Source organism: Gigantopelta aegis, chromosome 7 (assembly GCF_016097555.1).
Source record: "Gigantopelta aegis isolate Gae_Host chromosome 7, Gae_host_genome, whole genome shotgun sequence".
Classification (NCBI taxonomy): domain Eukaryota; kingdom Metazoa; phylum Mollusca; class Gastropoda; order Neomphalida; family Peltospiridae; genus Gigantopelta; species Gigantopelta aegis.
The window spans coordinates 3,013,892-3,081,329 of NC_054705.1; the positions used below are offsets into that span (position 1 = coordinate 3,013,892).

At 37.5% G+C, this 67,438-nt stretch overlaps 2 protein-coding genes across 2 annotated transcripts; one reads left to right on the forward strand and one right to left on the reverse strand.

Moving 5' to 3' along the window:
• Positions 1 to 13,666: 13,666 nt before the first annotated feature.
• Positions 13,667 to 27,214, forward strand: LOC121377220 (putative uncharacterized protein DDB_G0286901). Its single transcript, XM_041505128.1, has 5 exons — positions 13,667 to 13,714; positions 16,250 to 16,445; positions 20,357 to 21,820; positions 23,152 to 23,361; positions 26,714 to 27,214. Exons 1-5 carry the CDS (start codon positions 13,667 to 13,669, stop codon positions 26,938 to 26,940), a joined length of 2,145 nt encoding a protein of 714 aa, XP_041361062.1. The 3' UTR covers positions 26,941 to 27,214.
• A 14,345-nt stretch (positions 27,215 to 41,559) lies between these two features.
• On the reverse strand, positions 41,560 to 45,945 carry LOC121376754. Its single transcript, XM_041504520.1, has 3 exons — positions 45,900 to 45,945; positions 45,413 to 45,622; positions 41,560 to 42,104 (listed from the first exon to the last, which is right to left on the reverse strand). Exons 2-3 carry the CDS (start codon positions 45,618 to 45,620, stop codon positions 41,878 to 41,880), a joined length of 435 nt encoding a protein of 144 aa, XP_041360454.1. The 5' UTR covers positions 45,621 to 45,622; positions 45,900 to 45,945; the 3' UTR covers positions 41,560 to 41,877.
• Positions 45,946 to 67,438: the final 21,493 nt, after the last annotated feature.

The following is a 67,438-nucleotide window of genomic DNA, read 5'->3' on the forward strand; positions in this document are numbered from 1 at the left end:
GGGCAGGGTCTGGGGCTGTGGTTGTCGCTGTCGGAGGCGTCGGTCCAACTCGTCCCATAGATGCTCAATTGGGTTCAAATCCGGTGATATCGATGGCCAAGGAAGGACATTAATGTTGTTGTTCTGTAGGAAAGCCGTTGTGAGACGTGCTGTGTGAGGCCTGGCGTTGTCATGTTGGAACACTGCGTTGGCGTTGGCCATAACTGGAACGATGTGTGGCCGGAGGATCTGGTCAATGTAGCCCTGTGCATTCAGGTTGCCCTGCACGTGGACCAGGTCAGTTCTGCCAGTGTGTGAGATGGCTGCCCACACCATGACACTACCCCCGCCGAATCTGTCCACTTCCTGCACGCAGTTTGCCGCATAACGTTCACCACGACGCCTATACACGCGACGCCTATACACGCGACATCTTCCATCATGACGTCGGAGCAGAAATCGGGACTCGTCACTGAACCACACCTGTCTCCATCGCAGTTGAGGCCATTGTCGATGAATCTGGCACCACTGCAGTCGGAGTCGACGGTGTTGTGGTGTTAAGATGACACCTCGAACTGGACGTCTGGCACGAATTCCTACCTCACGTAGGCGGTTCCGTACGGTCTGGTCGGATATTCTGCGCAAACCTGGTATTGCTACGGCTGTGGAGGCGGCAGTAGTCAATCGTTCCCGAAGGTGGCGTACCCGGATGTAGCGGTCCTGCCCGGGGGTAGTGACCCGTGGTCGACCGGATCTAGGGAGGTCACGTGTTGATCCATGTTGCTGGTAACGGTCCCACAGTCTGGAGATGGTGCTTGGGGACACATGGAATGCCCTGGCAACGGCCGTTCTGGATTCGCCTGCGTCTAGTCGGCCGATGGCATTGTTTCTCTGCGGTTCACTGAGACGTGGCATGTCCTGGATTGTCAACTGTCGGCCAGATACAGAGGCCAGGCAAGCGAACACCCTGCACTTTTATACTGTCGGTGTTCATGTTGCACGTGCAGACAACGCACGTGCAGTGGTGACATGGTTTGCACGTGGCTGCGTTTTTGCGAATATTCACATTTTGGAACTTTATTGTACAGTAGCTGCGTTTTATCGAATGTAACCGTGGGAATGTGTTTGGGACATGCAATGACCTTATATTCACAAAGCATGAACCGGTAGGAAACATAAAACGGAGTTATAACCCATTTGTACCCTTTTGCGTTTCTTTTTTTGAAGAGTATATATTCACAGAAATCAATTACAACTAAGACCTTTCTTTAATACTACCAAAGTTTTAACTAATTTTTATATAATTAGCTATTTAAATTGATATACACCTATTTAGTTTATTTTCAACTAATAAAATATTTTGTAAACAATTATCAAATTTAAATATCTGATTTAATTTCAATAACACCAGAACTGATTAGTTAAATCATATTTAAAATTTTTAGAACTAGTTAGAACTAATCTTAAATTTATAATGTTCACTAAAATATTAGCTAAACTAGGTTTTAATAGTCTAACTAACTATTGCTAAATTAAATATAATGTTTGGGAAACTGAGTTGGTACCGGTACCTCTATGTACAACAAACTATAAAGTCAAGTAACAACAACCAGCATCATGACATAATTCAGTACTCAAACACAAATATATATGATGTAAATCAATAAAACATGATCATCCAAGAAAACATTTTGAGGAACAAAGGCACACAAAGCACAAATAATACACTTAAGTATACGTAATGTGTACCAAGATGCATACAATCATGAAACGGGTAAGCCAATCAAATAATGATGAATGCTTATATATTATTAAAAGATGGCTTTGTTCTGCTAGTTAAGTGACTATGACTATATTCAAAAAAATTCATATTCACTTAACATACATCAGGGTTCTCCCTGGCAAATGTAACCAGTCTAAAACAAATGATCAAAATATTGCAATTAATATTTCCAATGTCTAAACTTTAGCCTGCGATTAACAGAGTGATCCAAATTGAATACACTATTTATAAAGCACTGACTAAAATTATACAAATTATTAAACATATTTCAAGTTAAAGAAAATTTAATTAAAGTCAACAAATTGCTGAATGTATACACCGTCAATGAAAACGGTAAGTATGGCTATGCCTTAAGCAATAATATTCCTTTAAGAATTATAATGATCTATGAAGACAAACACATCATTCAAGGGGAATTTTTTTTTTTTAATTGAATTTGAAAATTTAAAAAAATTAAATTCACTCAAATTAAAAAAAATAATAATTAAAAAAATTAACTTTAAAATAATTCTAAATTTAAATTAAATTATTTCAATTTTTTTATTTTTTTTACATTAAATAGTACATAAGCACAAAAAATTATGGAAATCAATCACATAATTTAATAATCTTGATATTCAACAATCTAATAAATAATCACTGCATAATAAAATAAATTAAACAAACTATCAATAAATTAAACTATCAAGATATCAATTACTACTAAATTACTTAGTCTAATTACTTATTGTAAAAAAAAAAATTGAACAAGATTAATAAATAAAGAAAGAAAAAACAAAGTCAAATAGTCAAATGAGAAAGAAAAAAAAGAAAAAAAAAGAAAAAAATCAGTTACTAATTTATGAAAACATTCTCAAAACAGTTAATTTCATTACTTGTTCAAGATAAATGAGAAATAAATAAAGAAATTAATAAAATGAATAAAGAAAGTAACAAATAAATGAAATAAATATAATACTCACAGTTTAAGTTTTAAGAATATCACATTATTTAAACACAAACACACACAATCAATAAATCATTGCCACGTCCAATGTTCACACATAAAGTTAGAAATAAACACAAGTGTTTCACAGGTCCGGATAACACATAGTTCAAACGTCAAAGTTTCCAAAGTTCACGATATAATGTCACGAGAGGTCACATGTTGAAGGTCAAAGTTCACAATCGAATGTCATAAGCACAATACACAAAGTCACAGCAGAGAAAGTCACATCTTAAAAACACAAAGTCAGAGAGCACAAAACGAACGTCCAATGAGGGTCCCTACGTCGACTCCAATGAGGGTCCCTACGTCGACTCCAATGAGGGTCCCTACGTCGACTCCAATGAGGGTCCCTACGTCGACTCCAATGAGGGTCCCTACGTCGACTCCAATGAAACTGGGTGCATTTTGTATGACAAAAGGACAACTCGGTGCAGTCTAGGATTCTTTTATTGGATCCCCTAACCAACAGGATGTGAGGATCCTGGAGGTCATCACATCATCAACATCATCAAAAGGATTTCAAAAAGACCCGACTGTGGGTCAGGTCTTTAAGTAGATGCTGGTTGTGCTCTACATTACGGCATGATAACTGTTAACAAAATAAAGCCTTGTTAACTTTTTGTGGGGGTTTTATTTTATTTTTTAACTCTTATTTATATAAGGCAATTTATATTTGAATTACTGTTAGTTCAGTTACTAGTGCATTATATTTATCTAAGAGATAATTTAGTTCCTAAATGATGTAGGCAAGTTATCATTCTATAGGCTCACTAAATCTGAGTTTGCACTTGTCCACCAACTGCCGCAGCAGACTGGGAGTTTTTTTTAGTTTTTATTAACTAAATTTTGTGTAAATTACTAGCTGGAGATCACATTGAGGAGTGTTTGGCACCAATTGATAACTCGCGGTTTCTCGTGTAATGCATCTAAATTTGCTGTGGGATATGGGAGTTCCCTAGAAAATCGATAGACAGAACCTGGTAGTAGAGTCAGTTATCAATATTTCGTAACAGCTTTTTCGAGAACTATGTTTTAAAATTTACGTCCTGGGGCGTCCCTTCCAAATATGTGGACGTGGACAACAGCTTATATTATTTTATTTTATATTTATATTTATATTTATATTATTATTTAATTTAATTTATTTATTTACTTTTTTGTTTTTTTGTTTTTTTTCTCTTTTTTTCGGGGGGGGGGGGGGGAGGGGGGGGATCTGTTTTTCCGGGAACCCGATTCTACATAGAAACCAATTTTATTAATTATATATTTGAAAAGAGGGAGTAAACAAAAATTTATATACGGCAAATATCACATTTTTAGTTGAATTATTATTATTATTATTATTATTATTATTACTATTATTATTATTATTTTATTTTATTTTATTTTATTTTATTTTATTTTATTTATTTACTTTTTGTTTGTTCTTTTTTTTCTCTATTTTTCGGGGAGGGGGAGTGGGGGGTGGGGGGATCTGTTTTTCCGGGAACCCGATTCTACATAGAAACCAATTTTATTAATTATATATTTGAAAAGAGGGAGTATATACGGCAAATATCACATTTTTAGTTGAATTATTATTATTATTATTATTATTATTATTATTATTATAACTAGTGCATTGTACTTATCTAAAAGATAATTTATTTTTTAAATCATGTAGGCACGTTATATTTCTGCCATTGTATTGCTTTCTAAACATTTCGATTTTGTTTTCCCTCCATTTCCCATAGCCATCTAATGTAACCGGCGGCAAGCATATGCAAGAATGGCGTACAAAAATAGGAGTACACTTCCTTCCACGTGTACCCGAGTCGTGGAGATCCTACTGCACTTGTACACCAACTGCCGCAGTACACTTCCTTCCACGTGTACCCGAGTCGTGGAGATCCCACTGCACTTGTACACCAACTGCCGCAGTACACTTCCTTCCACGTGTACCCGAGTCGTGGAGACCCTACTGCACTTGTACACCAACTGCCGCAGTACACTTCCTTCCACGTGTACCTGAGTCGTGGAGATCCCACTGCACTTGTACACCAACTGCTGCAGTACACTTCCTTCCACGTGTACCTGAGTCGTGGAGACCCTACTGCACTTGTACACCAACTGCCGCACCACACTGGACGACTTTTTATTTTTATTTAGTAAATTGTATCTCAATTGTATGTCAATTCCAAGCTGGAGATCACACTGACGTGTGTTTCGCACAGTTGGCGGACACAGATAGCTCGCGGTGTCTCCTGTAATGCAGCTAAAGTCTCTCTAGTACATAGAGGTGCCTTAGAAAAACAATTAACTGAATCTGATACTAGAGTCTGTCATGACGGATTCATGACGCCTTTTCGGGGAACCAAGTTTTAAAATGGCTTCTACGTGTTCCTTCCACATATTTTTATATTAAGGAGGGGCAACCCATATTGGGGCAGGGGTGTGTGCAATCCACACTATGTACGTAGGTAGGTACGTACGTATGTAGGTACGTATGTATGTATGTATATATGTTTTTATCACTGTATATAATTTAATACAGTTTAATAAACAAGTTTGATTTGGTGATGGGGGAACATGGCTCCCGGTCCCTCCCCTGGCTACGACACTGTCCTTCCAAATTCGTGGACGTGGCCAACAGATCGCATTTGCTTTGCAGAGTTGGCGGTTTCTCATGCAATGCATCTAAATGTTCTGTGGGATATGGAAGTTCGCTAGAAAATCAATAGACAGAACCTGGTAATATACTCCACGACTTTAAAGACGCAACATTTTTACAACGTTATTTTGTATTATTCATCCACGTTTTATAGATGCTGTTTTGCACAAGTACGTTGTACAAATTGTCTGTAAAACTGTTGATGAATGTTTACTTTAAGTGAATGAATGCATAAATGTTTAACGACGCCCCATCAAGAAAAATACATCTGCTACCAATTGCACAGTATGCTGTTAGTCATCATAAGGGCCATGCAATTGAATCGTGCATAGATTTTTGTTAACATTTCTTATATTTTAATATTTATTATAGTGCCACACCAACAAACCATCACATGTTTGTCAAATGTTTAGAAATAAAACGTCTAGACTTACTAAAATAAAGGGAATCAGACGTTTGCGATGTTACGTGCTATGGTATCCATGCATTAGGTAGCTAGACACTTCCGGCGCCACCCATAAACTGTTTTGAGACGTGTGAATGGCATATAACAGACAGGGTTAATCAGAGACTGCCCTAGACCATGCCAGCCAATGATAACAATTCAATGACAGGGCAATTTTCATGAAAACGCGGCACCAGCGAACTCGTTTCTTTAGTTCAGCTTCTAATGCCAGCAAGTAATAGGACTTCATGGGTAAGCTCTTACAAGCGCCAGACAATAACACGTTTTCACTGTCCATATCTTCACCGTGTACTTGAGGCAATTGTCCTGCTTTCAGATGTCCAATTCACTTGGATACTATACGGCGTCGCCTGATGGAGAGATCGATCTACGCGAGCTGACCCTATAGATAACCTATCCTTACTCCTAGACATCGAACATAACGCGTACAGTGGACCATGAGGCATGTTCGATGGATAACGAACCAATTGGCCAACGTTCTATATTCTGATGAATCAAAATTTAATTTGAGTATGACTGATGAGAATTTTAACATCGGCTTACACTATATTGAGACTTTTATCAATCTCTTTCACTGCATTAAAACGTTTTAAAAATCGGTTTGCACTATGTTCACTTTTTTAAAGATTGGTTTGCACTATATTGAGACTTTTATCAATCTCTTTCACTGCATTAAAACGTTTTAAAAATCGGTTTGCACTATGTTCACTTTTTTAAAGATTGGTTTGCACTATATTGATACTTTTTAACAAAGGTTTGTGCTATACTGAGATTATGTACAATTGGTTCGAACAAAATCCAAACAGGAAATATAATTGATTTCAATCTATGAATTAAATTAAATTTGAAATGTCTGATATAATGAGTGTTGCGTTTTAAAAGTGGTTCAGTATAATTTGCAGTCATAGGATATTTGAAATATCTATATTATATGGCGTGAATTTCACAATATTCATAGCAAGTATGAAATGTCAGTATCGGTACCATTTCGAGAGGAACGGTGTAAACAGTAACAGGATAATGTTAAACAATTTTGTCAATTATATACACAAATTCAAAATCAAATGTCGAAATGTCTTGTTAGTACATGGTGTACTCTTTAAACAATTATTTCCTTAAATGTTTCAAAACTTTTATTTTTATTTTTTTATTATTATTTATTATTATTATTATTATTATTATTATTATTATTATATTAACAGAGGAATTTGAAATAACTGTTTAATTATGTGCTCACAGTCAAGGTCAAATATATTTGATACATACAGCAATGTAGTGTTCGTAGACAAAATAATTTCCTTAAATAATTTAACATTTTATTTCTCACTTGAGCATATCCAAAAACCCTAAGAGTAAGGACACCCAAGTTGTGTATGCAAAGAAATCCTCTTAGTTACCACATCCAAACGAATTGAAGTGGGAGATCCCTTGAAGGAGGTACACCAAGAGCAGGTTGGAGGGATATCAAGTATGCAACATTTAGTATGCTGGTAGCAATATGGACATACATGTAAGAGATGCACACATTCTTAAACTGTAATTATCAGAAATACATTTTCGCGGAAAATAAGTTAAATAATAACAGATTTTAAATTAAAATAAATCGCGTTTATCTTTTGACGGTTGTATGACATTTACAACAGACGTGTTAATTGTGGTTCAGAGGTGGCTGCTGTAATGTCATGCAGACAGCGTGTAAGTTTCTCGAGGGTAGAAAGCTTCTTGCAGGTGCTACACATACATGATGAGAGCACATGTACTGTTTCGTCATACAGCTATGTCGATAGAGTTCGTTGTGACCGACGGCTCCAGGTGTGAGACCGCGACACGTGGCTCACAAGTTCGAACATGTAAATGAATCAGGCGGAGTGTTCAGAATATTCTACCAGATTGAATAATGCAACTGTAAATGCTTTGTTTATGATCAATTATGGACCGACATTGAGGGCAGTATCATGGACTAAAACATTATACTGACGTCGGCCATTGGCCTAGGCCAATATAAATTTATTCGGTCCATAAAACATCATATTGCCCGAAATTGGTCAATAATTGTTTTATTACATAATAACATCAATAAGACTAGTTCATTACTGTTTTGTTTCTCAGACGAAAAATACGCCAATGCTTATAATTTCCCGCAGTGCGTTATAACTGATGAGATTTAATGACGCCAGGTAATCTTATAAATAATTAAATAAATAAATAAATAAGAAAATAAAAACAAATTCTGATAAATTTGAACATACATTTATATTTCATTTGTAGGGGCGGGACATAGCCCAGTGGTAAAGCGTTCACATGATGCGCGGTCGGTCTAGGATTCATCCCCATCGGTGGGCCCACTGGGCTACTTTTTGTTCCAGCCAGTGCACCACGACTGGCATATTAAAGGCCGTGGTATGTGATACCCTGTCTATGGGGTGGTGCATATAAAATAGTCCTTGCTTCTAATGGAATATATATATATATATATATATATATATATATATATATATATTAAAATGAAATGGGAACGGTAATTACCTCATCCCAACATTCTTTAATTCATTCATTTCAACTGATGTTCATGCTTATATCCAATTAAGTTTCAAGCACGCTGTCCTGGGCACCCACCTCAGCTATCTAGGTTGTTTGTCCAAGAGAGTGTGCTAGTTGTTAGAAAGCTTCTTGCAGGTGCTACACAGACATGATGAGAGCACATGTACTGTTTCGTCATACAGCTATGTCGATAGAGTTCGTTGTGACCGACGGCTCCAGGTGTGAGACCGCGACACATGGCTAACAACTTCGAACATGTAAATGAATCAGGCGGAAGTGTTCAGAATATTCTACCAAATTTAATAATGCAACTGTCAATGCTTTGTTTGTGATCAGTTATTGACCGTCATTGAGGGCAGCATCAGGTTTTATTGACTAACAAATTATACTGACGTCGGCCGTTGGCTAGGCCAATATAAATGTATTCGGTTCAAAAAACGTCATATTGCCCGAAATTGGTCAATAATTGTTTTATTACATAATAACATCAATAAGACTTGTTCATTACTATTTTGTTTCTCAGAAGAAAAACACGACAGTGCTTATAATTTCCCCGCAGTGCGTTCTAACATATGATATTTAATGACGCCAGATAATCTTATAAATACATAAATAACAAAATAAAAACACATTCTGATAAATTGATGATAAAACAGCATCAATTGTGGAACTTCGGTCTCACCAGATACCTATTAAAATAAAAGCTGACCTTATCTTACATGACGATGGCATTGGCAAATACACATTTCAGAATGAAGTGAAAATTAACATGTTATTTTTAATATATACGTTTATATGTCTCTCCCTGTCTATGGGGTCCCTGCATATCTCTAGTCCTTGCTTCTAATCTCTCTCTCTATCTCTATCTCTCTCTCTCTCTCTCGGTAATTACCTCATCCTCTCATTCTCTCTCTCTCTCTCTCTCTCTGATCTCTGGAGCGGGACGTAGCCCAGTGGTAAAGCACTCGCTTGATCTGGGATCGATCCCCGTCGGTGTGCCCATTGGGCTATTTCTCGTTCCAGCCAGTGCACCACGACTGGTATATCAAAAGCCGTGGTATGTACTACCCTGTCTGTGGGATGGTGTATATAAAATATCCCTTGCTGCTTCCTTTCTCAATATATGTGTGGACCGTGAGCATATGTCTGACGCCATATAACCGTAAATACAATATGTTAAGTGCGTTGTTAAATAAAACCTCTCTCTCCACCCCATCCCTCCCTCTCTCTCTCTCTCTCTCTCTCTCTCTCTCTCTCTCTCTCTCTCTCTCTCTCTCTCTCTCTCTCTCTCTCTCTGTATATATGTTTACACACACACACACACACACACACAAATACATACACACATGCATACACAGATACATACACACACACATACATGCAGACACACATGTACATACATGCATACATGCATACATACATACACACATACGTACACATATACATGTACTAGTAAACCTTGCTAAACCTTTAATATTCATAATAAAACCAACAATTATTTTAACATGTTTGGCGTAGGAGGGGCTGAGGATGGGAGGAACTCTTGTCCTTGAAGGTACATGCAGATAACACACTAATATCCAAACTGAATAAGCTTTGCATAACAAATGTTTCTTCGTCTGTCAAATCTGAATCCATGGTTAAAGTATGACAAGCAGTAAGGGGGGTGTCCAAATAACTCAATTCCTGAAATATAATGCAGACGATGCCCGCTAACACCGAACCCCATTGTTTTGCAGGGAATGGAGAGTTACGAGGATATTTCCCTTAATAAAATACACCACTAAAATGACGTTATGTCAATATATGTAAGTATGGAGTTTAACACTAGTGATTTGGGTGAGTTGATTAAGTAGGTTTTGTATGTAGACAGCCTCATCCGTCCTCCTCATTTTTATGGTAACATTAGCATGGACTGTTCGTGTGTAATGTACCTGTCACACGGATAGGTTACGTCTCCATTATTTAAGACACATGCAATCACGTGCATGGGTCAAATCAAGACACGTGCAAAGAAAACGCGATTTTGTTGATATATGTCTTTGTGGCGGTATGGCTGACGACGAGTCCACAAGTTATGACAACAGTTTATTTGTCAAATTTATTTTAACTGAATCTGCATACAGAGACTGTACGTCCAACTGATACCATTGACGATACTGTCAGGGTTCTCAGTTAACATGAAAGCTATGGTCGCCAGCAGAAACATTTGAAGAAAATTCTTACTGGCCCTTCTCAAATCCAACTAGCCCTCCAATTATCACATTCAAATTTAACTGCCACATTCAAAACTAAAATGTTCTTTGTTGAATAATAACCATGTGATATCGTATATAGTCCGTTTGCTTCAAAAGGAAACCGATGAATTGGCATATAATGGCATTATGAATAAAGTTAAAATGCATATAAAAACATGTTATTGAGTTTTAAACCCATAGTAACAACTCAAGTAACACTTTTTGAAAAAAGAAATCCAGTATAAATAAAATACAAAAATGTCTCACAAATTACCATTAAATTGTACCAGAGCCGATTTATGGATCATCGAGGACAAATAACAGAGGGTCCCCCTAACCAGGATATATATCTTGCAACTCCCTCGGAGAGAGGGCACAAATAACAGAGGGTCCCCCTAACCAGGATATATATCTTGCAACCCCCTCGGAGAGAGGGCACAAATATCAGCGGCCCCCCCTAACCAGGATATATATCTTGCAACTCCCTCGGGGAGAGGACACAAATAACAGAGGGTCCCCCTAACCAGGATATATCTTGCAACCCCCTCGGAGAGAGGACACAAATATCAGCGGGTCCCTCTAGCCAGAATATATATCTTGCAACTCCCTCGGAGAGAGGGCACAAATAACAGAGGGTCCCCCTAACCAGGATATATATCTTGCAACTCCCTCGGGGAGAGGGCACAAATATCAGCGGGTCCCTCTAGCCAGAATATATATCTTGCAACCCCCTCAGGGAGAGGGCCAAAATTACATGAGGAAAATAAAGGTACACATCATCGCGGGGCCCCTTGAAGTGCGAGGCCCGTAGCACGTGCTACATATGCTACTATGATAAATTGGCTGTGAGTCATACATATTTAAAAAAAAATTAATACAGAGGTGAAGACTAAATGCTAGGTATGCATCTTGATTTGCATTGTCTCTGAAGTAAAAAAAACAACAACACCCAAATAATGCAGTACAAAGAGAATAAAGGTAGAACTGCACGTGCTTTAATATATAAACTAGTCTGGCGTGCCAGTCCTCTTTGTGGCGATGCAAGAGGGATGAAATAAACTTTGTGGAGATGACAGAGGGGGTAACATATCCAGGAAAGGATTTCTTCGGGAGTGACACACGTGTGCGTTTAATTTTAATAGTTTACTAAACCTACTGTTACTAATAAAATAAATATCGAGAGAAAAATAAATCTGTGACAAAAAAGACAACAACCCAAAACAAAACATTTTACCAAAATATACGATGTATCATATTACAAAGCAACAAAACGTATTTATTGTTTATTACAGTAATATTTGGACGGTTATATCATCATGTAAGTATTCGTGTCACTTTAGATCTGATCTGTTCTTATTTCATGTAAATCGCTTAAACTTAAAACAACAACGACAACAAATTCGATGGTCGCACAAAGGACTACCTTTGTAAAATTCTTACTCGCCCTCAGCGACCGGGCGACTGCTAATTTTTAACCATGTACTGTATACTGAAGTTGTTACATGATGACGATACATTAGTGAAATGCTGAGATGATAATGGTGGAAGTTGTATAATAATAATATTGCGTTTGGAATCTTTGAATGACGAATAAGCGCCGTCCCATGACGAACTGATTGCATTCTGTGAATCAGCAGAAATGTTGCAAATGCAACAACGTCGAAAAATGTGTGTGTGTGGTTTCTGTGAGCCTGTTCAGGATAACAAGATGCAGAACGAAAATTAAGTTATAAAGTAATTTATAGTTTTATAATTTGGTTAGAAACATCTTTCTACACATCGTGGTTTGCTAATAAAGTAAAGTTTGTTTTATTTAACGACGCCACTAGAGCACATTGATTTTTAATCTTATCATCGGCTATTGGACGTCAAACATATGGTCATTCTGACACTGTTTTTAGAGGAAACCCGCTGTCGCCACATAGGCTACTCTTCTTTACGACAGGCAGCAAGGGATCTTTTATTTGCGCTTCCCACAGGCAGGATAGCACAAACCATGGCCTTTGTTGAACCAGTTATGGATCACTGGTCGGTGCAAGTGGTTTACACCTACCCATTGAGCCTTGCGGAACACTCACTCAGGATTTGGAGTCGGTATTTGGATTAAAAATCCCATGCCTCGACTGGGATCCGAACCCAGTACCTACCAGCCTGTAGACCGATGGCCTGCCACGACGCCACCGAGGCCGGTCTGGTTTGCTAATAGGCAAACACCTACGTTAAGACATATCTAGTACTATCATTACTCCGTGCCCCTTCGCCTGCCCCGTTCCTAAGCTTTAGTGTGCATAGCTCTGACAGAATTATTGCCTGACGCGTAATGGGTCCGTCGCAAGATCGATCGCCGTCGGGATTATCTGTCCCATCCAGGTACATCACAGACTTATCTATGCACTGCCCTGTCAGTGGCAGTTTGGAGAAAGGACTTGTTTGGCACTGTTAACAATGATAATGTTTAGTGATTTATTTTCCATATTTAGGCCTCTGCTTGAATTTGAACCCTGTATTCTATGCTCGAGTATATTAAGATGACCACGACACCAAACATTTAAATCAACGGAACTTGTGTTCAGCTGTTTTGTGGCAGTTCTGTTCTGACTTAATTATTCAATTCTTCAAATGTTTTTGTTTGTTTTTATATGGAATGAATCCTAGTCTATATTGATTGGTTTAGTTTTCGTTTAATTTCATACTATTTTGACAGTCAGAATTACCAACATATCCTTTATATGTTTCATTTTACAGATATACTATTGTGAAAGTCGTGTGCCACATCGATTCAAGGATCATTGGCAAACAGGAATAAAATATCGATTTTAAGCTCTCTCAGCTTAGAGGAACACGACTATAAATGAACTGAACTACGATATAGAGATTTTTATGTGGGGTGATAATGAAATGACGATATGAACCAATCTCCTGACAGCTTGTACGGATAGTTGTGGAGTAAACTTTTTTTTATTACGGCTTTGTGTTGTTGGTTCAGTTCTTTAATATTTGCTGGACTGGTAATAACATAGTAATGGAGAGTTATGGAATCGTCGCTCTATTACTGAAAAATAATGAAGAGGTGAGACACAGGTGTATTTTAAGTTAAAATAGCGTACTTTTGATTTTTGCATTATCCATTCTAAAAGCAAGGTATTGTGTTCGTTTTTGTGGTGTTGAGTATTTCCCGTGGCGAATATTTTTTATTGATTTAGCAATTTGGTTGAAATCTGCTCATAGTGCACGAAACATACAGCACTAGCCTGGCTGTTGCGTGTTTCCCATGGTGAATAGTTTTATTGCTTTACCAATCTGGTTAAAATCAGCTCATACTGCACGAAACATACAGCACTAGCCGGGCTGTTGCGTGTTTCCCGTGGCGAATATTTTTATTGCTTTACCAATCTGGTTAAAATCAGCTCATACTGCAAGAAACACACAGCGGTAGCCTGGCTCGACGATCTTTCCTGCGCAGTTCATCATAGTCACATGTTACTGTAATTGCGTATGGAATATAATCTTGGTTTCCTCGTACTCATGTGTAGACTGTGGCGTAGCGACGGGGGGGGGGGGGGGTTTACCGGTACCCCCCCCCCCCCAATCAGACCTTTTTTACTCTATTAAATAAAAATAAACTCTCTGTTTAAAACCACAGGTTTAAAATCTTAACGTTTCGTCAACTAAATGTTGGCATCGTCAGGAGAAAACTAAACAGAACAGGAGTTCGGCCTTTAAAACCAGTAGGATAAAAACCGTTCACATGAAACACAACAGTTAGAAGATTAATCACATCTCAAGATAAATTCACTGAGAAAACTACATTTGCATTGTTTACTCTATTATTTGTTTGTTAGATCATACATACATGCATACATACATACATACATACATAGTGTGGATTGCCCCCCCCCCCCCCTAAAATTCTGGCTATGCCAGTGTGTGTAGACATTGGATTGTAATACAACTACAATTTATAGGTGACCATCCAGTTTCGTAACATATGTCTTAATCGGGGTGGGCGCTGGAGGTGGGGGAAGTGGAATGTAGCCCTGTGGGTAAAGCGCTCGCTTGATGGGCTGTTGGGTTAGGATCGATCTGCGTCGGTGGTCCCATTGGAATATTTCTTGTTCCAGCCAGTGCACCACGATTGGTACATCAAAGGCCGTGGTATGTGCTATCCTGTATGTGGGATGGTGCATATAAAAAATCCCTTGCTACTAATGGAAGAATGTAGCGGGTTTCCTATATGTCAAAATTACGAAACGTCTAATTGCAGACGATACGTCAAGTTATGGCCCTTGTATTTTGGAGATATTGAAGTGGAAACTATCCAACTAATATCGTCTAATTGCAGACGATACGTCACTTTATATTGAAGTGGACACTATCTAACTAATATCGTCTAATTGCAGACGATACGTCACTTTATATTGAAGTGGACACTATCTAACTAATATCGTCTAATTGCAGACGATACGTCACTTTATATTGAAGTGGACACTATCTAACTAATATCGTCTAATTGCAGACGATACGTCACTTTATATTGAAGTGGACACTATCTAACTAATATCGTCTAATTGCAGACGATACGTCACTTTATATTGAAGTGGAAACTATCCAACTAATATCGGTATTAAATAGTCTAAACGATGGTTTGTGAAATTAATCTCAGATAAAACTAAAACAATGTTATGTACTCGTAAAACGACCCCATTGTTCTCTACTTTATATAGTAACAAACTTGTATATGAGAACTTGAAAGATAAGAACATTAAGGCAATGTAGTGCAGTGGTAAAGCCATATTTGCGCCATTTTATTTTTAGTGTAGAAAAAATAATATTCCCATTTATAAAATCGCAGATCAAAATCGGACAGTAATATTAATTGATATACACATCAATACTGGGCATCAATGGGATAGTATGACGGCCGTCTTGAAAAATAGCCGCCATATTGAAATTTCAAATAACTCATTGATTTGATTTAAAGTGTTAAGTGATGGCGGTTGTTTGTTGTTGTTGGGTTGTTGTTGTTTTTTGTGTGTTTTTTGTTGTTGTTGTTGTTGTTGTTGGTTTGTTTTTGTGTGTGTGTTTTTTTTGTGGGTTTTTTTGTGGGGTTTTTTTTTTGGGGGGGGGGGGGGTTTGGGGGGGGGGTTAACGAAGAAACAATGGACATGCTTATGTTCGTAATTTCAACACTGAAAGAAACAGTGGGCATTGTTATCCGTGTGGTATAATCAGCCGTAAGATGGTCTGTGTTAAGTTCACGTTTACCTCCTACCTAATATATTTTCTAGGTTATTTTCCCACCTATGATCCTAATAATATCGCATACAAGTTAAATTCATCAAGTAATTAAAATCATATTAGGTTTACGTAAAACATTAACACGCACACAAACACAGGTATTACTACATTGACAACTTCATCGATTTCGTGTTCATTGACGTGCGACACATATCAACATGTGTTTGGTTTAATTAATTTATGTTTCTCTGACGTGCGTCTGCCACTGCAATATCAATCTATAAAAGAAGACACCATTTATCCTACTGTCATCATCGTGGACAGTCACGAAATATGAAACTTTCTTTGGTACTCGTCCTGTTTGCAGCCATTTTTCTTGTGTGCTCTGGCCACTGGAGATGGCGACACGGAAGACGACATCACGGAAGGTGGCGACATGGAGGTTGGCGACGTGGAGGTTGGCGTCACGGAGGGTGGCGACGTGGAGGTTGGCGTCACGGAGGGTGGCGACGTGGGGGTTGGCGTCAGTGGGGAAGTAATCACTGGAGACGGTGTCAAAACAGGTAAGAACACGTCTTAAACTAATAAAGACACGATCTCTATTTGTAAAAATGGATAAGTGGGAAGGGGGAGAACACTGTGTCGTATGTGTATTGGCACAGTGACTAATATCAACTAGACCAGAACAGTTTATTTTCACTATGGCCGTTCAGCAAAGGCATATGAGGAGAATGCAAAAAGAATGATATATACATATGTGACATGACGGTTCTACCGGAGAACATTTTACAATTGAATGCCTTTAATCGTCTTTTCTTCGCATCTGAATCGCAAAATTAATTATTTTAAACCATAATATTAAAGCTATTTTAAGGATTATTTTGCGTAGTAATATAATCCAAGAATGTTTTTATTTAGATGGCCTGAAACGCATCAGTTCTGACCCCTTAAGTGGAGGTGGGGGTTATTTTGCATAGTGTTATAACCCAATACTGATTTTTTTTTTTTTTAATTAGTATTTACATAGCCTTAGACGCGATATCTTGACTTCTAAAGAGCACACTTAGGGCCTACCCATTTTCAGACACTCACTAGTTGCTCTTTTGGAGTTTTATAACCCAAATATTATTGTTTAGATGAGTTAAAATTCGTTACTCTTGGATCAGAATTGCTAAATCGTGATATTTGGCGTTGGCCGCTGTCATTGAAACGGTTACCACTGTATTTCGCTGGACACATTTTTTTCTGCGACTTTTTATGCTTGGAAGGGAAACATCGTACGGAGGGAGGCAGCAGGCGCTTGTGCAGCGGAGGGGTTTGTGGGATTGAACTCCACCCTACTCAATGTGGGGTTTTTTTCTTTTCAATACATTTTCCGGGTTAGTATATCTTGTCCCTCCCCCTCCCCACAAATTTAGCTCACCAATATAATCCACCCGCCCCCTACTGAAATTTCTGCACATGCGCCGGAACAGATGTAACTCACCTCATTGAAATATGTTTATATTATAATAGCCGATGTATTTTCGTGCTGTAGACATCTATTCTATTCTACTTTTATATTATTGTGTATTATTATTACATAATTGTGTATTATTAAGTGAGGTTATCGAACACCTGGTTTCATCAACTATATACGGAAATGTCCATTGTTCAACAGAGATAGTTTACTTGATCACTGTATTACACTGGCCATTGTTCAACAGAGATAGTTTACTTGATCACTGTATTGCACTGGCCATTGTTCAACAGAGAGAGTTTACTTGATCACTGTATTGTTCAACATAGATAGTTTACTTGATCACTGTATTGTTCAAAAGGGATAGTTTACTTGATCACTGTATTGCACTGGCCATTGTTCAACAGAGATAGTTTACTTGATCACTGTATTGCACTGGCCATTGTTCAACAGAGATAGTTTACTTGATCACTGTATTGTTGAACAGAGATAGTTTACTTGATCACTGTATTGTTGAACAGAGATAGTTTACTTGATCACTCTATTGTTCAACAGGGATAGTTTACTTGATCACTGTATTGTTCAACAGGGATAGTTTACTTGATCACTGTATTGTTCAACAGAGATAGTTTACTTGATTACTGTATTGTTCAACAGATAGTTTACTTGAGATAGTTTACTTGCTCACTGTATTGTTCAACAGGGATAGTTTACTTGATCACTGCATTGTTCAACAGGGATAGTTTACTTGATCACTGCATTGTTCAACAGGAATAGTTTACTTGATCACTGCATTGTTCAACAGATAGTTTACTTGATCACTGCATTGTTCAACAGGGATAGTTTACTTGATCACTGCATTGTTCAACAGGGATAGTTTACTTGATCACTGTATTGTTCAACATAGATAGTTTACTTGATCACTGTATTGTTCAACAGGGATAGATTACTTAATCACTGAATTGCACTGGCCCACTTTAAACATTCAGAGGCTTTATACACCAACTTACCTTATTGGTTTTGTAAAATCAAACAACAACAACATTTTGTTAAATAATAAATAACAACAAAAACAACAACAAAATAAAACAAAATACACCTGCTAAATGTAGTGTCTCTTGGCACTAGGAGCATCATATTTCTAGTGTCATTTGTCCGTTAAACATTGAGGTTAATATTTTGCGCTGTAGTTCTGACGACGGCTAGGAGGAGAAGAAAAGATTGGATGACGCACCACTCAACGCAATGTATTATGGTTATATTGAAGTCGGACATTGTGGTTAGAAGCCACAAAGAAACCTGTTCCCGCAATATGCTATACCGAAATAATGAATGAATGTTTAACGACAACCCAGCACGACAAATACATCGGCTATTGAGTGTCAACCTATGGTAAATGCACACACAAAAACAGATGATAAAAATATACCGAAAGAAAACAGTTACACGAGGACAATAAGATACATGATAACAACACGCATCAGACGTCACTACTAATACAATATCATGAAACTCGAGACATTCTTTATGTTGCCCAATGAATGTCTGTAGTAAGCAACATGCAAGACCGATCTCTTAATTCAAAGGAACCACATTATCCATCTTATTTCGAGTCATTTTCCCCATGCGACCTAAACAGTCAAGATATTCGAATACCAGAAAATACTATTCGAGTATTCTGAATAACAAATTAGCGAGCGATATTTGAATATTCGAATATTTGGACTGAACACTATTATATATCTTAAATCATGTAGAAGAAAAAAGCTTTCATCGATGTGGTTAAATATTACATAAATGGAACAATAACACATATAAAAGCATTATGGCGAGTTTCCAAAGTATAAAACTTAAATGTCAATGACTGGGAAAGGGATAGCAGCTGGGTTTAATAATAATTGTGAGCATAAAATACACAAACTTAGAAAAGATAAATCTGGAAATTGTGTCATATTAGATGTAACAACAGAAGGTGGAAGGACCACACAGTTAAATATAAATGGACGAAATAAAGGAAATACTCTTTTTTTTCTCCAAATTTCGTTCACCATATTAAAGATCTGGAAAATTATCAATCCGTAATTTGTGGAGACTTTAATCTAGTTCTAAGTCAAAAGATGGACTCGTCATTCATCTAAAGTATCAAGTTTAAAGACACACACTATACACGGCGAATGGAAATCAGATTGGTCATACTACATACTCACCTGCGTATATCCAGGTAAGGTTAAATACATATACTTCCCATGCCGATTGAATTTGATATTGGTCATACTACATACCCACCTGCTTATATTCAGATGAAGGTTAAATACATATACTTCGTATGCTGACTGATTTTGATATTGATCATACTACATACCCACCTGCGTATATCCAGGTAAGGTTAAATACATATACTTCCCATGCCGACTGAACATGGTATTGGTCATATTACATACCCACCTGCGTATATCCAGGTAATGATAAATACACATACTATACACACAGAATGAATATGATATTAGTCATACTACACACCAACCTGCGTATATCCAGGTAATGATGAAGAATGCTCTCCTCTGTAGACCCATACATACCACTGACAAACTTCTCAACATCGACTGTAACTATGATCATACTGGCGTTAGTGATGTAGTGGTTATGTTATGTATCCCATCTGACCCAGTGGAGGACCTTTCTTGCCAGTATCAACTCCAACCCAGAGTGCCTGCTCTGCCAGGCTTAATGAGTAAGTGTACGGCCACATACACCGGTTTTCATCCATTTCACGGTGCGATTTTTTTTGTATATTTCCCCGAGGGGGGGGGGGGGGGGGGGGTGATTACCTGACATGCTCTGGCCGAGCTCGGGTCATACTGCGGCTTCACCATTCATCTCATCATTATCCATGTTTGTAATGTTCGAAGACCAAAACATGTCTTTGTAATCTGTTAAATGTTTGTGGCGTTTTTAAAAAAAGAAGTTTATCCTGGTTTTCTGCTATATTTTAGGCTTGTGGCTTGTGAAGGGAAGGTAAAGCACCTAAAAAAACTGCCGGAATTACCAATGAAGCACTGGCAAATTCTAAAAACTATATCATCCGTTTGATTAAAAACTTGAACTTCGCTTATGAAAATATCACCAGTTTGACTGAACATCTGAAAACCGCCAACGAAAATATCACCAGTTTGACTGAAAATCTGAAAAACGCCAATGAAAATATCACCAGTTTGACTGAAGATCTGAAAAACGCCAATGAAAATATCACCAGTTTGACTGAAGATCTGAAAAACGCCAATGAAAATATCACCAGTTGTACTGAAGATCTCAACAACGCCAATGAAAATATCACCAGTTGTACTGAAGATCTCAACAACGCCAATGAAAATATCACCAGTTTGACTGAAAATCTGAAAAACGCCAATGAAAATATCACCAGTTTCACTGAAGAGCTGAAAAACGCCAATGAAAATATCACCAGTTTGACTGAAAATCTGAAAAACGCCAATGAAAATATCACCAGTTTGACTGAAGATCTGAAAAACGCCAATGAAAATATCACCAGTTTGACTGAAGATCTGAAAAACGCTAATGAAAATATCACCAGTTGTACTGAAGATCTCAACAACACCAATGAAAATATCACCAGTTTGAATGAAGAGTTGAAAAACGCCAATGAAAATATCACCAGTTTGACTGAAAATCTTAACAACGCCAATGAAAATATCACCAGTTTCACTGAAGATCTGAAAAACGCCAATGAAAATATCACCAGTTTGACTGAAAATCTGAAAAACGCCAATGAAAATATCACCAGTTTCACCGAAGAGCTGAAAAACGCCAATGAAAATATCACCAGTTTGATCGAAGAGCTGAAAAACGCCAATGAAAATATCACCAGTTTGACTGAAGATCTGAAAAACGCCAATGAAAATATCACCAGTTTGACTGAAGATCTGAAAAACGCCAATGAAAATATCACCAGTTTGACTGAAGATGTGAACAACGCCAATGAAAATATCACCAGTTTGACTGACGATTTGGACAACGCCAACGCAAATATCACCAGTTTGACTGAAGATGTGAACAACGCCAATGAAAATATCACCAGTTTGACTGAAGATGTGAAAAACGCCAATGAAAATATTAGCAGTTTGACTATAGATCTAAACAACGCCAATGAAAATATCACCAGTTTGACTGAACATCTGAACAACGCCAATGAAAATATCACACGTCTGACTGGAAATATCAGCAGTTTGACTGAACATCTGAACAACGCCAATGAAAATATCACCAGTTTGACTGACGATTTGGAAAACGCCAATGCAAATATCACCAGTTTGACTGAAGATGTGAACAACGCCAATGAAAATATCACCAGTTTGACTGAAGATGTGAAAAACGCCAATGAAAATATTAGCAGTTTGACTAAAGATTTGAAAATTGCCAATGAAAATCTCACGCACTGTCTAAAAAAATGGAGAGATTATGACGGTATGTGTCTGTAATTTTACAGGATTTTATATTATTATTATTTCTGCAATTACTGGCATGTTGTTTTTGAATTGACAAATCTTTATTTTGCAATATTTTTACTACAACAACTACTGGTATGTTGCTTTTCATTGGACCTATCTTCATTTGACAGTTTTATACTATAACTACTAGAATGTGATTTTTCAGTGGACTAGTATCATTTGAAGGTTTTAAACTACAACTATTTGCCGTGGATCAGTCCGCACTTGACAGTTGATAGTGTGAGACTAGCATAAAGAGGAATTAAAACAACACAAACACGACAAAACTACGTTATTTGTAACTTTAAGAAACTAATGCGAGGCTCAGGGGTAATTTTATACTTGTATAATTGTAAAACTAATGTTAGGAGCTCAGGTTTTCAACTGTCACAAATGCGTTGCCAACACGCCAATATAGGTTTTCACACAGCTAAAGATATAGAAATATTGCATGTACTGTTCTGTACAAAGCTACTAGGTGTACATAAAGACACGTTTATCGATTATATATAGCGAACAACGGCGTTTTCCGATGTAGATATTGAGAACATTAAGAATATTTACATTTTGGATTAAATTAGGTAACATCAATAATTGTATTTTACGGCTCTTTAAGCATCAATAGTTGGTTAATGAATGTTACATATGATTGGTTTAAATTATATATGGAATTGAGAAAAAGATAGATGATAATAGTTTTGTTATAATAAAAGAAAGATTACGGGATGTATTCACGCAGGAATCCTATAGCAAAATAAAAACAACATCGAAAGGAAGTCGTTATCAATATTTATTACTGGAATTTAAGTTATAAGCCAGTTTATAGCTCAATGTCACCGATATAATGATCTCAAGACAAAACATTGTTAAAGCGTATTATTACATGCCACCTAGTGTTGTTAAGCTAATCCATCTATTAAGTATCAAAAATATTAAATAGCTCAATAACCTTGGACAATATTTAATTTGGGCAAATAACCTAAAACTGACTTGATTTAATCTAGTTTTAAATTGCATAGACCATAGTTGTATTTGTGTTGTTTTGTCGGTTTCCACAGTACGTGCAAATCACTTTTCACATTTATACATATACATGCATATATATATATACATATATATACATATATATACATACATACATACATACATACATACATACATACATACATACATATATATATATATATATTGCATATATACATGTATTTATTATATATGCTGTAGGCCAGTTGGTAGTCTGGTCCTAGCATTAGAGGACTAGACGTTTTTAACACACCTTGTTTATCATCTGTCTGTTCCCTGTTTCAGCAATGTGCATAGCGAAAGAACAATTTAGACTATATAAAAAAGACTCTAACCGAATGTGCCTTGCATTGGTGGTGTCAGAAGATGTAATTGTTGAAGCACTGAAGGATGTATGCAAAATGATCGGAGCAAGAATGGTTGTATTGGACTCGTCTTGGAAGAATGATCTTTACCGAGAAGTAATCATCAACTACGCTACCGTTTCGGGTCACGGTAATTATCTATTATACTCCGAATTCCAGTCTCATGGTTTCTCATGGTTTCTTTTGTTAAAGGTGTAGGAAAGAAAGAAAGAAACATTTTATTTAACGACGCACTCAACACATTTTATTTATGGTTATATAGCGTCAGACATATGGTTAAGGACCACAAACCCACTGTCGCCACTTCATGGGCTACTCTTTCCAATTTGCAGCAAGGGATCTTTTATTTGCGCTTCCCACAGGCAGGATAGCACATACCGTGGCCTTTGTTGAACCAGTTATGGATCACTGGTCGGTGCAAATGGTTTACACCTACCCATTGAGCCTTGCAGAGCACTCGCTCAGGGTTTGGAGTTGGTATCTGGATTAAAAATCCCATGCCTCGACTGGGATCCGAACCCAGTACCTACCAGCCTGTTGACTGATGGCCTAACCACGACTCCACCGAGGCCGGTTAAAAAAAAAAGTGTAGGTGTATTTAAAATATATGTAGGTGTTTGTATTGTAATACACCTACACTTTTCGTTTAACTACACCTGTATTTAAAACAAAACAAAAAACAAACAAAAATTATGAATAATACAATGAACTGTTATTGTCATAACTTACATTGAAATCCGGAAGGTATTTCTGTTGTTACTCTTATATTTGATGAGCACGTGTTCACATTTGAAGAAGCGCACGACTGCGCGACCGTTACTAACACTTCCCGTCATGTTCACACTTGCGATGTTCGGTTGCAACGCATTGTCTTTTAAATCCTTCAACACCTTGCTGAAGACTTTAGGTATCCATTTTGGGGGAATGTAGACTAATTTTCCCCTTGTGGTACATATCCAGCTGTCATAACCTGTATTATACAACACCACGTGTTCTTAGACGTGTTTCCGGGAATCAGCAGCGTAACTGTCTCCAGAAACATTTCTCCTCCTGCAGTTCGAATATAAAATCTTCTTGATTGTACCAATTAAAATTCACAGAAAACGAAGTCCATTTAACTAAACAAAACATCTCCATTCTGGCCTTCAAAGTCTTTTTTTCCGCTGGCTTATTTTCACACCCACGACCGTCTTTCACAATTCACCGTTACAAAATAAGACAAAAATGGTTTTGCTTGGTGACATTTCAACAAATAAAACAAGCCATCTTACAAATATTTGTTTGATGGGCGACATCATTTGCATATACCAAAGTTCAAACTATGTTTTCGTAATATTTCAACCAATAGAAAGAGTCATCTAATTACATATGCGCACTTATTCACAATAGTTCCCTTGAGATATTTACAGCACGATACGTCTGTTAAAAATTGTACAATGTGCGGAGCTGTAGTTAGTGTGGTAGGGGTGTCAACTACCTCCTATCCAGTAAATTCCCCAAACATAAAACCAAAATCATTAAATATTATGTCTAGTTATTTTATAGCATAAAAGATCTAAATATAAAAATGCTCTCTGAAATAGCATTTTATACTTAATTCTCCATACTATTCCATCCCGACAAATATAAACTATGCCCCTGAGTTTTAATGTATCCCTATACCAGTACATCCCTAACACACACTCTAATAAAACTACCTCAAATTGCATTTGCACGTGCGACACGAACAACTGAAATAAACAGTTTCACTGCTCCAGAACAAAACATGAGGCTCCAGAAAAAAATGTGAGGCTCACGACGTCTGGTCGACGTTATTTTCGTTTCATTATTTACTGCCTTCTAGATATTGATTTTATTTGCTATAGAACTAATATACTAATTAACTCGACCTTAAGTGGGGTATATGTCAGTTATACCCACACGTACTCGGTGTGTAGGTGAATATCCCAACAATTTTGGTTGTCAGAACCTCCGAGGCCCCTCGACCAAAACTGTAGGGATATTCACCGATACACCTCGTAAAGTGTGGGTATAACTATTACATATATACGTATGTACATGCTTGTACCCAGAATGTATGTGTGTATGTGTATGTATGTATGTATGTATATGTGTTTGTGTGTATATGTATATATTGATCTATCAATGTATGTATATTGTATGTATGTCTTGTTTGACTATTACATACATAGATATTAACGCACCGGCGCAAGGGATAATTATATCATTTCAGGTCTCACTAATTGTCTCATGCCGTAGTTGGGACTAGAAATTGTGGCACCGATTCGTCCACATCTGGCAGATTTGCCATGATACGCTTTGGAGTATCTAGTCATTAAGTATGTATGTATGTATTGATATATGAATGCATGTATGTATGTATAAATGTGTGCTACTTAATCAAATAGCGTAGTCTATGGAGTGTCGACAGTAGGTTTCCTCTCTAATTAACCATGTGTCCTTAACAATATGTCTGACACCATAACACCGTGTGTACATTGAGCTGAGTGTGTCGTTAAATAAAACACTATACAACAATAAATTTATTGATAATTATAAAAGTTAAAGAACATATGACCTGGGATCTTATGGAACGCACCAGGGGTTACTTAAACAGTAAACGAGTATGTCTATTTGATTATAATTTCGTATAATCACATTGAAATGAACATTAACAATAAAACGCTGTAATACCAAAAACGTGTTCAGCTGCTGTAATCAGGATTCACAAAAGTGCTATTCATATCGAAACAGGTAGCGATATTTTACATATACTTTACCATATCCAGGACAGCACATACCAAACTATGGATATATGTATGGCTTGATGCGATGGATTTACTGGGCTGTTTTTCGTTCTAGCCAGTGCACCACGACTGATTTATCAAAGACCGTGGCATGTGCTATCCTGTCTTTGGGAAGGGGCAAATAAAAGATACCTGGCTGCTAATGGGAAAATGTAGCGGGTTTCCTCTCTCATACTATATGTCGAAATAACCAAATGTTTGACATCCAATAGCCGATGATAAAAAAAATCAATGTGCTCTAGTGGTGTTGTTAAACAAAACAAACTTTAACTTTTTATACCAAGATCTGTAACTCACCTCACTTCAGGCAACCACTGTACCACTGAGCTACACCGCGATGTCTTTGACAGAGAGGTCATGGAGTACAGATCAGTCAGCGTCAGTCAATGCCATCTGTATCCATTATATCGATGCCTAAAATACAATAATTAATCTTCTTTTTTTTAACTTTAATTAAGAATAAGACAGCTATTGTCTATAAAAATGACACTAACGGACATTGCCTTTTATTGTCTCATTATTTGTTTTACAGGTACAAACTTAATCGATCCTAGAAAATTGGAATTTTAAAATCGCATTTTAGTTTTAAATAAGCCAACATGAATTATTTTCGTGTCCACTACATGATCGTCATCTACAATATTTATTGTTTTCACCGACTGCTTTGTATTCCAGGACCTCTGGATGCAGTAATTGGAGCGAAGTTCAACGAAACTTCAGGACGTCCATATTGGTTTGATTCTGATTCCCCGTTCGAGTACAACGATCTGGTCAGTAATGATACATCAGGAGGCAACAACACGTGTGTCGCAATAACACACGCCACACAGTATAGATGGGGATATGTTCCATGTTCCGGATTTGCTGGCGTTGCCGCATGCGAAATTCCCCCATATACCTGAGGTGGGGGTGTTGTTGTTTGGGGGTTGGTTTTTTGGGGTCTTTATATTAATTAATTATGTATTTGTTTAAAAAAACAAATTTTAAATCTAGTTGCTAAAATTTTGCAATTACAGGTTCTTATATATCTTCACAACTGTCTTAAATCGACTGATCCTTGTTTCCGAGACATGTAACTTTTTGGCTTTACGTGTCTGTCTTAAGTCTTCAGTTTCAGTGATTCTGTCTTTGTAATTCCAGCCCAAAAAGCTAACAAAATAAACTGTGTCTAGCCTATCTCTTGTGACTTTGTGTTTGATGTTTAGCGATTAACACTGAAATCAGGTCTGTACGAATGGTGTTGTCTATCTCTGCCCGACTTTCCTAAAATAATTATACATTATACAGGGCAACACAATGTCCAAACCACCCAATACCGAATTCCTGAAATCTGAACGACAAAATCTTAATACATGGTCAGGGCCGTATCTCTGCTCAATTCACTGTATTTTGAGTTTTTGGCGAGATAGTTGTTCCTTCTATGAATAGTGCCTCGTCTATAGGAGGACAGCTCTCTCAAGGAGATCCCTTACGGCAGAGTTCATCCTAAAAGAGGACTGCCACTCCCAGACTAGTTTATTAAATGAATGAATTAATGTTTAACGACACCCAGCACGAATAATACATCGGCTATTGGGTGTCAATCAAATCAAACTTAGCACTGGACAAAGCTCATTGGAATACATACAGCTGCGATGACATGGACTCGTGAATCACTGTCACAACAGCGTTTATATCATGTGCTCGTGAAAGGTGACAATACCATGTCCCACCGGTGATCCACGTAGTGAGTACTACCACTACTGCTGTCGTCTGTCACTTCATCTAAAACTATGTCCCACCGGTGGCCCACGTAATGAGTACTACCACTACTGCTGTCGTCTGTCACTTCATCTAAAACTATGTCCCACCGGTGGCCCACGTAATGAGTACTACCACTACTGCTGTCGTCTGTCACCGGTGGCCCACGTAATGAGTACAACCACTACTGTTGTCGTCTGTCACCGGTGACCCACGTAATGAGTACTACCACTACTGCTGTCGTCTGTTTCCGGTGGCCCACGTAATGAGTACTACCACTACTGCTGTCGTCTGTCACCGGTGGCTCACGCAATGAGTACTACCACTACTGCTGTCGTCTGTCACTTCATCTAAAACTATGTCCCACCGGTGACCCACGTAATGAGTACTACCACTACTGCTGTCGTCTGTCACCGGTGGCCCACGCAATGAGTACTACCACTACTGCTGTCGTCTGTCACTTCATCTAAAACTATGTCCCACCGGTCAGTGATACAACGTAATTAGTGGATATATCCTCCAAATGTCTACAAAGTTCTGCCATACAACCATATGGATGCCCACAGGAGTCCCTAGACATCGTAACTTTGACAACTGTCCCAAATTCAGTTATGGTAATGATAAAAACGTGAATACCATATGTACGGAAATAATATTCTACATTTTTAGTTAAGGTAAATTAAATCAAATACACGTGAAACCCCTCGGTGCCAAATAAACTGTCCGGTTTTAAAAGGTATTCGGTTTAGAGAGGTTACGCTTTTGAGGGAATTCCGGTTTTGAGAGGTTTCACTGTATATTGCAATCAATTCAAGTGAAAAAAAAAAAAAAATTACCTGAATTTATTCTTAAACAAAAGTGTAACCCCATGATTTGCTGATAATAAAAAAAAAGTTAAAAAAAAATAATAATAATAAAAATAATAATAAAAATAAATAAATAATAAAACAACAATAATAAATAAATAAATATAAATAATAAATAATAAATAAATGAAATTAGCTGGTTTCTTCTAAGACAATGTGTCAGAATTATAAAATGACTGACATCCAATAGTTGACTGTTTAGGTAATAACTATGTTGTATTTTACCATTTACGGACGTTAAAATAATATCCGCCTGTGAATTATGTATGTAAATCTTCTGTCATGAACGTCATCTGCGAGAGGTAATTGATTTAATACATGAAACCTCCAAAATCCAGATACAAGCAATGCTTAATGGCCTCCTATAATTGTAGATTTTTATTTTATTGTGTCATTGTGACCTTGACATACATGTTTTCCCAATCAAAGTTACATTCAATTCTTTATAGTTTCAGCCTTGAGCATGAGGTTCATCGGCAGATAAAAAAGAACCAAAACCACAACAAAAAAGAGTTTGTCTTGTTTACCGACACTACTAGAGCACATTGATTTACTAATCCACGGCTACTGGATGTCAAATAAAAAAGCACAAAATACGAAAAAAGAAGAAGTTTGTTTTGTTTAACTACACCACTACAGCACATTGATTTATTACACATCGGCCATGGGATGTCAAACATTTGTTAATTTTAACACTAGAAAGGAAACCAACTACATTTTCCTATTAGTAGTAAGTTATCTTTTATGTATGCTATTACAGGATAGCAAATACCTCGACCTTTGATATATCAGTCGTAGTGCACTGGCTGGAAAGACAAATGGGTGCACCTACGACGTAGACCGAACCCGCATCTGGCGAGCGCTTTACCAATGGGATACATCCCGCCACGAGCAAAGAAGAAGAACAGAGCATTTTAAATATAGTTAAATGCACGCAAGTATCCACTAAATATAAATGGTAATAGTAATAAGAGTAATAGCGGAGGGGAAACACTATGAACCGTGCATCCTTAGCGCTGGAAAAAGAAACCTATAAATATCCCAGCGACTTTTGACATTATGACGTAATATACATCATCAATGGCTGACACCTAGTACTTGTTATATCGACACTGCAGTAGTCCTCTATTTTCTTTTAATGGATGCTTTTTCTTGGGTAAGACGTACATGTAATAGGAGTCATAAGAAGCTACATAATTTGAAAAATAAACGTTTTGGTCGGGTTTTGTTTTTAATTTTTATTTAAAAAAAAGAAGTTAAAACCTGTTTTTGCTTAAAATTATGACTTTAGACATGTGCAAAAAGCAGCAATTTGACGTTTGGAGACACGCACGCACACACACGCAGGCACACATACGCACACGCACACATACACGCACAAACACACATAAACAGACACACACAGGCAAACACACACACGCACACAAACACACGCACGTACGTACACACAAACACACACATACACATACGCACACAAACACACATTCGTACGCGCGCACTCACACATCTAACAAAAACAGACAACGGTTGGGTATAATTATGAATAGTACATTTTAGAAATACTTGAAAGTAAAGTTTGTTTTATTTAACGACGCCCATTGATGTTTTATCTTATCGTCGGCTATTAGATGTCAAATAGTTGGTCATTCTGACACTGTTTTTGAGATGTCTTGCCACATAGGCTACTCTTTTTTACGACAGGCAGCAAGGGATCTTTTATTTGCGCTTCCCACAGGCAGGATAACACAAACCATGGCCTTCGTTTAACCAGTTATGGATCACTGGTCAGTGCAAGTTGTTTACACCTACCCATTGAGCCTTGCGGATCACTCACTCAGGGTTCGGAGTCGGTATCTGGATTAAAAATCCCATGCCTCGACTGGGATCCGAACCCAGTACCTACCAGCCTGTAGACCGATGGCCTAACCACGACGCCACCGAGGCCGTTTCAGAAAATCACCATGAACTCAACCTCCCTCCATAAAAAAAACAAGGAAAAAGGAACAAAACAAAAATAACACACACACACACACACACACACACACACACAGTCCCCAGTACAAAACAAAAAACAAAGAAAAAAAAGACACAAAAACCCATAAAAAAACCTCACGCCCATTTTGGTCTGGTGCGTGGTCTTTTGTTCACAATTCTTGCTATAAAGATGAAACATATATATTTTATAGAAATAAATATACACCAAATTCATTAAATAATAAACCAACAGTATCAACTTGAGACACTAAATTATACGAGCCAGCATTGAACTTCAGCACGACTGGTATATCAAAGGCCGTGGTATGTGCTATCCTGTATGTGGGATGTTGACTATAAAACAAATCTTGCTACTAATAGAAACATGTAGCGGGTTTCCTCTCTAACACTATATATCAACATTATTAAATGTTTGACATCCAATAACCAATGATTTATAAATCAATATACCCCAGTGGTGTCGTTAAACAAACCTCCAACTTTAAAAATGTGTACTTCGACAAATGCCGATTAGCATAGACTCGGTTGATATTTTCTATACTCGCAACGAATCCTCTCTATATAATATATATCGAGGGGTTAGTGTCAGAACCCATTATATGGTGAATTATACAAAAATGAGTTAATTACCTTGTCAGTGTCATGGAAATGTGTACTATCATTTCACAATATCTCATTCAAATCAATCATTTATTTGTGCTTTTATACATCAGAACCCAAACGAATTATCTTGTATGTCCATTTCCACAAAAAACCAAAACCATGTTTTCAGCACTACCTTATTCTGTCTCTCTAGAATTTTGTAGTACCACCCATAGCTGACAGACATAACACGTTAGCTTACAACACTGGATCGTGGTGGGCTGTAAACTGTCTGAGAAGATTGAATCCTAGGTGCCAGACAACATGACACGCTAATGACACATGCTAGCTCTAAGTGTTTACATCCAGCGATGGTGTTTTATTTAAACTATCTCTGGCTGGATGTTTTGGCTTACAAAGAAATAGTAGGTAGCTAGAATTAATTGCTTATGCTACACGATGACCAGTCGGTTGGTGATAATCTGAGATGGGCTGCAGACAATGGGGGGGGGGGGGGGGGCTGGGGCTGGAAGTGTTTAGTTCTTAGACATCAGGAATGTGGTAAAATGTGTGTGTTGTTAACTAGTTGCTGAATAAATGTCGGTTATGTAAATAGTTTAATTAGAAGTGATTGCAGAGTTCATTTATCTCTACAGAAGAAACACGCAGTTGAGAAAATATTAACTGAACAGAGACATAGAGAAACTATTTAAAAAGGAAAGTTAGTTTCCCTTATTTTAGTTTGAATAGTTACTATGTGTATTAGAGAAAAAATAATATAACTAAATTAATTTGCCGGAGGCAGGATGTAGCCCAGTAGTAAAGTGCTGGCCTGATGTGCCGTCAGTCTAGGGTCGATCCCTGTTAGTGGAATCATTGGACTATTTCTCATTCCAGCCAGTGCTTCACAACTGGTGTTACAGACCATGCTATGTACTATCCTGCCTGTGGGACGATGCATGTATTAAAGATCCCTTGGTGCTAATAAAAAAAAAAAGTTGCCCATATTTCTCTAAAATATATTTGTGACACCACATACCTGTAGTTGTGTTGATTGTGTCATTAAATATAAAATTGTTTTCTTTCTTTCTTTCTTTTTTTTAAACATGGCTCCCATACACAACAACCTTAGTTAAAAATTATGAACTAGCTATGTCTGTATTGCGCAGACAATGTGAATATTATATATAAAAAAATGAAAATAAGGATGCTGGTCCAAAGATGATAAATGTTTTATGACCATACGCAATAAAATATTTTAATTTACTTAGCATAGAGGGAAATTAGTTTATATTATTTCGAAGGCATCATCACAGGATTTTAACTTTTCTAGTCATTGTATATTTTATAGACATTATATAATATTTGACACATAGTTGAAAATGAATTAGTAGATAAAGGTCAAGCATTTTTCTTTAAATTAGAGTCCGTTCATATTATAACTAATTGGTTAGAAGAAGCGACCCCTTTATGTAAATGACATAACATAAATATGCATAGTACTAATAAATATTGTTCATTGTAGTAGTTGAAATGTATGCACATTCATATTTTCTGGGCTAAAATATCTAGATATTACTACACTAACTGGAATAATTGTAACATTTCAGATGTTCCAATGATGGGGGATCTCTGGTCATTATAACAAAGTGGTTACTGCTATAGTGTGTTTAAATAAAATATGTGTGTGTACATGATTATCATTGTACGAGCGCATTAGACAAACATTATACTTAATCACGCACCAGATCAATGCTGACGACGAATGCATTAAACTGTATTTAGATATTTTTTTACGCCTGATCTCATTGTACTTAATCGCATTCACTGTTATCATTATTATAATATCAATTTATTAAAATTTTTAATCAACAATCTTTATTCAATGAACAAATTAAAATGTGTCTTATTTTTTATCTACAGTTACCGCAATGTATTTGCAATTTATATATAATAAGACTAGTAGAGAAGTTCATTCCTGTACACGCATACAGTATATCACCCTTGTCAGCATAGTTCAGTGGATATATGATTGATTGCCCTTAGTGGACCCATCGGCTTTTGTCTTACTTCAAACAGTGCCCAGGACTGGTACATTAAATTAAAGATTGTGGTATGTACTTTCCTGTCAATGAGGAAGTGCCTACAAATGATACCTAGTAGCTATTTTCTTGGAGCAGCCACTATGCTGGTGACAATTTTCCTTTTCCATTTTATAGGCCAAGTGTCGAAATACCTCACAGAGAGGACATATAAAAATATGTGCTTGCGTGCCATTAAATATTTCTTTCCCATCCATGCCAATATCCAACTAGTCAATAAACCTTAACGGCGCATATATATTAGGGTAGCCAAGATTTTATACTGGGGGTGGAGCGGGGATAGAGGGCACTGCTTTTACACATGTTATGGGGCGACATGCATTATAAAAGTTGGTATTGTGAGAAAAAGAGGTATATTTGAGAAGGAAAGGTCCTCTTGTACCCAATCCCTGGCTACCCGGATACACCAGTGCATATCTGTGCAATTTAATGTATATCAATCAATAGATTTTGGTTTCAACACAGTTATCTTTAGTAGTATTACTTGCATATTTAAAATATACTCAACAAAATGAATTAAGGACCAGTGTTAATCACAGATAACTTGTAAACATTGTTTTAGTAATATCTGACCCATGTTACATGCAAACATCTTGCACACAATGAGTTTTGTGTGCATTTTTGTAAAACCTACGAAAATGCGTATTCTGCTAGAAATCATTACAGGTTGATTGTAAATATATTTGTCATTTTATTCTCTTTAAATTGCTGTTTAAATCATTAAGTTAAAGAACATTTGTTTTAGAACATGTTAAAACGTAGACACTTTACAACGAATGGAAACTTTCAAGAAAAAAATGCCAAATATAGTTACTGGCCCTGTATTCATTTTGAATCGTTAAATTACTGTGTATCAAAAATCATTAAACGTATTAACTTATCTTAACTGTTGAATTAACATTATTAATTCAGTCAGTACCTCAACACTACAGATATGGTGCAGTTTACTCTGATAGCTTACATTTCGTGTTTAATTAGTGTAATAAATATATCTGTTATAACTGGTATGATAGCTTACATTTCATGTAATAATTAATGTAATAAATATATCTGTTATAACTGCTATGATAGCTTACATTTCATGTAATAATTAATGTAATAAATATATCTCTTAAAACTGGTATGATAGCTCACATTTCATGTAATAATTAATGTTTTCAGGCTTTGCTTTGCTTAACAAATTGTTTTTCTAAGTGCTTCTAGCAACCTGCTACAATACCAGGGAACCTGATTCACTATCTCAGTGTAGGATAAGGTTACTGTGCACACAGCTGGAAACACCCATGACCCTTGCCAGTGTCTGCCATCCAGAGATAATTTGTTATTGTTTACAATTACTTCCTGCCTCCAGTACATTTTCAAAGTATTAACAACACAGGCCCAATTAGGTGTTTCAGAGCTGCTGCGAAATTGAAAGTTTACAGTATGCCATGTGGACTCACTGCAAGATAACATTATTCTTCACTTGAGATTTCACACAATTTGTCACATGCTGGGCTGTAAGAAACACTGTTTATAAAATAGCTTGCTCTGGCATGCTTGTTGGAGCTGTTTGTATTCAAGTTTCAGGCGCCAGAATAAATTAAATATTTCTTCATCTAATTACACCATGATCTATTATTATTAGCAGACAAAACTTTTAAGTTTTATACTAAAACAAATAACTGCTAGCATCTAAAAGCAAAATGTTTAGCAAAAGTTAAGTTTCCGATTTTTAAGTGCATTCCAAAGTTTTCAGTGCAGTTTTCTCAGATTGAAGTGGAAAGGAGATAAGTGGTTCTGGCACTAACCCCTCGATATATATATGTATGTATGTATGTATGTATATATCTATGTGTATATATATATATATATATATATATATATATATATATATATATATATTGTAATGGCCCTTGGATGACCCTTCAGTTCAAGTACCGTTGTACTCAAACTCGATAACAACTCCAGAGTAAAATTCATTCAAAGTTTATTAATAAACAAAACAAGTTAAGTGATACATTGAGTCCATCATGGTGACATCCAAGGTACTTTAATAAGTGTTGAGAACTAATAGGACTGTAGTGAAGGATGACTTGAAATAGTAAAGAAGCACAAGTGTATTACTAATAGCTGATGGCCTGAATAATTCTAAGCTACTAAGTAATAATTATTACTAGCTGCAAATCTATAAAATGTCACTAAAATAATAATATTATTATTATTATTATTATAGAAAAATATATTTTGTATTTAAAAATGTGTAATGTAAATTATTATATTTCCAAGAAATAAATAGTAGTTTATTTATATAATATTTAGAATTGTTAGGTAGCCAAAAATATTTTTAAATGTCATGTAAGGCACTGGGGTGGGACAAGGGCAAATTTTATTGTTTGGGTTATTTTTGTTTTTCCTTTTGATACGTACAGTATGACTGTCAGTTTGAGAGTGTCCGCCATTAGGTCAGGTCAGGTCAGGTCATAGCTGTTGTAGCGCACGCCTGTCGTGGGCACAAGAGCCGGCCTTGGCCGGCTCCTCCGTCCATGACAGGAAAGGTGTGGGGGGGGGGGGGCAAGGAGGGACCGCCTACGCTGGCAGGTGCAAGGGAGCACCAGCAGCCCGATTGAATCGGTAGCAGGCGGGAGGGGTGGTGGTGGTGCTATGGAATTTGAATGGAGCTGTTAATGCCAAAGAGAAAAGGTGCGCATTTTTGTTGAGGAAATTTGGCGCAATTTTGAATGGTCGGTCGAAAGGTAAATGTGCGAGCTAGTATAGGTTTTGAATCGAGAATAGCTCGTTAGTGGGTCGAGAGTAGCTCGTTAATTATAGACCTTCGTGATGCTGGTTGTCTCCCTAGGTTGTCCGTAGGGTCCTTATAAGGACCTGACCTCTTCTGGTCGTGGCATGACAACCTAGAGGAGACTCGTGCAATTGTGTAGACACTGGTAGGGAAGGCGTTTTGTTCCGGGGTGGTCGACGTGCTGATGTTGGCATGGTCCTCCGCTTCCTCCTTAGTGACACCAAGTACAAGTTTCCAGCAGCAAGTATTTAGGGATTGGGTGGGGGAGGCTGATATTATTTTGTTCGGCCTCCCCCGGGTGCATTGCAATTGTTTACTCGGAACCGGTATTCTTTTGTCCGGTTCCTTATTAGAGCACGTGCTGGGCCATTGAATGTGGGGCGGATGCATTGTTATCATTAGTCAATGCATCCTGTGTACTGATGCGGTGAGCGTGTAGTCTGTATGTAGTCCTAGTTTGGTGTTAAGGTTGTACTTACGGTCTTACGTCCCTACTCTGGTGATTCCAACGGTCTTCACGACCACCCCTCCCCCTCCGTCTTTGTGTAGCATTTAACACAATGGCGGAGGGGTGGGGGGGAATTAGACTAATCTAGGTATCTAATTTAAAGGGCAAGCCCTTATAGTGTATGTATTGGTTAAAAAGCCTATTGCTTGCATAGTTATTTTATTATTAATGAACAATCTTTCCGCATTCACACATTCAAACGACACACCCAGTTTAGTTAGGTAAAATAACTTTGAGCGACACCCGCCCCCTGAATTACTTTAAAAAAAAAGACTAATTGATGAATTGACTAATATCTATATGTTGGTAATCGTTATTAGTAAAGGGTAGTTAGTTAGGCTTGATTTCTTATTGGTTTGTTTGTCTTAATTTTTTATTCCCGCCCCCCGAAAGGATGAAATGATTGGTGAGGATGATACAGTAGTTTGGGTTAACCCTTGATTTCTTATTGGTTTATTGTCTTACTTGGTTTGTCTTCTGTTCTCTGGCGTTCGGTTGTTCTTCTAGGCTCTGGGTGGGTGACTTACCGTGGTCTGCTATTTGTTCATTAATAATAAGTGCATGGTGCGAATACATAATTTGTGCGATATATACATGTGTTTTTTCCTGGATCATGGTTGACCGGTTTGGATGAATGAGCGTGCTGTAAAAAGAGAGAGTGATAATTAGAATTCCTATCCTGGTTGACTTGTTTGGTTATTCAATGTTATTCTTAGGTTATTCGCTACCGACCCACCTTTGGCCACTTGCATTAGAGTGCATCGGGTCCGAGTTCAATATTGGTTGCAGCTCTTATGTAGGGGCTTACAAGTGGGTGGTTTTGAGTAGTTCCTATAAATTACTTTGTTAGTACTATAGTAGGTCTATTTATAGCTTTGGTTTGGTGGACTGGACGAATAGATATACTGCTTTGAAGGTTTTATGTTTTAGATATTTATCCGGGTTTAGTAGGAAGTTAGGCGTTATTTGTTTATTATGGTTGGCTTCGGTTATTGATTCTGTGTCCGCCATTGAACTTTGCTTCCTTTTATACCCTAGCCGGTGGGACACGGCCAAGGGATTAACCAATCAGAACGCTCCTAGCGTGGGGCAGCTGTAATGGTTTTTGTAGCTAAAATGGCGTGACACATTTTAAAAATTAATGTAATCTGAACCCTATTTCATGACCATCACGCACACCATTTGTGCCATTATTAAAGAAAAACAACAACAACAACAACAACAAAAGTATTATGTAATAAAAATAATATAAAAATTGGGTAGCGAACTGCTTTGAGGACGAATATGTGTGTGTGTGTGTGTGTATATATATATATATATATATATATATATATATATATATATATATATACTGACACACAATGAAAACGCAAAACAGATATTTTTCAATATTTTGTTAATATTAATGAAAAATATATTTATTGGACTTAAAATAACAATTTATGAGAGGAAGCCATTGATTGGTACATTTCTCTGGGTTTTAATCCTGGTTTTGTTCTCGTTACACATACAATAAGAGAAACACACAAAATGGTGCATGCAATGCACGTGAACTGCCAGTATGTGGACACATACAAGTCACGTAACGGTGTCATATTCCTCGTCACATGAAGAATGCCACGACTCAGAGAACAAGAAAGGGAGCGAGCGTTGGGCATGGTTCAAGGGGCGACTTCGCAAAGCCAAGTTGCTAGGACCTTCAGAGTCCATCCACCCCTGCATGTGCTGTAACCTCACTGCGGTGCAGGGGTGTAACATTCTCTTTGAGAATGGCCAATACAGCACAAAATTGAAGTTTTGAGTAAAATTCAGTATCCGTAAAATTCTGTGATATTTGTGTTTTTGCACAGTTCTTTACACTGTTTTTGTTTAAGTATTGAATTTTTATATTGATGTTGATCATCACTTTATTTATTTGCATTACCATAGTTTGACACCCAATAGCCGATGTATTTTTCGTGCTGGGGTGTCGTTAAACATTCATTCATTCAGAGTCCATCCATCAACCATTGGGCGACTTGCTGAACGTCATCAACAGACCGGGAGTGTTCGTGATCGACTTCGACCTGGTCAACGTCCCGTTACGACCCCACGCCAAGATCGGCAGATTCAACGACACCACCTCCGTGACCGGTTCAGAACTGCGACGATGACAGCAAGCAACACGATAGGACGTCATGGAAGGTCTATCCATCCGATGACGGTCATCCGTCGACTCAGAACGGCTAGACCCAAATGCAGACGCCCGTACAACGGTAACATCATCACACCGCGACATCGTGCTGCGAGACTACAGTTTGTTCTCCAGAATGGTAATCATCCACCAGCCTTTTACCGGAGCATTGTTTTTTCAGATGAGTCCCGTTTCTCTGTCTCCTTTGCCGATGGAAGAGCACGTGTGTACAGGAGACTCTATGAACGGTACACTGACGGATGTGTGAGGAAACATGATCGGTTTGGCGGCGGTTGTCTGATGGTGTGGGGGGGGGGGGGGGGCAATCAACTGTGATTTCAGGAGTGATCTCATCATTGTCCACGATGCCCTTACAGCTCAGCGTTATGTTGACGTTATTCTAAGACGAGTTCTCCAGCCACTTTTGCGCCGTCACCGAAGACCAGGAGGTCCCCTTCTGTTTCAACAAGATAATGCCCGTCCACATACTACAAGAATTACCTAGGCATTCCTGCAACAAGCCGGTATCACCGTTATGAACTGGCCCGCCGTTTCACCGGATTTGAACCCAATTGAACACATGTGGGATGTGTACATCACCGCCAGCCACCACCGCGTAACGTCGCTGAACTTGCACAGGCATTGCAGGAGGGGTGGAGGAACATATCTGTGGCTTATTAGAGATGTTTGTGCCAATCCTTTCACCTACTGACCTTGATATCGGGGGACTAACTTTTCGATTACGAATGCAACTCGATTACTGATGATAACTGGCCATGTTGCCATGTGAATGTAGACCACGTGTGACGTCACAGGAAGATGTCCGTCATATTGTGATAGTCACCTCCGCAACCGTTTCATGACATCTACAGCAACCGGTAATGAACGTTTCAGACGTTGGGTTTCCGAGCAAACGATTCACAATTGGCTGCGAACTGCTCACCTCCACGCATGGCGCCCATATGTTGGGCCCATGTTGACCCAATTTCATCGACGTCAACGTCAACTGTGGGCAAAACGCCACTTGCGATGGACTCAGAGGGAATGGAATAGAGTCGTGTTTAGTGGTGAATCAAGATTCACACTACGATTTGCTGATAGCATGCAGAGGGTTTGGAGACGACGTGGTGAACGTCATGCTCAGTGTTGTGTCAGTGAAGTTGTCACATTCGGAGGCGGACGTGTAATGGTTTTGGGTACTTTCTGTGGAAATGGCCGTTCTCGACTTCATTTCATCCGCGGAAACTTCAACGCTGCTACATACCATGACCAGGTGCTGGCCCAGGAACTTGTGCCCTTCATGGCAGCTCATGGTCCAAGCCTGAGCTTACAGCATGTCAACAGGAGACCCCACACGGCCATCTTGACAAGGGATTACCTGAGGAACGCGGGCGTCAATGTAATGGATTGGCCTTCAAGGTCGCCCTATCTAAATCTCATCGAGCACGTCTGAGATGTGCTGGGAAAACGCCTGCGCACTCTGAGGAAACCTCCACAGACCTTGCAGGAACTTGGTGACTTATTAGTGGAAAAATGGCGCCGTATCCGTAATGCAGTTTCTACACGTTTCAGACAGTCAGTGAGGTGACGTTGCCTTGCAGTTGTAGGTACACATGGAGGGCATACCCGCTACCCTGCTTGTGAATGACCATTTTAACGAATGCTGTGATCGCATGAAACAGATTTTTGACTCAACATTTATTCCTAATATTTCTTTGGACGTCATACAATACAAATACCCTATTTAACACGTTCGTCTGTCATATTTGCTAATTAGCCGAGAAAAAAAGGTTGTGAAGTTTTTAATTTGACTCAGTATATAATATAGACTGGGTGTGTGTACTGTACATGTTTAATATGCACTGGGGAGTGCTTATTCTACGTATAATTTTGACTGGAGAGTGCAAATCCAGGGGAGTGCAAATTATATGCGACACCGGACAACTTACTTGGCTCGAGGGGTTTCATGTGTAGTTGATTTAATTTACCTTAACTGAAACTAGAATTTTATTTCCGTACATATCGTATTCACGTTTTTATCATTACCATAACGGAATTTGTGACATTGATGGTACACTTTCTGGCATAGTTGTTTCGTCAATGGAATGATGTCTAGGGACTCCTGATGGCATCCATAAAGTTGTATGGTAGCAATCTGGAGGATACATCTACAAAATACGATGTATCACTGAACAAAAGTATGCCTGATGGCATTCCATATTTTTAACTTGTGCATACTTTTTCATCTCTTTGTCGAAACTCGTGCACATTTTTTGTAGTGGCAGTACTCATTACGTGAGCCACCGGTAGGACATGATATGCTCACCTATCACGATCACCTAATATCATCACTGTTATGGCTGATTCATGAGTGCATGCCATCACAGCTGTGTGTATTCCATTGAGCTCTGTCCGGTGCTAGGTTTGATTTAATAAATTAGCCTGGGAGTGGCAGTCCTCTTTTTGGATGAAATCTGCAGTCAAGGATCTCCTCGGGAGAGCTGTCCTCCTATAGACGAGGCACTAGAGAGAGATTCATAGAAGCAACCACTATCTTGCCAAATGCCCATAATACTGTGAATTGAGCAGAGATACGGCCCTGACCATGTATAAGGTTTTATTTTTCAGATTCCAGCAATTCAGTATTGTTGTGTTGCCCTGTATAATGTATAATTATCTAGGAAAGGTGGGCAGGGATAGACAACATCATTCACACATATTTGATTTCAGTGTGAATCGCTAATCATCACAAACAAATCACAAGAGAAAGGTTGGGAACAGTTTATTTTCTTAGCCCGTTGGGATGAAATTACAAAAACAGAATCACTGAAACTGAAGACGTAATACAGACACGAGAAGCCAATAAGATACATGTCTCGGTAACAAGGATCAGTCGATTTAAGATAGTTGTGAAGACATATAAGAACTTGTAATTGCGATATTTCAGCAACTAGACGAAAATAAAATAAAAGTAAAATAAAATGTTAAAACAAATAAATAATTAATTAATACAAAGACCCAAACAAACCAACCCCCCCCCCCCCCCCCCCCCCCCCCCCCAAACAACAACACAACCTCACCAACCCCCACCTCAGGTCTTTGGGGGAATTTCGCATGCGACAACGCCAGCAAATCCGGAACATGGAACATATTCCCATCTATACTGTGTGGCGTGTTTCATAGCTACACACGTGTTGTTGTCTCCTGGTGTAGCATCACTGACCAGATCGTTGTACTCGAACGGGGAATCAGAATCAAACCAATATGCACGTCCTGAGGTTTCGTTGAACTTCGCTCCAATTATTGCATTCATAGGTTCTGAAATACAAAGCAGTCGATGAAAACAATAAATATTGTAGATGACGATCATGTTGTGTTGACTTATTTAACACTAAAATACGATTTAAAAATTCCAGTTTTCTAGGATCGATTATGTTCGTGCCTGTAAAACAAATTATGAGACCATAAAAGGCAATGTCCATTAGAATCATTTTTATAGACCATAGCTGTCTTATACTTAATTAAAGTTTAAAAAAAGAAGATTCATTACTGTATTTTAGGCATCGATATAATCGATGCAGGTGACATTGACTGAAGCTCACTAATCTGTACCCCATGACCTCTATGTCAAAGACCTCGTGGTGTATCTCAGTGGTATAGTGGTTGCCTGAAGTGAGATGAGTTGCTAAATAGATCGTCCTCTATGCATGCAGTTCCAGAACGTGCCGTCTGAACAGTACAGCAACGATCTTGGTATAAAACGTTGTTTTTTTATTATTGTTTAACAACACCACTGGAGCACATTGATTTCTTTAATGATCGGCTATTGGATGTGAAACATTTGGTTATTTCGACATATAGTCTGAGAGAGGAAACCCGCTGCAGTTTTCCATTAGCAGTCAGGAATCTTTTATTCCCCATCCCACAGACAGGATAGTACATGCCACGGCCTTTGATAAGCCAGTCGTGGTGCACTGGCTAGAACGAAAAACAACCCAGTAAATCCGTCAACGAGCATCGATCCTAGACCGATGGCGCATCAAGCCATACGTCCCTCCATATGTCGGTATATGTTGTCCCGGATATGGTAAAGTATATATAAATTTTCGCTTCCGGTTTCGGTATGAATAGCACTTTTGTGAATCATGATTACAGCAGTTGAACACCTTTTTGTTATTACAGCTTTTTATTGTTAATGTTCATTATAATGTGATTATACGAAATTATAGTTAAATAGACATACTCGTTTACTGTTTAAGTAACCTCTGGTGCGTTGCATAAGATCCCTGGCCATATGTTCTTTAACTTTTATAGTTATCAATAAATTTATTATTGATATAGTGTTTTATTTAATGACACACTCGGCCCAATGTACATACGGTGTTATGGCATCAGACATATTGTTAAGGAAACATGGTAGGGATGAGACGATTATTCGATGTTACCGAAAACCACAGTTTTAGGCCCACAGTTCGGTGCACCGTTTTCCATTTTGCGAACCGCAGTTCATTTCGATTTTTATATTTCTTTTTAAATGGTACATGTATAAACGTTTCCGTACCTTGCTGGTAATTCCAATGACCCGTAAAGTATTTCGGCCAATCACAGCATTCGATTGGCTTAATCCTTAATTAGAGAGGAAACCCGCTGCCGACACTCCATAGACTACGCTATTTGATTAAGTAACACACATTTGTACATACATACATACATACATACATACATATATACATGCATACATGCATGCATACACACATGCATACATTCATACATTCATACATACTTAATGACTCGATAGTCGAAAGCGTACCATGGCAAATCTGCCAGATGTGGACGATTCGGTGCCACAGGTTCGAGTCCCAGCAACGGCATGGGACAATTTGTGAGGCCAGAAAGGATTTAATTATCCCCTGCGCCAGTGCGTTAATATCTATGCATTTAACAGTCAACCTCGACATACATACAATATATAGATATGCATACATCAATACATACATTCTGGGTACATACAAACATGTACATACGTATATATGTAATAGTTATACCCACACTTTACGAGGTGTATCGGTGAATATCCCTACAGTTTTGGTCGTGGGGCCTCGGAGGTTCTGACAACCAAAATTGTTGTGATATTTACCTACACACCGAGTAAGTGTGGGAATAACTGACATCTACCCCACTTAAGGTCGAGTTAGTTAGTATATTAGTTCTATAGCAAGTAAAATCAATATCTAGAAAGTAGTAAATAATGAAACGAAAATAACGTCGACCAAACGTCGTGAGCCTCACATTTTGTTCTGGAGCCTCATGTTTTGTTATCAAGCAGTGAAACTGTCTATTTCAGTTTTTCGTGTCGCATTGTAAATGCAATTTGAGGTAGTTTTATTAGAGTGTGTGTTAGAGATGTACTGGTATCGGAATATATCAAAACCCGGGGACGTTGTTTATATTTCTCGGGATGGGAATAGTATGGAGAATTAAGTACTAAAATGCTACTTCCGAGAGCATTTTTATATTTAGATATTTTATGCTGTGTAGAACTAAAAAAAAAAAAAAAAAGTTTATTTTTATTTTTTGTTTTTTAAGTTTGGGGAATTTACTGGATAGGAGGTAGTTTTGACACCCCTACCACACTAACTACAGCTCCGCACATTGTACGTACCGTGCTGTAAATATATCAAGGGAACTATTGTTAATAAGTGCACATGTGTAATTAGATGACTCTTTCTATTGGTTGAAATATTACGAAAATATAATTGGAACTTTGGTATATGCAAATGACGTCACCCATCTAACAAATATTTGTACATGGCTTGTTCTATTTGTTGAAATATTACGAAAACATAGTTTGAACTTTGTTATATGCAAATGATAAGTGTAACCAAGCAAAACCATTTTTGTCTTATTTTGTAACGGTGAATTGTGAAAGACGGTCGTGGGTGTGAAAATAAGCCAGCGTAAAAAGACTTTGAACGCCAAAATGGAGATTTGTTTGTTTCGTTAAATGGACTTCGTTTTCTGTGCATTTTAATTGGTACAATCAAGAAGATTTTAAATTCTAACTGCAGGAGGAGAAATGTTTCTTGAGACAGTTACGCTGCTGATTCCCGCAACACGTAGTGTTGTATAATGCAGGTTATAACAGCTGTATGTGTACCAAAAGGCGAAAATTAGTCTACATTCCCCCAGTATGGATACCTAAAGTCTTCAGAAAAGTGTTGAAGGATTTAAAAGACAATGCGTTGCAACCGAACATCGCAAGTGTGAACGTGACGGCAAGTGTTAGTAACGGTCGCGCAGTCGTGCGCTTCTTCAAATGTGAACACGTGCTCATCAAATGTAAGAGAAACAACGAAAATACTTTCCGGATTTCAATGTAACGTATGACAATAAACGTCCATTGTATTATTCTTTTTTCTCTCTCTTAAATACAGGTGTATTTAAATTAAAGGTGTAGGTGTATCATGGTACACCTACACTTTTCCTCCAAAAGTGTAGGTGTATTACAATACATATATTGTAATACACCTATATATATTTTGAATACACCTACACTGTTAACAAAAGAAACCATGACAAACCATGAGAAACCATGAGAACGGAATTGGGGTATAATAGATAATTACCGTGACCCGAATCGGCAGTGTAGTTAATGATTGCTTCTCGGTAAAGATCATTCTTCCAAGACAAGTCCAATACAACCATTCTCGCTCCCACCATATTGCAATCTGTCTTAAGCTTTTCAACCCATACTTTATCTGACACCTCCAACACAAGGAACATTCGGTTATAGTCTTTTTTATATAGTGTAAATCCTTTTTTCAATATGCACATTGCTGAAACAGGGAAACGACAGATGATAAACAAGGTGTGTTAAAAACGTCTACAGCATACATAATAAATACATGTCTATATGAAATTTATATACAGTATAATGGTGGGGAGATATAGAATACTATACGAGTTTTCGCTAGATATCATTTTTACGAAACGAGTGAACTTCCCAAACGTATCTGACCGAACGAAAGTGAGGTCAGATACGTTTGGGAAGTTCACGAGTTCATTCGTAAAAATGATATCTAGCGAAAACGAGTGTGGTATTTTATTTATTACCCTCCTTTAAATCACGCAAATTATGAAAAATAAATAAATAAATAAATCAATTTTGTAGCCTATTTCAAGACCGGATGTTGATTTGCATAACTAACCGGTGCACGACTACGTACCGCCGCATTGAGAAATAGTTCGTTGTACTTCCGCTACTTCTCAGTGACGTTTTCAGGGGAGTGGTGTAGACGTACTTCCCCATAAATTTTCATCGGGTTTCATTTTTTAATTTAAAGAAAGCTGTAAGGTACATGCATCAATATATGTTTATTTTCATATTGGGTGAAAAATGGGTAAAACTAATGCATAATTCCATATTTTCATAAAACGCCCCCAAGAAACAAATGTTCCCGTTACCCCACTGGTTATGCTAATAATGATGAATTCACAAATCACAACTGACAATAACAATTTGTTGACCAAAAATCCAACCAATAAGAGAATAACAAGTGTTTTTGCAGTTAAAAACGTGTAGCTTGCAAAAGCAGCTGAGTTCACGGGAAAACTAAAGTTATAACTTTAAGGTCTTTTATATCACTTTTCGCGCCTTGTTTTGGATTTCTTTGTACACAATAAATATAGCATATCTTACCGTAATTTCACTTGAAATCCATATTTCGTAAAAGGTACAATTTTTCAATCACAGAATTTTCTTCAAACACATTCAGGTGCTTCAGTAATGTTCGAAAAAAAAAATCAATTTTTTCCAGCATTCTGAAAATGGAAACGTCATGTACCCAGTTTGTGGTTATTGTAAGGCGGTGCAAAGTGACGTCATTGGAATTCTGACGTCATTCAAATTCTGACGTCATTCAAATTCAAAATTAGCTATATTATTACAATGCATCGCCACATTAAAATAAAAACTGGTCTATTAACCTTGACCCCTGTTAAATTTCTACAACAAGCAAACAACGCTGTTTACAGGTCGGTATATTTTACTTTTTCATAATTCTACAAAAAATATTAAGTTTAAGTTTAAAAAAATAAAAAAACTACCTTTTGTCAAATATATCATATGAAAAAATTTACGTTGGATATGTTTCATTTATTGTGTACGAAGCCAAAACAAGGGTCCAAAAAGTGACTGTCGTAGACCTTAATAATGATGAATTCACAAATCACAACTGACAATAACAATTTGTAGACCAAAAATCCACATAATAAATCAAATGAATATGTTTAATTATTGTTCTATTCATTCTTTTATTTTTATTTTTTATTTAAAAATATTTCTCGCGCGGTCCAGTTTACATCAACTTATAATGAATGACATTTGTAGTAAAAATTGTGGATGTTACTGACCTTGACATTAATTATGAATGAAAAAAATAGTCCCGTTATGCTAATAAGGTCGCTGTCCAACCAATCGAAATTGACTCTGTTCCCTGTTGACAAATCAAAATACAGTTTGTAATACGCACCTGGTGGTGCGTACGAAATTTGTACGACACCGCTATATCTTCACCAGGAGGGTAATAATGATTTGTACATACTATGGCAACTGACAAAACACAACACAAATATAACTAGGTCTATGCAATCTAAAACTAGATTAAATCAAGTCATTTTTTAGATTATTTGCCCAAATTAAATATTGCCCAAGGTCATTGAGCTATTTAATATTTTCGGTAGTTGACAGATGGATTAGCTTAACAACACTAGGTCGTATGTAATAATACGCTTTAACAATGTTTTGTCTTGAGATCATTATGTTGGTGACATTGAGCTATAAACTGGCTTATAACTTAAATTCCAGTAATACATATTGATAACGACTTCCTTTCGATGTTGTTTTTATTCTGCTATAGGATTTCGACATGAATAAATCCGTAATCTTTCTTTTATTAAAGCAAAACTATTATTATCTATTTTTTTCTCAATTCCATATATAATTTAAACCAATCCTGTCTTACATTCATCAACCAACTATCGTCCTATTGGTGCATAAAGAGCCGTAAAACAGAATTATTGATGTTACCTAATTTAATCCAAAATGTAAACATTCTTAATGTTCTCAATATTTACATCGGAAAACGCGCTTGTTCGCTCTATATATAATCGATAAACGTGCCTTTACGTACACCTAGTAGCTTTTTACAGCACTGTACATGCAATGTTTTTATATCTTTAGCTGTGTGAAAACCTACATTGGCGTGTTGGCCAACACATTTGTGACAGTTGGAAACCTGAGCTCATAACATTAGTTTCACAATTATACAAGTATAAAATTATCCCTGAGCCTCGCATTAGTTTCTTAAAGTTACAAATAACGTAGTTTTTGTTGTCCTTATGTTATTTTAATTCCTCTTTATGCTAGTGTCACACTATCAACTGTCAAGTGCAGATTGATCCACGGCAAATAGTTGTAGTTTAAAACTGTCAAAAGATCCTAGTCCACTGAAAAATCACATTCTAGTAGTTATAGTATAAAACTGTCAAATGAAGATTGGTCCATTGGAAAGTAACATACCAGTAGTTGTTGTAGTAATAGCATTGCAAAATAAAGATTTGTCAATTCAAAAACAACAGATCAGTAATTGCAGAAATAATAATAATAATAATTCTGTAAAATTAGAGATACATACCTTCATAATCTGTCCTATTGTTTCGACAGTTCGCGACAACTTCATTGGCAATTTTCAAATCTTTAGTCAAACTGCTGATAGTTCCAATGGCGTTGTTCAGATCTTCAGTCAAACTGGTGATTTTTGCATTGGCATTGTTCAAATCTTCAGTCAAATTGGTGATATTTTCAATCAAACTGGTCATATTTTCATAAAGCGGATGTTGAGAATTTTGTCAGTGGTATGTACAGGTAAACTAACTTTTTTCTAAAGTGTGCTCTTAATAATCTGCTATGATCAGTCAGTTCTACCCTGTTCCGAAGAGAGCCTTCTTTAACCATACATGGATATATGCAGGATGGTGTGGAGTATGACTATTATCATATCCATTCTCTATGTATAGTTGACGTCTTTCACGTTACCTATATATATACCCAGGTTGGGGTGGAGTATGACTGTTATCATATCCCTTCTGTATGTATACTTGATGTCTTTCACTTTACCTACATAAAAACCCAATAGCCGATGTATCTTTTGTGCTGGGGTGTCGTTAAACATTCATTCATTCATTACATATATATACACAGGTTGGTGTGCAGTATGACTATTATCATATCCATTATGTATGTATAGTTGATGTCTTTCACTTTACCTATATATATACACAGGTTGGTGTGGAGTATTACTATTATCATATCTATTCTGTATGTATACTTGATATCTTTCACTTTACCTATATATACACAGGTTGGTGTGCGGTATGACTATTATCATATCCATTCTGTATGTATACTTGATGTCTTGCACTTTACCTATATATACACAGGTTGGTGTGGAGTATGACTATTATCATATCCATTCTGTATGTATACTTGATGTCTTTCGCTTTACCTATATATACACAGCTTGGTGTGCAGTATGACTATTATCACATCCCTTCTGTATGTATACTTGATGTCTTTCACTTTACCTATATATACACAGGTTGGTGTGCAGTATGACTATTATCACATCCCTTCTGTATGTATACTTGATGTCTTTCACTTTACCTATATATACACAGGTTGGTGTGCAGTATGACTATTATCACATCCCTTCTGTATGTATACTTGATGTCTTTCACTTTACCTATATATACACAGGTTGGTGTGCAGTATGACTATTATCACATCCCTTCTGTATGTATACTTGATGTCTTTCACTTTACCTATATATACACAGGTTGGTGTGCAGTATGACTATTATCACATCCCTTCTGTATGTATACTTGATGTCTTTCACTTTACCTATATATACACAGGTTGGTGTGCAGTATGACTATTATCACATCCCTTCTGTATGTATACTTGATGTCTTTCACTTTACCTATATATACACAGGTTGGTGTGCAGTATGACTATTATCACATCCTTTTTGTATGTATACTTGATGTCTTTCACTTTACCTATATATACACAGGTTGGTGTGCAGTATGACTATTATCACATCCCTTCTGTATGTATACTTGATGTCTTTCACTTTACCTATATATACACAGGTTGGTGTGCAGTATGACTATTATCACATCCCTTTTGTATGTATACTTGATGTCTTTCACTTTACCTATATATATACACAGGTTGGTGTGCAGTATGACTATTATCATATCCATTCTGTATGTATACTTGATGTCTTTCACTTTACCTATATATGCACAGGTTGGTGTGGAGTATGATTATTATCATATCCATTCGGTATGTATACTTGATGTCTTTCGCTTTACCTATATATACACAGGTTGCAGTGTACTAAGTTCATTTCTAGTCCGTGTGTATAACCTTTAACCTTACCTGCATATATAATTTTTCGATCCCTTTCATGTTATATTTACCTACAACAACAAGCTTATTATAACGATGTTTGACTATCATTTTAACCACTTTAATGTTAATCTTACCCACATTGATATAACCAAGTTCGGCTGAATATTTTTGAAGCATTTGAATATTATTCTTACCCACAACGACAAGCTGCAAGTTTATAGACCCTCCAACTGCCTCGTTTCACTGAAATTGAAGATATATGTGTATATATATATATATACTCTTCAAAAGAAGAAACGCAAAACCACATTGTCGTAACATTTGTAGAATTGATTTAATTATTGAATGGTGAGTCCGATAATTACCAAATGTTGCAGGATTGTTCACAATTCACTCTAGTCCATTGTGAGTAAGTGATAGGACACACCACCAAGGTCAAGGTCATCTGGAGTCAATACCGGGTGTGGCCTCCGCGTGTGTTGACAACTGCCTGGCACCGCCTGCCCATTGAAGCAACCAGAGTACGGATGACGTCCCGGGGGATGGTGGCCCACTCGGCCTGCAAGGCTGCTGCCAGCTCGGGCAGGGTCTGGGGCTGTGGTTGTCGCTGTCGGAGGCGTCGGTCCAACTCGTCCCATAGATGCTCAATTGGGTTCAAATCCGGTGATATCGATGGCCAAGGAAGGACATTAATGTTGTTGTTCTGTAGGAAAGCCGTTGTGAGACGTGCTGTGTGAGGTCTGGCGTTGTCATGTTGGAACACTGCGTTGGCGTTGGCCATAACTGGAACGATGTGTGGCTGGAGGATCTGGTCAATGTAGCCCTGTGCATTCAGGTTGCCCTGCACGTGGACCAGGTCAGTTCTGCCAGTGTGTGAGATGGCTGCCCACACCATGACACTACCCCCGCCGAATCTGTCCACTTCCTGCACGCAGTTTGCCGCATAACGTTCACCACGACGCCTATACACGCGACATCTTCCATCATGACGTCGGAGCAGAAATCGGGACTCGTCACTGAACCACACCTGTCTCCATCGCAGTTGAGGCCATTGTCGATGAATCTGGCACCACTGCAGTCGGAGTCGACGGTGTTGTGGTGTTAAGATGACACCTCGAACTGGACGTCTGGCACGAATTCCTACCTCACGTAGGCGGTTCCGTACGGTCTGGTCGGATATCCTGCGCAAACCTGGTATTGCTGCGGCTGTGGAGGTGGCAGTAGTCAATCGTTCCCGAAGGTGGCGTACCCGGATGTAGCAGTCCTGCCCGGGGGTAGTGACCCGTGGTCAACCGGATCTAGGGAGGTCACGTGTTGATCCATGTTGCTGGTAACGGTCCCACAGTCTGGAGATGGTGCTTGGGGACACATGGAATGCCCTGGCAACGGCCGTTCTGGATTCGCCTGCGTCTAGTCGGCCGATGGCATTGTTTCTCTGCGGTTCACTGAGACGTGGCATGTCCTGGATTGTCAACTGTCGGCCAGATACAGAGGCCAGGCAAGCGAACACCCTGCACTTTTATACTGTCGGTGTTCATGTTGCACGTGCAGACAACGCACGTGCAGTGGTGACATGGTTTGCACGTGGCTGCGTTTTTGCGAATATTCACATTTTGGAACTTTATTGTACAGTAGCTGCGTTTTATCGAATGAAACCGTGGGAATGTGTTTGGGACATGCAATGACCTTATATTCACAAAGCATGAACCGGTAGGAAACATAAAATCGGAGTTATAACCCATTTGTACCCTTTTGCGTTTCTTTTTTTGAAGAGTATATATATATATATATGCCATTTTTTTTATCCAAACATATTACACTTGTTACAGCGCAGCCATCATGATATACCTAACACAGTCGTGCTAATTACAACAAATCGCTCCCATGTGCAAACCACGAGATCTGTATACGTGCGCGTTCTGGACGTGAAGCATTGATATATGATCTATAATGGTTTAGGGTTTCCGATTACTGGTCCTCGTTATTTTGGATACGGCGCAATATTAAAAACATGCCGCGAGTGGGTGTAGCACAATGAAACAACGTCATTAATCATTTACGAGTAGGCGAATACAGGTTGGCCATAGTAAGGACGTTCCATGTATCCTCAAGCAGTAGGGATGAGACGATTATTCGATGTTACCGAAAACCACAGTTTTAGACCCACAGTTCGGTGCACCGTTTTTCAACTTGCGAACCGCAGTTCTTTTCGATTTTTTATATTTCTTTTTAAATGGTACATGTATAAACGTTTCCGCACCTTGCTGGTAATTCTAATGACCCGTAAAGTATTTCGGCCAATCACAGCATTCGATTGCCTTAATCTTGAATTGTTTACATGGGCGATAGGTGCCGTTCGATCTTGCACAGAACCCGCGAATTTCGTGCCGGGACCGTAAAAATTGTAACATCCCAAAATAGGGACTGGCCTCATTGATTAATCCGCTGAGAGAATAAACATTTTAAGTATCTTTCATCCCAGTTGTCAAAATTGAAACAAGTAAAGAAGTATAAAATGACACCCAATTTCCGTCATATTCCATACGTTTCTGTCAGGACGAAATCGTCCGTAGTTCCAGAACTATAATGTACACAAACTACTTTGCATCTTTTTTCTTTTCTTCTTTAAATAAATCTTTGCAGTTTGTTGTTGTTTTTTTCAGTACGAGTACGAGCAAAGTAACTAAATAAAAATCATAAATAGTTAAATAATTCACTATTATTCACTATGTGCATTTACTGGTGCTTACTTATTTTATTATTATTATTTTATTTTTAATCTGTGATAGCGTTTTATGTAACTTGTGTTCAGTTAAATCACAACGTAACAAAAGATTTATTATGTTGATATTTGTTTTGCACTTTCCATTCAGTTTTGTTAGATTAAGCATACACTTGGCATTAATTTGTACTATATGTCAGGTTTTAGAAAATATTCCACATTCATGAAATTCCAACCACCGAATATTGCAGTACCTTTCTAGAATGTTTTGGTACTTTCTATAATCTTCCAATGGCTGCTATGTTTTAGTTCTTTCTAGAATGTTCCAGTGTTGTCTAGAATGTCCCAGTGATTTTTAGAATGTTCTAGTGCTGCGACCATATGGTTTATATATAGGCCTATACGTGCATAGCTCAACTTAGTATTTTTAGGTGCGCAATATCATCATCGCGAAGCTGCGTACATTCTGGCGATTCAGTTTGTTATGTTTGTGGATTCTACATTGACCCAAGGCACGTAAAGCATGGAATCTACGAAATTTGCACAAGCTTATGAATTATACTTTGGCATGAAGATTGGGGATCAAGACAAATGATGGGCTCCACACGTAGTTTGTGGTACATGTCGATCGAATTTGGAGGGATGGATGCAAGGTGACCACTAACCACTTTTCGACAACAGTTATAAAACTACAGCTGCTCTGAAAAGACATAAAAGGTTCTCAAAATAGTTTTCGTGATAGATGATTAATGTTTCTGTAATGACATTGAGAACTTGTTTCAAGAACTTGGTATTGTTCATGAACCAAATGATTGGTGTTTCTTCATAGACAGTTCGTCTCAAATGTGTTCTGCACAATGGAAATCAGTATCCATCAATACCAATTGGACACTGTGCATATAAAGGAACACTACGAAAATGTAAAATGTCTTCTGGAAACTATAGACTACAACAGGTACAAATGGCAGGCCTGTGGCGATTTCAGAATGATTAGCTTCTTAAAAGGACTCCAAGCAGGCTATACAAAACATTCTTGCTTTCTTTGTCTGTGGGACAGTCGTGCATCTCACCACTACTGCTTTGACACCCAATAGCCGATGTATTTTTCGTGCTGGGGTGTCGTTAAATATTCATTCATTCATTCATTCAACACTACTGCAAAAGGCACTGGCCTCAAAGAGAACACTTTATTCCAGGCACACATAATATGAAGTACCAGCCCTTGGTAGAATCAGACAACATCCTTATGCCTACACTGCATATCAAACTTGGCCTTGTCAAACCGTTTGTGAAAGCACTGGATAAAGAAAGCGAAGCTTTCGAATACATTTCCAACATGTTTCCACATCTGTCAAAAGCAAAAAAAATCAAAGGTGGTACTTTCACCAGACCAGGGGCCGTATGCATGAGGAGCGGATAAAACTAAACGTGGATAGCGGCTAAACGCGGATTGCTAATCGCGTTTAAATTTATTCGCTTTTTGGTATGCATAAACGTAAATGACGTCGCGAATAGCTATCCGGCGGCGTTATTTTTAGATTGGGGGAACTCCTCGCCGCGCATGGCATTCTGGAACCGAACGTTGCGCTTACAATGTACTTTTGTAAACAAAAAGAACAGTGTTTCGTTTAATATTTATAAATAAATAAAATATATAAATAAATGTATAAATGTATGAAATAAAATAAAATTAATTTAAATTTAAAAATAATAGGCCTAATACAAAAATAATAATGAAAATAAATAAAATTAAATACATAGTTATAAGAAGAAGAAAAAAAATATAGCAATCCAGTTATTAACAGTCATTAAAAGTGCAGTATATATTTAGGAAGGGGTGCAAATATTTAGGAAGGGGAGGAAAGGGAGGGAGGGGAGAGAGAAGGAGAGAGAAATAACAAAGAAATATGCTACAGGTAAATCCTTTACTCAACCTGATTACCTGCACTTGACGACGATAAGACCGGCCTCGGTGGCGTCGTGGTAGGTCATCGGTCTACAGGCTGGTAGGTACTGGGTTCGGATCCCAGTCGAGGCATGGGATTTTTAATCCAGATACCGACTCCAAACCCTGAGTGAGTGCTCCGCAAGGCTCAACGTGTAAGTGTAAACCACTTACACCGACCAGTGATTCATAACTGGTTCAACAAAGGCCATGGTTTGTGCTATCCTGCCTGTGGGAAGCGCAAATAAAAAATCCCTTGCTGCTAATCGGAAAGAGTAGCCCATGTAGTGGCGACAGCGGGTTTCCTCTCAAAATCTGTGTGGTCCTTAACCATATGTCTGACGCCATATAACCATAAATAAAATGTGTTGAGTGCGTCGTTAAATAAAACATTTCTTTCTTTGACGACGATAATGTACTTTTTGTCGGAATTTATACAAATAAAGAACTGGGGTTTTTTCATGTGGATTATGAGCCCCACACCTACCCACACCCTCAACCCTACCACCACCGCAACAGAGTCTTCTTTTGGTTCAGTATATGAAATGGACTGAACATTTATGAAAATAAACACCCAGTGAAACTCACTTGGGGTTTTGTTCAAATGAATTATGGGACACACACTCATAGTCTAAAATATATTGGCAGAACACTCAAAAGAGAAAGGGAAACTGTTTTTAATACAGGGGCAATGTTTCGTTATTATTATTTAATAGCCATATAAAAGTAATAATACTGAAAAACGAAATAATATTTTTTAAATCCAAATGCAAATACATGTATAAAATTTATAATCTGGAATAATAGTTTTAACACACATAAACAACTTTTAGAGGCATATCCAAGACATTAAATGCTCAATTATGGACACCACGAGAATGGAACTTGTAATTTCAGTTTTTCGTTAATTTGTCATTGCTTTCAATAAGCTCTACAAAGATTTGATTTCCATTACTATACCGAGTGTAATAACATTAATCCGTCAAACCAACTGTATCTTAAATAACTAGTAATGTTAACTATTAGTATATATTTTTTTACACTTTTAATACATAGGGACTTAATTCCATGTTACACGTATATATACTCTATTCCATGTTGAAACTTAAAATACCATAAAAATAAATGACGTTTTGTACATGATATACAAAATATACAGAGAAAGAAAATAAGGGAACACTTAGTATTGAATACTATTATCGTCCTAATGTCTGTACGAAGATGTACTGTGGGAGTCACTGAATGACAGTAATGTAAGACTGGGTGACAGTAATGTGAGACTGGGTGACAGTAACACAGTTAACTTCCTAACACAATAGATGAGAGTTTTTGTTGCAGTCACTATCTCCTGTAAGTGTTGGGGGTGATCCCTTATTTCTTTCAATCGGTACATATTGCCAAACAGGGCATACACTGTAATACACAACAAACAACAATTCAAAGTAATATTAATAATTTATTTCACCTTACAAATTGCAAAGAGTGAAGCAAGCATAGTGTAGAAGTAAATAAACCAAGTGTAGATAACTTAAGATAAACCCATCTTAAATTGTTAATTAAATTGGATGACATGTCAGAGGGAACATGTAATTAAATACTTACTCAATATTGTACATGAACAAAATTATTACTTAAAATTATTTTTTATTCTTTATCAGATTTTAAAACAATTTCATGTATTTTTCATAATTATTTTGTTAATTTGTCATTATGTTATTGATTGTTTTGCATTGTACTTCTCAATTATAATCATCTAACTGTAACGTTATTTTCCTGTTGCGTATTGATTTAATTTTAAAATTCAAAATAAAGATGTATGAAAAATGTAAAATATGAATATAATTTTGTGTTAAAAGAGCATGTAAATCAGAAAGTTCACATTTACTTATTACTTTGTCATCTACAGCTGTCTTTAAGAGTAAATGTATATTAGTACATAACAGCTCTGCTATCAACATCATGAACCACTTGGGTTAAAATCTCTTTCATACCAAAGTTATCATCTTGTAACAAAACCAAACCTGGATCACTGTCATTGTATTTCTCTGAATCAGATGGAGGCTTTTAGCACAGTTATGCAGCATTACACAAACCGTAATAACTTTATGAATCTTAGAATGTTCCAGCTGTATATCTTCACTTGTACAGCAACTTATGTGCCATGTACCTGGAACAAAATGTTACAAATATGACATTTATGATAATAAGATATCTGGGTAATAACAGGTGGGGTGTTTTTTGTTGTTGTTGTTGTTGTTATTGTTTTTTTGTGTGTGGTGGGTTTTTTTTTTTTTTTTTTTTGGGGGGGGGGGGTTGTTTTTAAGAAAAAGAACAAATCATCTGCTTCATTAAGGTAAAAAAAGAAAGAAAAGAATTTCACAGCATGTCACAATATATGTTTATAGAGCACAATGATAGAACTTGTTATGTACCTACATAGTTTTACTTTTATGCTTTAATAATGGTGAAAAATTGTATCTTATGTTTAGTGGTTAATTTATCTTACCAACGCCATATTTTATGCTTTAAAATAATTACTTCAGCTAGTTCTCTCTCTCTGTCTGTCTCTCTCTCTCTCTCTCTCTCTCTCTCTCTCTCTCTCTCTCTCTCTCTCTCTCTCTCTCTCTCTCTCTCTGCAGGGGCGTAGCATGATCTGGACCTGGGGGGGTGGGGGTGGGGGTGGTGGTTTCGAATATGAACCAAGTGGACCTTTTTCTATTTTGTTTTTGAACCACCCGAAACTCCATATTTATAAACCTGTATGTTTTAGTACTGAAAGCGGACCATTTGTTTGGGGGGGGGGGGGGGGTGTGTTCGTCCGAAAGCCCCCGAATTCCTCCCGCCCCAGCCTACGCCCCTGGTCTCTCTCTCTCTCTCTCTCTCTCTCTCTCTCTCTCTCTCTCTCTCTCTCTCTCTCTCTCTCTCTCTCTCTCTCTCTCTCTCTCTCTCTCTCTCTCTGCTATCTATATACACACACATAGTTTTACACACACACACACACACACTCACACACACACTGTCTGCACATTGACAGAATGACATTTGATACATCCATATTCGTTTTGTGGTTTGGCACCTGCTGAAGAGTGTTGTCAGTCCATCTCACCAAATTGTTGACTGATGCATGTCTATAACATAAAATGAACCAATACATAAATAAGTGAGTCAACGAATCAATGAAAGTAGCTTATATAATTATTATATATCTTGCACATGTTTTCAATAAAAATAAAATTAAACTACTTGTTTCAGTTACGAAAACTATGTTCCACTAAAAGGGTAGCCTACACTACAGTACTGTGCATGGCCATTTCAATCATCCGGTGGTTTAATATTATTTACGCTGACAATTTAGTGAAAATCTAAAACTTTATTTGCTTACCTTAGGCTAGTTGTTTGACAAGCCGTTGGTTATGTTCCCAGGCATACCCACCCCAATAAAGACATACAGATTAATTTCTATATTTCCATTTTTGTATGTTCCCCAAATAACCTTCCCATTTTTTGATAAGTTGTCGACGTGTTTTCGTGAACAACATACATGTATGACGTAATCAAAATTCGTGCTTACGTTGTTTGAAGTTAAAAAGAAATAGGAAGTACAATGCCAATGGGAGGGTTTTTGATGGGGGACGGTTTTCGATAGGTTACATTAAAAGACTGAAGACAATGCATGGCGATGTGGCAAATACAAACAGACTGAATTTAATATGTAATAATTATTACATAAAAACAAGTTCCTCACCGATCAGTTACCGTAGCCATATTGAAAGTGTTGCAAACTTGTACTTTTGTAGATTTTTGACAGCGATGTTAACACGCCCAACCGACTGGACACTTCGATGTTTCCTGATATTTCATCTGTTGTCTTCAGAATATCTTGTTGTTCAAATTTAAATTCTTCATGTTTTTCCACATTATAAAACGTGTCAAACTGCTTTGTTCGATCAAGAAATAACCAGTTTTGTCGACATATTTGCCTGTTTCTGAATCGCAACACACCAGCGCGGCCATTTTCCTTTCAGAATTATCCGGCGGATAGGCCTTTATACGGAGAAAATGTAGCGAATAGCGTTATTCGCGTTTAGGCTATTCGGGGAGCTCTATCCTGCCGTCATGCATACCAAATTTCCCCACTTATCCGGCGGATAGGCACTATTCCCGGATAGTGGACTTATCCGCCCCTCGTGCATACGGCCCCAGATGTATGCAAGATGCTTCAGTCACACAAGTGTGAAGAAAAAATGGCATCAAAAGAATGAAACGCTTGAAGTTCGTTCAGAGGAGTGGTTGAAAATTGATACAGACTTATGAAAAGCTTGGATGCCGGATGTCTTTGAAATTGCATTTTCTCCATTCTCACCTAAATATCTTCAGTAAAAATACGGGTGACATCAGTGAGCAACACGGCGAAAGATTTCTCCAAGATATATCAACTATGGAAAGAAGACATCAAGGGAAATGGGACTGCAACATGATGGGTGACTATCTGTGGAGGTTAGTACGTGATGACTCATCATGTCATCGAAGAAAAGTATGAAAAACTATTCATTTGTGATTTGTAATCTTTGTTGTTGATGTACACCTGTATATTAGAACATGCAGAATATCTATGTAATATTTGTGTTAATAAATGTCATTAAAAAATCCATCAATATAGTGTTCTGTATGTGTCTTTGGTGCAAAAAATCTCATAAATTCGTAAAACATTTCCTAAAATTAGTAAATATGAGATTTTGTGACTAAAACTAACACTCTAGAAGAAGTAGTGACATGTTTGTAATCTGTACACTTTAACTCAACATAATCAACAACAAAATTGTCATAACTAAGAACTTTGAAAATGTCTGTTACATTGTGAATCAACAGTAGTTCTATATATTAGCTATTTATTTGTCGAGTAATCCATAAAAAACACTTCTCATTAAAGATTTATCAAATAATTATCAAAATAATAATAAACATGACAGAAATATGTTTTGATATATATCTTTCTTTTAGACTTCTATAATGTGTACATGACACCCATATATTATGTACTCCAGAATGCATTTAAAAACAACTGAATTAAAAAAGAAATGCAGGACCCCTAGCAATCTCGCCCCAAATTATTTTGTCAACCATCTGAACTCAAATCCTGGGGGACACATTGCCCAAGTATCCCAGACCCAACGCGCTAACATGGCATGGTACAAATGCAATTTTTGTTTTCCAATCAAGATATAATTTTATATGTACAGTCATTTTACAAATGACCATGAAAAATAAACTTTCTTGCTCTTAAAATACTTTATAAAAATGTATGTATGATAATTGGCGTCCTACTTGAGAAAAGTATCGTGAATAAATCGAACCGTGAACCAAAAATCGAAAATTGAACTGAAAATAAAAAAACGAACCGTCCAATCCCTACCAAGCATCATGTCGATATTGTGGTATCTGTTTCAGCAAAATCAGACAAACACGTGACCTTCCCATATGAGGTAGACCACGTGTAACCAGTGTGGCCCAGGACCGCTACATATGGGTAATTCATCTACGGCAAAGGACGACCACGGCAACTTCTACTGCTTACACAGTACCAGGTTTGTGTAGGAACCGACCACGTGAGGCAGGTATTCGAGCAAGACAGCCTGTAAAACGTCTCATTTTCACTCAACAACATCGTCGACCTCGACGACGGTGGTGTCCAGTCAATAAAGTGTGGCCTCAACTGCAATAGAGACGTGTATTGTTTAGCCACGAGTCTCGGGTCTTTTTTTTTTTACTCTATTGCGCTGATGGAAGATGTCAAGTGTACAGACAGCATTAACCACAGTCGCATAATCTCCACAGTTGGCACTGATGCTACAGACCGTGTGATGTAATTGTTGAACGTGACTGCTATAATTAAGTAATTAGTAAGCATGTTAGAAGTGATGACGTTCCAGTGATCAACTATAGTGGATTCCGTGGCAAGGAAATGCCAAGTAGTTCTGGACTCCCATGTGAACAGTCACTTATAAATAAGTAATTAGTAAGCGTGTTAAAAGTGATGACGTTCCAGTGATCAACTATAGTCGATTCCGTGGCAAGAAATTTCAGGTAGTTCTGGACTCCCATGTGAACAGTCACTTATAATTAAGCAATTAGTAAGCGTGTTAAAAGTGATGACGTTCCAGTGATCAACTATAGTCGACAATTAATCCGTTGAGTTCTACACATTGATTATAAAACGTCAAATATAAATTGAGTGTCGTTTAAATTATAATTGTAATTGTTGCTACAGTTTGTGGTATAGGTTTGTTTTCATGTGAATCTAAAAAACAAAACACCCAGTCATACCCAATATTGAATAGGTATTCAATATACCATTTGTAAAGTCTTTACGTATAAACATGATGATAGGTGTTTTGTTTTTGTTTTGTTTAACGACACCACTGGATCATATTGACTAATTAATCACCGGTTATTGGATGTCAAACATGTTTATTCTGACTCGTAGTCATCAGCGGAAACCCACTACCTTTTTCCTAATGCAGCAAGACATATTGTGTATGTACTTTCCCACAGATAGGAAAGCACATACCACTGCCTTTGACCAGTCGTGCTGCACTGTTTGGATCGGGAAAAAAAATCAGTCGAATGTGTCGACAGAGGTTGTTCGATCCTGCAATGCAAGCACGTCAAGCAAGCACTCTACCGACTGAGTGAAATCGCGCCCAACGATAATACGTGCATGGTCCTCATAAACATAATCTTTATTATGTTCATATAATTCTAACTCATACATATAGATTTCTTTACATATATTTAATCAGCAGTAGGCGTCTTGATTTTTATGTTAGTAATTTTTAATGGAAAGCTTTAAACGAGTATTATATAAACTGCCAGTGATTTCAGATACATGTATTCCACCACTGCACATCAAGTTTTCATCTCCCGATTCCGCCTCATGTAACCGTACGAAACTGATTTTTTTTTTTATATAAATATAAAAATTGTGAATTACGATCTTAAAATTCATGCTAGTGTCTTGACATATAATAAATAAAACACACTCACACACCAAACTAAAATTTAAAAACAAAATGTTTTTAAAAATTAAAACCAAACCAAAACCCATACACAAAATAACAACAACGCACAACATTTTCCTCTATGAAAAAGTATATTTGATATGAAAAAGTATGAAACTGAAACTTATTCCATACTGTTATTGATGTTTCCAGATGACTCAAGCATTCTGTGTTTTTACTTTCGTCAGTTTTCAAATATCATAGTATTGATTTGTGTATGAAACAGCTCCTCAGTGTGTGCTGTGTTCTGCTTATATATTATATTTGGGTTTTTTATGTCTTTGTCAGTTTGTCTGTTTTTTTCTTTACAGAGATATTTTTCAAGTTCATCTTGATGGTGAAACACAAGGTGATATCCTGAGTGTCTCTGTAAATCAAAACGACAAAACCGTTATCCATAGTGAAAGACGTATCTCTGCACAATACAGAGTTGAATGGGTATTTGGTCAGTTCTATGAATCTCTACCTTGTACCTCGTCTATAGGAAGACAACCACTCCCGGACTTTACTGGACAATAACACATACATATTAAATACATTTTCATCAATTCCATGAATCTCTATCTTGTACCTCGTCTATAGGAAGACAACCACTCCCGGACTTTACTGGACAATAACATATACATATTAAATACATTTTCATCAATTCCATGAATCTCTATCTTGTACCTCGTCAAAAAGAGGACAACCACTCCCGGACTTTACTGGACAATAACGCATACATAATAAATACATTTTCGTCAATTCCATGAATATCTATCTTGTACCTCGTCTATAGGAGGACAACCACTCCCTGACTTTACTGGACAATAATGTATACATATTAAATACATTTTCGTCTTTAGAATATCAGTGTTCAGTATTATCAAATCTTACTTGTCATCCTAATATTTGAAATGGACCTTATTTAATTTTACTTGTTAATAATTTATATATATATATATATATATATATATATATATATATATATATATATATATAAATATGTGTGTGTGTGTGTGTGTGTGTGTGTGTGTGTGTGTGTGTGTATTTAAAGTAGGACATAAAATATGCAGTAAAGGATCTTCTCGGGAGATCTGTCCTCCTACAGATAAGACATTTGATAGAGATTCATAGAATCAATCATTAGTTTGCCAAATGCCCATTTGACTGTGAACTGAGCAACGATACGGTCCTGACCATGTATTAAGGTTTTGTCGTTCAGATTCCAGGAATTCTGTATTGGATGGTTGGGTCATTGTGTTGCCCTGTATAATGTATAAGTATCTAGGAACATGGGGCATGGATAGACAACAGCATTAGCAAAGACTTGGAGTTCAGTGTGAATCGCTAAACATTAAAGGAAGGGACAATTAAGGCATTTGGCCCAGTATGCACAGTCAACGATATATAATGCACATTATTGCTTAATATCAACAAGTATAATCGTATAGTTCATTAATTAAACGCTTAAATGTGACGGCTATTATATATAACGGGCGCAGCCATTTTGTATCATCGCAGTAAATACGCCCTCTGGCGAGCTGGTGGTTACGTAATACCTAACGTGTCACGTCAGGAATTATTCTTCAAAATGAAGAAACAAAACATACCTGATTTTTGCGGATGCATCGCAATGTTCTGTAATAATATCCATCCTAGTAAGCCAGCACCAAGTATATATTATTTTTCAATATACAAAATAAACCACCATTTTCAAAGTGTTGAAATAGCTGTCTTATATTTTGTACATAAATTAACCCACGTACTGTGATAATAATTGGAGTATTTTCTTGGTTAATTGGTATTTTCTTTCCGTGGCCTGTACCTGTGGTTCCTAATTGGTAGGTGTATACTTAGACGGTCCCCGGGCACTGTGTCTAGACACACTAAAAAGAGGTGCCTCTTTTATTAAGATCACAGGACAGTGTGTGATAATCGCGCGGACACCCCTCAAATCGTAATGGACATTATCAGCCGTCCTGCTTTATTACTGTAATTAATTCTGTAAAACCCTTGATTAAGTAGACTTGCCCATCTAAAATCACAAAACTTACCAATTGCGTAGTCCCAAAGAAAAGAAAATTATCACTTGGGTATCGTGAGTGGTCGTTTTTGCTCGAACGTACCCAACCAACAGGCCTAATAATATGCATATTTTCTTTGGAATATTTAAAAGAGTAAATACAATAACTCCATTTCGTTCTATTGATGCAAATTGAAATATATTTAGTTAAATAGTTTATTATACAATCAAGTCATTTATGTTGTTTTACAAGTCAGGTTGATGAAAACGAAGCGCCTTGTCGTAAATTAGAGCGTTTGTTTACACTGTGCATAGAGGCGTTGGTCGGAGCTGACGTCACTTCGCCCCAAGCTATACCACCGGACGTCACAAAAACGAAACAAAATGTCTGCCACCAATTAGCAGGAATAATCACGGTTTTTTTATTAACTCTAAAATTACGGGTTTTTCATTTCTTAATGTGTCAGTATATGTTGGTCGTCCGGGTATGCATCATCCCAACACAGACAAATATGTTAGTTGGCCCTCCCTTTCAACACAGTCACGAGAGAAAAGTTGGCCACAGTTTATTGTGTTAACCTGTTGGGCTGAAATTACACAGATGGAATTACTGAAACTAAAAATAAAAAACAGACACGTGAAGCGAAACAGATACGTATCTCGGAAAGAAGGATCAGTCGATTTACGACATTTGTGAAGATTATAAGAACTTGTAACTTTGAAAGTTTAGCCACTAGACGAAAAACAAATATAAAATTCAATTAAATTTTAAAACAAACAAATAAATAAATAATAAAACCCCCAAACAAACAAACCCCCAAAACAACAACACAAACCTACCCCCCCCCCCCCCCCCCCCCGCAAAAAAACAACAAAAAAACAACAACAACACAATCCCACCCCAAAAACAACAAAAATACAAAGAACAAAAAACCCTACCAGCCATCCCACCTGAAAAAAATTAAAAATAAACTAAGAGGCATTATACTTGCGAAAGTTTAGCACCTAGACAAAAGCAGAAAACAGTGTAATGTTATTTTGTCGTGTAAAATTCGCAGCCAATAACACCATTAAATCCGGAACATGGAACATATTCCCATCTATACGGTATCTCGGGTGTCATGGCGACACACGTGTTGTTGACTCCTGCTGTAGCATCACTGACCAGATCGTTGTACTCGAACGGGGAATCAGAATCAACCCAATATGTACGTCCTGAGGTTTCGTTGACCCTCGCTCCAATTAATGAATCCATAGGTCCTGGAATCACAAATACAAAACATTCGGTGAAAATAATAAATATTGATGATGATGATGATGATGATAGTATTATTAGTAGTATTATTATTATGAGTAATATAATCCATAACGTGAAATACAGATAGGCCCAAGATAATTCCAACTCAAGAGACACCATGTAGTTTTTTAAAAACCAACACATTTCTCACAGATACTGATTTGTTTTGTCCACATATTCACAACAATAAAACATTTATACTTTAATAAAAATTATTATTATTATTATAAAACACCCAAACAAACCCAAACACCTCCCCCCCCCCCCCCCCCCCGCCCCAATACAAAAAAAAAATCAAAACAAATAATAATAAAATAGAAAGCTAACCACAAAAGACAATTCATCAAATTGTGAAGCATGTCATGTCGTTAGTCGTCCACACCTGGCGAAGTTAGAAATGTTTTATTCCGTCCAAAAGCTCGCAACTTCATTTAGTGGACATGACAATAATTATTCGAGTGGGGGTTTTTAACACTAAAATGTGATTTTAAAATTCCAGTTTTCTAGGTTCGATTATGTTGTACCTGTAAACCAAATTATAAGACAATAAAAGACAATGTCCGTTAGTGTCTTCTTTTTTTATAGATACTAGATTTCTTACGCTAAATTAAAGTAAAAACAAGACGATTCATGAAGGCATCGATATAATCGATATAGGTGACATTGGATTAAGCTCACTGATCTGTACTCCATGACCTCTATGTGAAAGGCCTCGCGGTGTAGCTCAGTGGTGTACTGGTCGCCTGGAGATGAGTCGCTAAATCGATCGTCCTCTATGTGAAAGGACTCGCGGTGTAGCTCAGTGGTATACTGGTCGCCTGGAGATGAGTCGCTAAATCGATCGTCCTCTATGTGAAAGGACTCGCGGTGTAGCTCAGTGGTATACTGGTCGCCTGGAGATGAGTCGCTAAATCGATCGTCCTCTATGTGAAAGGACTCGCGGTGTAGCTCAGTGGTATACTGGTCGCCTGGAGATGAGTCGCTAAATCGATCGTCCTCTATGTGAAAGGACTCGCGGTGTAGCTCAGTGGTGTACTGGTCGCCTGGAGATGAGTCGCTAAATCGATCGTCCTCTATGTGAAAGGCCTCGCGGTGTAGCTCAGTGGTATACTGGTCGCCTGGAGATGAGTCGCTAAATCGATCGTCCTCTATGCACTCGGTTCCAGTGAGTGCCTTGTGAACCGTACCTCAAAGATCTTAGTTTAAACAATTGAAGTTTGTTTTGTTTAACAACACCACTGATTTCTTTATCATCGACTATTAGGTAATTTCGATGTATAGTCTGAGAGAGAAAACCCGCTACATCGACTATTAGGTAATTTCGATGTATAGTCTGAGAGAGAAAACCCGCTACATTTGTTTTCCATTAGCAGCAAGGGATATTATATATGCACCATCCCATAGGCAGGATAGCACATACCACGGCCTTTGATATACCAGTCGTAGTGCACTGACTAGAACGAAAAACAGCCCAGTAAATCCACTGACGGGCATCGATCCTAGACAGACAGCGCATCAAGCGAGTACTTTACCACTGGGCTACGTCCCGCCAGATCTTGGTACGTGCTGTCTTGGCTACATAAGGTATATAACAAATATCGCTCGTTGGCTTGGAAGGAGTAGCCTTTTTGTGAATCCTGATTACAGGAGTTGGTTTTTGGATTACAGCTTTTTATTGTTAGTGTTCCTTAAAATATGATTATACGTAATTATAATTTAATAGCCATACTTGTTTACTGTTTAAGTAACCTCTGGTGCATTGCATAAGATCCCAGGTCATATGTTCTTTAACTTTTATAATTATCAATGAATTTTTTGTCGATATAGTGTTTTATTTAATGACACACTCAGCTCAGTGTACATATGGTTTTATGGCGTCAGACATATTGTTGAGGACACAGGGTTAATTAGAGTGGAAACACGCTGCCGCAACTCGACAGGCTACGCTTTTTTCTTAAGCTGCGTAAACACGCGCGCGCACACACACACACACAACACACACACACACACACACACACACACACACAATCACGCACATACATGCATGCATGCATGCATACATGCATACACACATTCACACATCAATACATACATACCTAATCATTCGATAGCCGAAATCGTATCGTGGTAAATCTGCCAGATGTGGACG

Bases quoted from the DNA above. Each gene is read 5' to 3' on its own strand.
- LOC121377220 (XM_041505128.1), top strand. From the start codon at position 13,667: ATGGAGAGTTATGGAATCGTCGCTCTATTACTGAAAAATAATGAAGAG. The intron at 21,821-23,151 runs GTATGTGTCTGT...TCCCTGTTTCAG, and splicing joins AAAATGGAGAGATTATGACG to CAATGTGCATAGCGAAAGAA. The intron at 23,362-26,713 runs GTAATTATCTAT...TTTGTATTCCAG, and splicing joins CGCTACCGTTTCGGGTCACG to GACCTCTGGATGCAGTAATT.
- LOC121376754 (XM_041504520.1), bottom strand. From the start codon at position 45,620: ATGTGCATATTGAAAAAAGGATTTACACTATATAAAAAAGACTATAAC. The intron at 42,105-45,412 runs GTAATTATCTAT...TTTGTATTTCAG, and splicing joins CACTGCCGATTCGGGTCACG to AACCTATGAATGCAATAATT.